At 39.6% G+C, this 72,089-nt stretch overlaps 1 protein-coding gene across 4 annotated transcripts; it reads right to left on the bottom strand.

Moving 5' to 3' along the window:
* Window positions 1–22,201: 22,201 nt before the first annotated feature.
* On the bottom strand, window positions 22,202–50,662 carry LOC137295162 (piwi-like protein 1). Of its 4 annotated transcripts, none has more exons than XM_067826498.1 (19): window positions 50,558–50,662; window positions 46,535–46,682; window positions 40,746–41,010; window positions 39,783–40,000; window positions 38,761–38,885; window positions 38,197–38,277; window positions 36,057–36,251; window positions 35,258–35,369; window positions 34,275–34,398; window positions 33,895–34,012; window positions 32,925–33,042; window positions 32,404–32,591; window positions 31,686–31,837; window positions 30,560–30,684; window positions 28,636–28,810; window positions 26,282–26,438; window positions 24,937–25,062; window positions 24,057–24,204; window positions 22,202–23,556 (listed from the first exon to the last, which is right to left on the bottom strand). In XM_067826498.1, the coding sequence occupies exons 2-19, from the start codon at window positions 46,631–46,633 to the stop codon at window positions 23,440–23,442; spliced, it is 2,643 nt and encodes an 880-aa protein (XP_067682599.1). In that variant the 5' UTR covers window positions 46,634–46,682; window positions 50,558–50,662; the 3' UTR covers window positions 22,202–23,439. The 4 variants fall into 4 exon arrangements, with proteins under 4 accessions (XP_067682599.1, XP_067682585.1, XP_067682607.1 ...); XM_067826484.1 differs by lacking the exon at window positions 28,636–28,810 and adding an exon at window positions 27,418–27,592 and having other exon boundaries at window positions 50,558–50,660; XM_067826506.1 differs by lacking the exon at window positions 50,558–50,662 and adding an exon at window positions 50,270–50,425.
* Between the last annotated feature and the right edge of the window lie 21,427 nt (window positions 50,663–72,089).

The raw sequence follows: 72,089 nt of genomic DNA, 5'->3' as shown, positions 1-72,089 counted from the left end.
TGACGCCGTCATCAGAATTAAGACGACATAACCTTTTCATAATAAGAAAATCCCATTGTACCATTTAGAAGAAACCATACGCATGTGTCGATGCACTTCTATGAAATAGTGATGTTCGTGTGTGAGAATATCCTGACCATCAGTCACATGCAAAAACAGGTCAATTATTCAAATACGCAAAGAAAATAAATGCGATACAGCCTGACATACCGAAACATAAGTCTCATTAACCTATTCAGACAATGGCTCTCTTTTCAGCCGAAGTTTCTCGTGTGAAAGTGAAAGCAGACACCACAAACAACTCTGGTTATAATGAATTCCAATACATTGTTTCATAACAAAATGGTGTTTACTGATGAATTTTAACTGTAACCTTTAATACACCGTATTTCTATATTTTAGGTTGAGGTTTAACCAGCATATCTTTACTATGAAATCCTAAACTGCGCCTGTTTGGTGAGGTCGTAAAATGATCCACAGTGCATGTGGCTCACTGGTTACACCTGTTATGTGTTGTCAAGCGCTTATTCGGTGTAGTTCTGTAACGCACAATGAGATTGATTCAATATCAATTCCGTATCAGACCGTCAAAGTATTCGAACGGCAGAGCTTCGTTTTAAGATTTCCACGATTTCCAGGTTTCCGTTTGTCAGTGTTAGGTGAACGACGTGTTTGCAAGGATTAGAAAGAGCGTAGTGTTGCAATACACAAGTGCTTAGACGTATTAAATCATACTGGTTAAGGTGTATATATCCACTTAAATGAATTTATCTAAACATTCCGGACTTGTTATCGCACTAAGTTGCGGAATGGGACGGAACCCAGTAAACAGGAAACGAGCCTGTTCTGTAATGAATGTTTTGACTAGGGCACGGTGGTCCCCCAACCCCAACGCTACCCCACTAACGACCAAGTTAAGTGAATGCAACTTTTTCCTATTGATTCAACAATCAATAAAGATGAAGCTGAAATTACTCTGCATCTCTTCTGGCATTGGCGTTTCCTACATGATATCTTCCCAAATAAAACATTTAGATTGAATAATAGATGCTGTCTACTTCAGAAGGAACTTACAGGGCCAGTGTGTTGTTGCTCGAAGCAGTTTCAAGGGCGACGATTCTTTATCTAGTTGATAAGTCAGCAGAACTTTAGCGTCTTTGTGATAAAACCCGAGATGTGATTGGTCTTCGGCAACCCATGCGACTAACGGGGTCAGATGATCAGGGTCGCTGACGCATGTCATGTAATCCCACTGAGTAGATTAATGTAACCCCACTGCGTTTATTAATGCTCATACTATTGATCACTGGATAATCCGGTTCAGACTCGTTTATTCACAAACCCATGTCATATACGGAATATTACTGAGTGCGACGTTAAACAACCAGCCTACCAACATTATTACTATGAAAGACATGGCCTCCATGGAATGCAGTCGTAGATAGGCAAACGCGTTTCGAAAGATTCTACGGACACATTCTGGTACACATTTCTATGGATAACAATGAGTGAGATTTTAACCCGCTTTTAACAATATTTCCGCAATATCACGAAAGGGACCCCACTTTGGAAATCCAACCAGGTCTTTGGCGTGACCAGCTAACGCTTTAACACACTTGGTATGTGTCAAGGATACTTCTGGCCCTACATGTGAGTGGAACAGTAATCTGGTTTATACGATTGCACCAAAAAACCTCCAGGGAATACTTCCCGTGGTGCAAGACTGAAACACATTAGTTCAGGTATAAATTGCTGTCACGGGATGAGGGAGTCCAGAGAGACCAGGGAGACCAGATACTTTGAGTCAGACACAATGGTTCAGGCACTGACAGTTCTCCTGAGTGCAGTTGTAGTGCTTACCTCCACAGTTGGAAGATCCAACGCACAGTTTGATGGCCTGCTGGATTCAGAAACAGGCGAGTAGCTCATCGTATATAATATATTTCCTTGATCCATATTAGGTCCAGGTTTTGTTTCGTTGAGTTTCGTTGTTCAGGTTGATGGCCCGCTGGCTTTCAAGACAGACGAGTAGCTCACCGTATGCTGTCCATTTCCATGATCCATATAAGGTCCATGGTCCTGTTTCATCGAGCGATTGTATCGCTATGACTGTCCTAACTCATGTTAAAGTACAGAAGATACGCTAGCTTTGTGAAACGGTGATCCATGTTTCAGGTTTGTTTCATTGAATTTCATTGCACTTGTTCAGTTTGATGGTCCGCTGCTTGAAAAGACAGGCGAGTAGCTTAACGTATATTATCTATCTTCTTGATCCATATGAGGTCCATATAAGGTCGCATGCGTTTCAACTTTGTTTCATTACGGCAAAGCTCGATCAAAGACGGACGGTGTCGGTTTCGGTACACACTTATCACATTTATAAAGGAACACCATTAAAGTTGTAAAACTTCTGTGAAATTTTGCAAATGTTCTGTCCGCAGAAAAATCTATATTTCAGATGTTTTCGTTGAGTTTCATTAATTTGGGCAAACTTAAAGGCGATTAAGCCGATGTTACCTGTAATGAGCCTTGAATATTCCCAGCGGCCCAGGGTATTACATAGGCAGGAAATCCGTTTTGACAAAAACATTGCATTATATACTGAGTGACATTACAATCAAGGTGCACTTTGTGCGATTTTTTGTGTTACAGTTGAATAAGACTTTGATTTTGTCGGAATTATAGTATTTAAGAAATATATTCTAGATGTATGTTTGAATTATGTAGCATTAAGCACACACGGCATGAGTGAGTGGATAAACTGGACGTTGCTGTTCGGTTTTTGGACCTGATCAAAACTGTGGCTTCAGAAAATCTTTTATACTTTTCATAACTTATGGGCCTTACGGTAAAGTTTCAGTCTGATTAATGAACAATGGTATCTTGGAACTGTCGGAATTACTTTGTACTACGATAATTAACTGTATTTATATGGAAACAAAGGTTATTGTGATTTTTGTGTAATCTTTTGTATTATTTCGTGATTTAATTAGAACGGAACCAGGAAAGGATTATGTTAAAATAATCGAAGGGGCCTTTGCAAGAGGCATGATATTGGCAACCAACGTTCACGTAAAAGAGGCCAGAGACCAGGACGCTTATATATTGGACAAAATAAGTTAGGGATATTGGTACTTTTGTGATTGATATCTTATCAGTGTGTCAGTATATAAATATATCACTAATAATGATTTCAAAATTTACATATATAACTATTTTGTCCAGTATAATTTCAACTGAATGCAGAAGTACTTCTAACCTCTGTTCATCATTTTGGAACAAGTTCGACATCGGGAAAATGACAGATGTAGCGCTAAGGTATACTCTCTTTTGATTCGATTCAGTGCCCATAGGGGTAGTTGTGGTAGCCTAGTGGTTAAAGCTTTCCCTCGTAACGTTTGTGAAGCCCAGTTGTGGTGTCCCCCGCCGTGACATTGCTTGAATATTGGTGAAAGAGGCGTTAAAGGAAACTCACTTCATAATGGAGACACCATGTATCTGGAACTTTTGGAGATGTTTTCAGCAAAGCAGTCAGGTTTAATGATATCCCTATTGTGGTCACCCACCTGTGTCACACCTAAACAAAACCCGATGGGTTCCAACCGCACAATTCCGACACAGGGTCTGGTCGACAGCACCTGTAGCCATTCCTGGCAGTAGAAAGGTATCCACGAGAGCAGGTAGACGGCAGACAAACACCAGTATAATGCAACTGAAACAAACGTACTCATGATATTGTACAATATATTTCTTATGTATATGAAAAGGCGTTCTGTGCTTTTGATGTTAGACGGTCGTCGTTCAGTTCACAGTACTGTGCGTGGTGGCGTCAAGGACAAAATAAAATAAACCTATTCATTCATTCGCTCATGCAAAAGCCTTGACTATCCTATGAGAGCAGAATACTGTATGGAAAAGCATGAGTAGATCACTTACATTAGAACTGACAATTTTGATTTCCCGTTTCCCGTTGCAGTAAAACGCAATAGTGGATTCTACGGTTCTTTGCAAGAAAATGTTGCTTGACAACATAAACAGGATTTTTTTTCTAAAAGCGCAAAGCAACAACACCAGACACCACACCGCATTCACTTACCAATCAGACTTACAAGTTTCAAATAATTACGGTAAGTGTGTTTAAGTTCAATTTCATTCAGTCTATTATTTTCTTTATCAGGGAACATGAAATAAGAATTGAGAAAGCCATTTAAACTTTGCAAAATCACGATATAAGATCCACCCTTTACAAAACTTACGTTGTTCACTTTTACTGAAGGATATACATGTATTCTATAAAGTACTTATCTTGTAAATAAAGGCTTAAGTGTGGAAACTAAGAGTTGTTTATAATACCTTACATGTATATATGAAGAATCTGGGTAACAATGTTAAGATCACGGAAATTCAATGGTGTCACCTGGTATTCGTGTAAACAATCTCCTGCCCTCCCACCCATCTGCCGGAAACAACCCCCTATCGCAACCCCATCCTCCACCTTCACCCTCCCTTGCAATGTGCATTAAAACGGTAGATTTTTTTACACCTGGTCGGTAAAGCAGTATTTCTGAGGCCAGGAAACAAACCAGACAATATAGCTAACCTGTATGAATTGAACGAACTTATTTGCCACTGTATAAACCTGTTCTTTACCAAATATGATGTCATCAAAAGACCTGTACGAACGTATATGCTACCATACTAGCTATATACAATGCTTGCTTTATATAATACTATATGATCATGTATTTCACCAAAGTAAACATTTCACCTTGTTCATCAGTATAATTATTCTGTAGAAATGTAGACAAGAAACCCCAACAATTCAAAACAAAAGAAAACAAAACAAAAAGACACTCCCCACCAATAAAAAAAATCAAACAAAACAAAAACAACAAAACACCCCCCAAAACACACAAAACAAACCAGAAAATTAATTCATAATTAAATGTTGATCAAGCGTTGTTGAATATTTCAGGTCCATTAAGAAAGGACATGACCTTCCTGGTAGGTTCCATGAAGAACATGTTGACCGTACAGAAGAGACAGGATAGTTTGTCTCACACAATGGAACACAAGAGTGAGTTCTGTCATAATGAATGAATGAATGAATGAATGAATGGTTTCTCCTTGCGTGATATTGCCGTAATATTGCTGAATGCAGCTGAACACTCCGCGTACAGATTTTGGTTCATATTCCATTCTTGTCTGTGGTAAATACATATTAGATACAAAACAATAGCATGTCATAAAGACACGACATTACGAAAACATATTTAGATATATTACTTTGATATATTTGATATTCATTTCTATTCCAAACAGGTTTAATCTTATCTGGGGCGGTGGGGTAGCCTAGTGGTTAAAGTGTTCGCTGGTCACGCCGAAGACCCGGGTTCCATTCCCTACATGGGTATAATGTGCACAGCGTTGATGTTGCTATAATATTACTAAAATGCTTCTGAGAGAGAGAGAGAGAGAGAGAGAGAGAGAGAGAGAGAGAGAGAGAGAGAGAGAGAGAGAGAGAGAGAGAGAGAGAGAGAGAGAGAGAGAGAGAGAGAGAGAGAGAGAGAGAGAGTGTGCATGCGTTAACTGCTGCGTTGAAGAAATAACCAATCTACCACATTATTCAATATTTTCAGTTACAAAAATCATGGAGTCGATGGACTATCTCCGGTCTTTGATTGAAAAACATGTGAATGATCAACGCGATTGCTTTCCACCACCACCACCGCAACATCATCATCATCACCGGAGACACCACCGACCTCCGCCTCCACCTCCTGATCACAGACGACCTCCCCCTCCTCCTCCTGGAGGAAGATATCCCCCTCCACCTCCTGATGGACACAGAGGATATCCCCCTCCCCCTCCTCGTGATCACAGAGGCCATCCCCCTCCCCCTCCTCGTGATCACAGAGGCCACCCCCCTCCCCCTCCTCGTGATCACAGAGGACACCCCCCTCCCCCTCCTCGTGATCACAGAGGACACCACCCACCACCACGTTTTCCTCACCCACCTGATGACCACAGACAACGCCTTACCCCCCCTCCTCTTCCCTCTTCCCCTGCAGCTACTATTCTAGTGGAACCGCCACAGCAAACTGACCGTACGAGTGATTCTCCTCCTGAGAAACCAGCAGATGATAGTGCCAGATCCTGGGGTTTGATCTGACCTAGGTAAGGAGTACATAATAATAGATGAACATTTCATCGACAGGAGAAAAACGGTGCGCTTAAGAACTACGAGAATTGGATACAGTTATAAGTGTTGGTTTGCCAAAATGCGAGCTCATGTTATGAAGTGCTATTAATTAGGTTCGTTCATGAATTACATCTGTTCATACAGCAGTGAATGGGTAGCCGTTGAGATAAGTTAATTCTGGTCACCTTGTAGTTAGGAGCGGTGAGATAGCTTTGTGGTTTAAGCGTTCGCTTGTCACGCTGAACAGCACAATGGTACAATGTGAGATGCCCATTTCGGAGTCCCCCGCCGTGATATTACTGGAAAATTGCTAAACGTGACGTAAAACTAAACTCAACCCCTCTCTTACCTTCTAGTGCTTCACGGATTGGTTGGATGTTCGCGTCTTGTGCTTGTGCTCCTTCCCTTTGTTAGGAACAAATCCTTGTCTGCTCGAAACATTTAATGTGTTTCTAGAAAGGTTAGCGTCTTATGCCTCCTTCCCCATGCCTGCTCGAATCGTTTAATGTGTTTCTAGAAAGGTTAGCGTCTTTTGCCTCCTTCCCCTTGTCTGCTCGAATCATTTAATGTGTTTCTAGAAAGGTTAGCGTCTTATGCCACCTTCCTCTTGTCTGCTCGAATCATCATTTAATGTGTTTCCAGAAAGGTTAGCGTCTTAGGCCTCCTTCCACTTGTCTGATCGAATAATTTAATGTGTTTCTAGAAAGGTTAGCGTCTTATGCCACCTTCCTCTTGTCTGCTCGAATCATCATTTAATGTGTTTCCAGAAAGGTTAGCGTCTTAGGCCTCCTTCCCCTTGTCTGCTCGAATAATTTAATGTGTTTCTAGAAAGGTTAGCGTCTTATGCCTCCTTCCCCTTGTCTGCTCGAATAATTTAATGTGTTTCTAGAAAGGTTAGCGTCTTATGCCTCCTCCCCCATGCCTGCTCGAATCGTTTAATGTGTTTCTAGAAAGGTTAGCGTCTTAGGCCTCCTTCCCCTTGTCTGCTCGAATAATTTAATGTGTTTCTAGAAAGGTTAGCGTCTTATGCCTCCTTCCCCTTGTCTGCTCGAAACATTTAATGTGTTTCTAGAAAGGTTAGCCGAAATTAGAGATGTTGATGAATAGTTCTTTGCCTTCATTCTGTTGACAGGAACAATTTGTTGTCTGCTCTAATCCATTATTAATGGTTGTTTTACTTTCAGGAACCATCTGCTTCTTCATCAGTGAGCAAAATGGGTGTCACCATGAAATAAATAATGAGGAATTACAACTCTGTGTGTCGTTAGTCATTACACATTTTGGCAAACATAACTTGGAGTATTTTGTACCTTGGTGTTATACTCGATGTCTCTGTATACAAGACAAGATCAGTATGTGCGTTATCCCATTATCTGCTGTCAGAACTGGTCGTCATCAACCAATGCTTTTGGTGCAATTTGGGTGATGCCATAGTAGCCTTGTGGTTATAGTGTTCGCTCGCCACGCTGAAGACCTGTGTTCGATTCCCCACATGGGTATAATGTGTGAAGCTCATTTCTGGTGTTCCCGACGTGATATTGCTGGAATATTGACAAAGGCGTAAAACTACACTCACACACTTACATACAAAAGAGAAAAAAATAATATTTAAATTGGACACCTACTTCCTTACGATTTCATACGCAAATAATCAAACATTTATGTAACATTTAAGACGAAAAATGCGCACTGATTCTACGTTACAGATGCGAGCAGTGTGGACATTTTGTCGATATACTGTAAGTAACTGAGTTGTATCAGAAATGGAACACCAGCAATAGGCTTCCTATATTGAAACCATGTAGGGAATCGAACTTGGTTCTTCGGCGTGACGAGCGAATGTAACAACCACTAGGTTACCCCACTGCCTGGCATGTGCTATTAATGTGAATACCTTGATACAGATAATAAATCTACAAACCAACACTCAATTTTGAGTTCACGATTCTGTCAAAGTCTAAACACGAACTTCACATCGTGAAAAAATGCATGAAAAAAACCCCATGAAAAAGTAAAGAAACTATTAGAAGCAAAACGTTGAGTCTTGAATACCTTCTCTTAGAATGCAGCTATGGTATACCTGTGATGTACCACATACCTTCCAAACCAGTCACGCATGTCCAACGCTCGCGAGATATTACTTGGGTGATATGTGATAACACATCTAACACATCATAACACGTGCATTAACTGCGTAAATGACCTTAAATGGTCCAAGTTAGAATAGGTTTTCGGGCAGTCATGTTTCTCGTGCGAAGCGACCAATGAGATAGGAGGCTTTTGCTTATCATGACATCACACTTACAAAGACCTATTCTCATGATGTCAATCACTGGAGTGTCTGGGGACTATACGATGAAAGATTAGCGAGACAGCGTCACTTGCCGTGTGTGGATTGCGACGGAGCGTAAGTTGGTGCTAACTCTCTTCTCTTAACATATGCATTTTTATGTGTGCTCAGTGATCCATTTATTTAATCCCACCAAAAGTTTAGACTCATTTGTGTAAATATAGCCACTTAATTCAAGCAACTGCCCTAAGCTATATTCCATACTGTTTAAAGATACTTTTTACACGTGAATTGATGTATTGTAACACAAATTCGTAATGTTGAAAATATATTGTAATGAGTTCAATAAATGATAAAACCCAGTGGAAATTGGCTAATTCTTAGCAAAAATTCACGCCAAACTGTAGCTGTACACATGCATGGTATTTGCATTATGCTTTTCAGCAAATTAATGCATGATCCAATTCATCTGCATAAGGTTTGCAGTTGGTGCCTCCAAGTTAGTGGAGAAATCAATCTTCGATGTAAGACCACAGCAAACCACACACACACGCACGCACGCACGCACGCACACGCGCGCGTACGCATACCATATACTGAGTGATTAAAGTGAGTCTAAACTTGTTCGGTACACATATTTGGCAGCGGACTGGGAATAAAGGATTCTGGACATGACAAACCAGTGATTAATGTCATAAGGACTGATTAATTTTTTCGATTACTCTGTCGAGTGATACATCACGTGACTAGGTCTGGCCATCCGAAAATGGCAAGATGTCCTTCAAACGCCCCATTCTAATTCATTCATTCATAAATTAATTACAGTATACTCTGGTTGTAATACCACCGTTTGTACTGGAGAGAATATGGCATTATAATCCAGGGAGACAATATAACCAGGAGTGAATGAGTTGAGTTTTAGGCCGCTTTTAACAATATTCCAGCAATATCACGGCGGGGAACACCAGAACTGAACTTAACATATTGTATTGTGGGTGAGGGAGTGAGTGAGTTGAGTTTTACGCCGCACTCTGAAATATTCCAACTATATGGAGGCGGTCTGTAAATAATCGAGTCTGGACCTGACAATCCAGTGATCAACGGCATGAGCATCGATCTGTGCAATTGGGAACATGTGTGAACCAAGTCAGAGAGCTTGACCACCCGATCCTGTTAGTCGCCTCTTATGACAAGCATAGTCGCCTTTATAGTAGCCATGGGTTGCTGAAGACATATTCTACTCCGGACCTTGTACCTATGTGGGAAATTGAACCCGGGTCTTCGACGTGCCGAACGAACGCTTGACCCACTAGGCTACCCCGCTGACCCACCAGGAAGGAGGTCAATAGGCTATTATAAAGGCGGGAAATCCGTTCTGTCAAACACGTCATATCCAGGTTGGCATTATAATCGGGGTGCACTGTATTATCATAAAGATAATATTATATTTTGATAAGTGGATACATGCGCACACAATTTTGGTTCTCAGTCCCTATACTGTAAGCAAATCACATTGTCCTGACTTTATGGCAAAATTCATTTATGAGCTACAGACCCGCTTATGTCGTAGAAACACTTCAGTGAGGGTCACATTTCATTGTATGGTCAAAATTGAAATAAGTTAATCCAAAATATTTATCCCCAAGAAGCAGTTTACTCTGTTTTCATAAATAATACAATCAATGTCATATGTGAACAGTCTCATAACATGAACCATTTATAACTCATATCTTATCAAGAGTACGCAACAGGTGCTTAACCAGTCTCAAATACCTGACACTGGATTTAGTCACCATTCCACGAAACTGACCCATCAGTGACGCAGATATCAAATATACCTACAACGTATCTTTGACCAAAATTCACAAATGCTGGCTGGGCTGAGAATTAGCCTTTGGTAACCCATGCTTGTCGTAAGGTGGCTGACTGGTCACGTTCGCTGACTTAGGTGACACATGATATTGTATCCCACTGCTCATGATATTGATCACTGGATTGTCTGGTCGAATGCTTAAATGCTACCGCCATAGAGCTGGACTATTTCTGAGAGAGCCTTAAACAACACACAGACAATTAAACGATATGAAAACATTAGTGGACTGAATCGGTGTATAGTTTGTTTGCAGTGAAAATGTACCGATGAATTTCACTTGAAACAAAAAAAGTACATCGAAAAACGTGAAATGAGGATTTGGCACCTTGCCAATTGAACATTTAAATCGCAAAATTGTATTCAACTTAGGATAAAAGTTGTATAACAAACGGTCATGGTTTCAAATCGTTTTATTTATATGTATCACAAGGGGGTGTGCACATTAAACGAAACGCCGAAAACACGTAGGGTTTGGTCTAAGTTTCGCTCATCACGTACCGCTCGTGCATTTGTTTCACTGTTCCAACTACTGTCCCAGCCCCTTTGTAATACTTTTACTTTTCGATTCAAAGTGAAATTCATCGGTACGTTTCCATTGCAAACAGGCTATAGACTGAAGAAAAGAAACACAGATATCAATGAACCACTGGACAATATCATTTCACTTTTCACTTTATTCCACAATCAAACATAGGTGTAAACTTTCCTTTGCTCGTCGGGTTTTCATTATTACTGAAAGACAGGACAAACTAGCAAACGTGTGGGCTCAAAACGAAATGGACTCAGCCGTAATGTCTACAGGAGATGCAACTTTGGAAACATGAAAAAGCAATTCAAGATTTAAGCTATTTTTTTAGTTTTAAGCCGCTTCCTGCAATATTCCAGCAATGTCACGGCGTGCGTCACCAGAAATCTGATTCATATATTGCGCCCTTACTGAAGCATGGTGATAGAACCACATTGCTATCCAACCGGTCTATTGAAGCTTTCAAACAAATCTATAACTTATTTTACTTTTCTCAGTTTCATAAGGCAAAAAGGTGGAATCGTCAAAGGTTTTACATCTGACGACGTGGATCTCTTCCGCAGCAATATGAAAACAATCCTGTTGTTGGCGATGATGCTGGCAGTGATGATGGTGGCATCAGCAGCACCTGTCGGTCAGTGTGTGATTTTAAAACAGATAAAATCTATTGAGCATTATGGCTATGATGATGTAAAATGGATACGATTCCGACTATAAAATAATAATAATAACAATAATATATAAGACGTTAAGCGCCACCTGTTTTTTTGCCACTATAGGTTGTCTGATAGGTAATCTTTCAGAAAGATAACAGTTATCATAATTAATTATATCGAACGGACAAAAAAGGCCAAATGGTGTTGACAAAAATTTGATGTTTTGCATATTTGAAAATGTGAAGTCTATATCGAACGGACAAAAAAGGCCAATTGCTGTTGACAATAATTTGAGTTCTTGTATTTTTTAAATTTTGAAAGTCTATATCTAGCAGATACACAAGATTCATTGGTGTTGACAATAATCTGATGTTTTGCCGATGAAATTGTAGATGACAACACTAATTTGATGTTTTGTTTCAGCTGAACGAAATCTGATTGATGATTTACTGAAAGTATCGCCGCTACCAGTCGTATGCATTCCCATTGCATGTTTTGTGGCACCTTGTCCGCCCTGCCTCAATACAGTTGGTTAAATTTGAATGTCAGTGTGCATAAAGCGACCCAGTCGTGTTGTACAGGTTTGTAGTGTTGACAACTCTCTAGTGAATAAAGCGACCAAATCGGGTTAGTAGTGTTGTCAACTATCTGACATCAAGTCTCCCTTTGCTACTTGTGCAATGATTCTCAATAATACAGATGTGCTAGTTAGAGGCGACTAACGGGATCAGATGGTCAGGCTCGCTGACTTAGTTGATACATGTCATCGTATCCCTGCCTTGTAGATCGATGCTCATGGTGTCAATCACTAGATTGTCTGGTCAAGACTACTTGCAGACTGCCACCGTGCACATTGAATCTTGATCACTGCGACGTAAAACAGAAAACAAAAACACGAAAACTTGATATATTAATTCCTGGATTTAGCTGTCCTGACATTTGGAGGGGTGGACCTCGTTTTGCTGCAAGTTAAAAAGCAAAAGGTCGCTTTAGTAACATTTCAGTAATATCACAGCAGGGGAATCGAACCCTGGTCTTCAGCTTGATAAGTGAACGCTTTAACCGCTAGGCTAGGCTACCCCAATGTTACGTTTGAGTATTCAAGAAGCTGAAATGTTAAATATAGAACGACACTGCAAGAGAATACCAAGTCCACAGAAACAGATTCCAGTTGGCGTGAAGTCAAATTAGCCATTAAAAATCTTGACAGGGGAAGAACAGTGATGACACCGGGTGTTCGTGGAAAGGGTTAGCATGTCCTGCTCTACCGGATACTTGGCGTTAGTGATATTTAAATTATACATACATGTGAAGTTATAACTGACATGGAATACTGGTGAGGCGTCAAGACTCTGTCCGGACAACACAGGGCTGTATCAGCCAGTTGATGACAGTGTGAGTGTGTGGGTGAGTGTGTGGGTGAGTGTGTGGGTGAGTATAGTCCATGCCGCTTTTAGCAATATTCCAGCAATATCATGGCGAAGGGCACTAGAAATAGGCTTCACACATTCTTGGTCGGTTTGTTTGTTGTTCGACTCACCACTCAATGGTATTCCAACTATATGGCGGCGCTCTGTAAATAATCGAGTCTGGACCAGACAATCCAGTGATCAACAAGATGAGCGTCGGCCTACCACCCGATCCTGTTAGTCAGTATGCCTGACCACCCGATCCTGTTAGTCAGCATGCCTGACCACCCGATCCTGTTAGTCTCCTCTTACGACAAGTAAGGGTTACTGAAGGTCACTTCTAACCCGGATCTCCACGGGTCTTTACTCATTGTACATTGTCCCATGTCTACAATGAGCTGACGCTTTAACCACAAGGCTATCCCATCGTCTAGAACAAGAGCTAACTGGACAATTCCAATCCTAAGTGATACGTTTATCTCCTGCCTGGAACCCCGATTGTAATACGTTCAACTGAGTCAGTAATGATTTCGAATCAGGAATTGGCTTTTTACATCGTGCTCGTTTAAGGAATCGAACTCAGGACATCTCATTGACAAGTGAACGCTTCAAACACTGCCCCATCAGCTCGAGAACTGGAACTAGAACATACTCGCCGTTAAGGAACGAAAGAAATTTTTTTAGATCATGATGTCATTACCTGCATGTCCCGCTGAATATAAACTTGACAAACGTCACATATTGATGACTCTACAAACAAATGTAGCATATGCTGATTCGAGAAGAAATCGTAGTATCTCTTAGCTGATACTCAGCAATTAAAATCTCCAGGGGTGTTCACTGAGCATATTCAGCTTTACCCACCAGGTTAATCCCTACCCCTCAACCCCAGCATTCAAAGTGTGAGTGAGTGAGTTCAGTTTTACGCCGCTCTCAGCAATAGTCCAGCTATATGGAGGCGGTCTGTTACCAGTCGACTCTTGTCCAACCAGACAGTCCACTGACCAACAACATGAATATCGATCAACTCAGTTAGGATACGAGTTAGGTCACCAAATCAGCGAACCTGACGACAATCATGGGCTACTGAAGACCGGTTCTAACCGGTTTCTTCGCGGGTCGCATTCAAAGAATATTTCTACATGGTTCTAGCTTTTGGAGGGTATAAATGTTTTAACATAATATCATTTATATATCCGAAATATAATACATTATAAAACATTAACGTTTTTCCTGTTTCGTGTTTTTTTTGGTCAGCATAAATTCTTATTCGTTTCATTTAGAGTTATACCGTATTGATCCTTTTCACGTGGTTATGAAATGCAAATCTTGAGAAATGAACATTTTTGCTTTCTGACGTCAAAAAGTATGAAAAGTATTTAAAATATTCAGTAACCTTCCTATACCAGTATTATCACAAAACAATACGTTGTATACGTGTCAGTGTTAAGGTCGCGTATACTCATTAGCATTGTGTAGTCGAGGCGCCACTGGATAATGAGGACAATAATGTTAGCGTCTATAATGATAAGGTGTGGTGCTTGGAAGTGTCAGATATATTTTGACAGATGCCATTACCCGCAGAAGCAGATTTTGTAGCGTGAGAAATCGTTGGAAGTCATATCCTGACCGTCCGAAACATTCATCATCAAGGCTATCGTCAGTTGGCTGGTATTGTGTGAATAATCGAGTATAGGCCAAACAGCATGATCTACGCAGTTGGCATACAAAAGCATGTGTCAGTCAAGTCAGGGAGTCCTGTTTTGTTGCCTCTTGCGACAAGCATTGGTTACTGAATAGCAATTCTAACCCTGATCTTCCCCTTTTTGCCCATGTAGCTGTGAAGTGCATGCACAACAAATCAAACACGAAACCAAAGATAATTTTGCCCAAAGAATCGTACGTTGTGTCATGTACGATAAAGTACAGATGTATGTACGTCGGTAAAGACGTCTGTGAATGTATTTATTGCGTCAGTAGCAGCAGATTATCGCCCTTGTGAAAATGAACATGGCGGCGTCGATCGTTCGAGAAATTTCAGCATGGGAGAATTTCTGGAAGCTTGGATGCAGCCATGTAATAATACTGGTACAACTAATTGCATTAATCATCATGACACGAAGAGGTTATCTTAAATATCTTAAAAGACATGATGACATGGCTCGCAGCTGCTACTATCGTCTTCACCGTGTCTGTGGCCTTGACTCCGAGGTTCATGGTACGACTTCGAACATGGAAAGTGATATTTTTAAATTTTACTGGAACACAGACCCATATACAACCTCAGAAGAATTCCAGCCAACAAACAAGACCTTGTCCTTTGTATTTAGCCAGTGATGATGAGCCTTACCAGTCTGACTGTGCCAGGGTCACCCGGACACTCTCTGCTGCATACTATTTTAAATTTGTAAACGTAACAACAATGATAGGGTCGATTCATAAAACGCCTGTTTGTGCATGCTCAAAGTCCTAACGCTTTATCATCCCGAATAACCCAACCTGCCAGTGAGGTGTAATAAGGTTAACACACATATGACACATAGCCCACCGAATACCCACTCATTGCAAGGTGAACACCGGGGCAATTCATGGACAAACTCATTGTCTAAGGTGAAATCACAAGACACAAGATGACCTTTACGGTTTGTGATATGAGAGTTGGACAATGAATAAGACAAGTTTTACCCACCCGCATGATCCTCTGACTTAAATGACCAAAAAAATGGAATCCATGTTGATTTTAGGACGATAAAAACACCCAAAAACGAAACAAAACAGAAAAAAAAGAAAAAGACCCCACTGATTTTCATGTCATGTCTCTACACGAATGGCGCTGGGATGTTTAATGTTGAATTGATTGGTAAATGTGAATATTCAAAATGTCATTTTGCTATCTTACACGATTCAAGGTCAATACCGAGTGTAACATCCATATGACTGTACTCTCCTTCTCTTACCCCCTGTCAGTCCAAGTGGTCCAAAATGGTCCCCAAATGGTTAACATCGGGGCTCATTCAACTGACTTAACTAAGTGCCTGTGTTCCGTTGTTCAAAACAACCTTAGCTAAGATCAAACTTAAACTCTAAGATTGGAGTTACGATCACCTTAAGAAAGAGATACGCCCGTTGCACAAAACAAAACCTTAGGGCAACCTTAACTCACACTCCAACATTAGCCTTAACCTTCACTAAGGCTAACCTCTTCAGCGCAGGAGTAATGGAAGCGTCCCTAGTTACAACGTGAATTCAGCGTGTCCAGTTGAATCGTTCTTTCTCTGTACAATCTCTGCTTTCTCAAACTTGTCTCAGCCTCGTTGTATAAAATAAAAGCAACCGCCATATTCCCTTCCAAACCTTAGAGACGCTAGGGTTGGGTCGGAGCAACCTTAGTTATCAAGCTTTACTTTAGGTTAACCTTAGTTAAGGTTGTTTCGTGCAATGGGAGGCTAGTGTATAGTAGTAACTCATTTGTCAATAGGAATTACGTCTGGGTAAATGACAACATACACTTCATAACCTCAATGTGATCCGTGTCTTGCTCATTTCCTAGGTGAAACACGGAAAGCCATTACGGTCCAGGTATAAATTGCTGGACGAGGCACACAGACGCCTGGGAGAATATTTCTGAGGCATCATGGTTTGTTCACGGCATCTTCTCCTGTGTATAGTTATGGTATGTTCCTTTTCAGGAATGACAGGGCGAACTCAGGGAATCGTTGGGCACTCTAAAGGTGGAGCTGGACAGGCTCAGGAAATCGTTGGGCACTCTAAAGGTGGAGCTGGACAGGCTCAGGAAATCGTTGGGCACTCTAAAGGTGGCGCTGGACATGCTCAGGGAATCGTTGGGCACTCTAAAGGTGGAACTGGACAGACTCAGGAAATCGTTGGGCACTCTAAAGGTGGAGCTGGACAGGCTCAGGAAATCGTTGGACGCTCTATAGGTGGAGCTGGACAGACTCAGGGAAACGCTGGGCACTCTAAAGGTGGAGCTGGACAACCTCAGGGAAATGTTGGGCACTCTAAAGATAGAGCTGGACAGGCTCAGGGAAATGTTGGACAACCTGTAGAACTTGATGGTCTCTCGGGAGGAAAAGCTGTACCGTCTGAAGGAATAGTTGGACAAACACCAGGAGTTGATCAGGATGCAGCGACGAAAACCAAGAACAACGCTCAAGTCCACAAAGGCAATTTTCTATATTTACGATATCCACAAAAGGGTAACCCATTTCAGGGTTTTGCATGGAGGGGTGAGTGGGTGAGTATGGTATTACGACGCTTTTGGAAATATTCCAACAATATCACGGCGTGAACTCCTGAAATGAGTTCACATTGTACCCATGCTGGCAAACAAATGAAGCTACTTCGGCGTGACGAGTGAAGGCTTTAACCATTAGGCTTTTCAACTGCCCCAGGTCCACAGAGCCACCGAACCGTTTCTATATTTCATCCCAGTTATTTGAAATGTCAGCTTCCAGGCTCTCACCGGCAGCGTTAATGAAAGAAACCATCTTTAACGTTTCATGAAACAACTCGTTAAGCAATGAAATCCCGATTTATTACCATCTGCCTACCGTACAGGTGATATATTTGCAAGAACAATAGAGAATGGTGATTATAGATATAGAATGATATACAATAACTATGGTAATTATCATAAACGAGTCTGGTGTAACAATTGATGCAACCGAGAAATATGTAGTTCAGGAAATATATTTTGCCACACTGAGCGAGTGAGTGAGTGAGTGAGTGAGTATGGTGTTACGCCGCTTTTAACAATATTCCAGCAATACCACGACGGGGGACACCAGAAACTGTACCCATGTGTGACGTCGAACCCAGGTCATGACGAGCGAACGATGTAACCACTAGGCTACCCCACCACTTACTGGATGTAAGACATTTGAACTACGAGCAGTGTCGTTTTCAGAAATATCTGTGGGGAGTAAAACATTCGTTGCGGAGAGCGTTCGCCACATGTTGCTACAACAGAAGAGGCTGATGGAAATGCTGGAAGCGGTATCCTCAAAACTGGAAGGAAAAAGTAAGTTGGCAGTTAAATAGTAAAGGCAGAAAATGCTTCGGATCTGATCGATGATTAACCAAAACTCGATCTTGCCATCATCCGATCTGTTTAACACCTTGATCGAAAACATGAAAAGATTCAGAAACTATACTGACCGGCAAAAGAACTGAGTGAGTGAAAGTCAGTTACCTCTCTTGTCTCGCGAAGAGTGAGTGAATCTGGTTTTACGGAGCTTATAGAAATATTCCAGCAATATCATGGCTGGGGATACCGAAACAATGGGCTTCAGATAATCCACTGATTCATAGAATAAACATGAAACCATTTTCTATGACTTGGTCCAGTCTTACCACACGCACGGGAGGAACTGATTTAGAATACTTACCACATTACATTTGATGTTCACAGTTGCCATCTTACACCACTCACTGGACTCCTTAGCAACTTGGCTGGAGGATGACAGGGGTTATTTTGAAGATGAGATGGAAGATGATGGGCTGCTTCTAGATGACGGAGTGTTTGATAGTTATGGTGACAATGACGAACCCCCCAGGGGTTCTGATCATCGAAGACTCAATCGCAAACTGATGGATTCTCCTAGCAACAGGATGAACCCTCGTCGCAAACGGATGGACTCCCTTAAACATAGGATGGACTCTCCTAGACATAGGATGGATTCACCTCGCAAACGGATGGACTCTCCTAGGAATAGCATGGACTCTCTTCGCAACAGGATGGACTCTCCTAGGAATAGCATGGACTCTCTTCGCAACAGGGTGGACACTCCTCGCAACAGGAAGGACTCTCCTCGAAATAGGCAACACGGGCGACGTGAGCCCCTTCCACTTCCGTAACGTCGGTGAGTTTGTGAGTGAGTTTGGTTTGAGGTCACTATGACCGGTATTCCAGTAATATCCTTATAAGGGAATAAAGTCTTAAATTATGCAGGTCTCCGACTACTCTGCTGAAACACACAGAACGGAATAGTGTAGTGTGTCTCAGTCCCCAAAACACATCATATTCCCTTCCAGCCCTCTTTGCGGTGCTGAAAATGAAACCAGCCCAGATTTTCCCAGGTTCATTCTGGCGTGGCGGGGGTAGCTTAGTGGCTAAACCGTTCGCTCGTCACGCTGAAGACCCAATACGATTTCCCACATGAGTACAATGTTTGAAGCCCATTTCTGGTGTGCCACGCTGTGATATTGCTGGAATATCGCTTTAGCGAAAAAAAAAAAACAAAAAAAAAAACAAAAACAAAAAAAACTCGCTCAGGTTCGGTGTGCATTTCCCATCTCACGTGGCGCCTTTAGCAATATTACCGCTGTATGGCGGTTGTCTGTCATGTAAATCGTCAAGTGTGAACCAGATGATCCGGTGATATGCATAAGCATCGACCTACGCAAAAGGAATGCTACGACATTTGTCATCCAATTCAGCGAGTCTGACCACCCCACCATGTTAGTCGCCTTTTACGAAAAGTATGGGTTGCTGAAGACCAATTCTGCCCAGTGTCTTCACGGGTGCTACACATTAAGACAAAAAGTGTTCTCTACAAAACGTATTGCTGCCAAATCTATCGGGACGAGCCGAGGAGTAAACCCCAGGCACGCAGAGTGAATGCGACGCCTTATTCCAGTGGGCCAAGTCGAATAGCTGAAATCATACGTTGTTGAAATGTGTGTTAACTGGTAGCTATCTTTGCACGTGCATGTAACCTAATCGCTTGTTTGTTTATCTAGCCAAAACAGTCCATAATTCCAGTCTATTTTGGACAGGGTTGAAACTAGACTTAGTTACCTCGTGATGCTTCAGTAAGCATAGTTGTGCGCCGCTTTTACAATTATCCCAGCAGTATCACGACGGGCTCCACATATTGTCGGGAATCGTAAAGTATGGATTGCCGGAGACCAATTCATAATCGCCTTGAGAGGCTGATCAATGCATCCGCACACATGATAAGCTGAGTCAGTATTTGTACTACACAATCAACGAAGGAATGTACAGAAAAAATAACACCAATCCCCTGGCGTTTACTGACAAGAAGTCAGCAAACAAAACAGAGGCTTCGTGCTTTTCGTATGACGCCAATTTCTGGCGTTCCCCTCGCCGTGATATTACTGGAATATTGCTGAAAGCAACGTAAACCCAAACTCACTCACTCATGTTTATACTTTCAGATCACGAAGTACGGGATGTATTATCAGGGTAACTTCGTCTGAAGTACCTGTATACCATCTGGCAAGTAATAAAAATTAGTCATTCTTAAATCTGCCTTAATCTCTTTTTTTTGAGTCAGTGAAAGTGTACGGTGGTTCTACGCCAAAATACCAACAAAATCAGGACTAAGGACGGTATTCCTCAAACATTGTACCCATGTCAGGAATGGAATCTCGGTCTTCACATGTTTGAACGCTTGAGCCACTATGCAACCCCAGCAGCGAACCCCAAGAATTGGCAATCATGCATGGCAATCAGCACAAAGTGTTGCCTGTGTACTGAAAGGTGCAAACATCTAAGAGTTAGAGAGTTTAGTTTTACGCCGCACTCAGCAATATTCCAGCTATATGGCAGCGGACTGTAAATAATCGAGTCTGGACCTGGCAATCCAGTGATCAACAGATTGAGCATCGATCTTCACAACTGGGAACTAATGACATGCGTCAATTAAGTCAGCGAGCCTGACCGCCCGATCCCGTTAGTCCCCTCTTACAAGCATAGTCGCCTTCTGTGGCAAGAATGGGTTGCTGAAGACCAAATACTACCCCGGATCTTCACGGGCCCAAACATCAAAGAAAACAGATGTGTTTGAAATAATTTTTTCAATCATTGGCAGGGGCTCAGCTCGTCTCACAAAAATGGGTGTCCCGGACACACGTAATTATTAGTTTTAAGGATTCTTGCAATCAATATGAGTGCCCTGTGAAGTAACGGTCAAGAGATCTGTACGATTCATTAATTTCTTCACAGCGTGGTATAAATCATTGATCAGAGTGAGGGAGTGTAGCAACTGGTCGCTCTTAAATCCTCGCAATGACACGAGCGCCCGAGCTTCATGCGGGAGAGTATCGCCAAGTACGCGTGTCAGGTGTATGTTCACGGAAAGGGGCGAGTAGTTACGAATGAGTCTTCTAGTCATTCGTGAACCAACTTAATCGTTGTTGATTTTTTTCGATAAATTATTGTTTAAAATATCATGAAAAATATATATCGTCTTATTGAAAGTGTGAAAGTAAAGTTTTGGATATGAATCATGCGATTGACGGCGAGAGATTCAATCACAAATGGGATTTCTTTCATTGTAAACATGCAAATACGAGCCCTGAAACAGCAGAAACTCAAAAATGACTTTAAAATATTTCTCAAACGAAATATTCGTGTAACATTGCTGTCATACCACATGTTAGATTGTCAAAAATAGCTCAGCTGGACGAGTGATAGCCGTTATGTCAGCCAATGCACGTTTGTGTATTTGAATCTCTCAGTCAATCGCGTAATTCTTATCAAAAACCTCATATTAAAAAGCACAATTCTGTTAGGTATGTTTTCAGGATTATTTAAACAAAGCACCGCACTCTGATTGGTTTGCCGTATTTCCCCGCAGAAGCATCGAGTTGCGGGGAGGGGGTAGAGTCTGCTGTTAAGTTACGGAAAGCGGATAGTGATGACGAATGATTTGTTTCGGTAAGTGTATACCGAAAGGCATCAGAATCTGCAAAGTTGTGTTCTACGTTGCATGTGACCTTTAAGTGAAACAGCTGCTTACTGAGACTTCCAGAATGCTAAGCATCCTGTCACATAGCCTTTCAGGGTCATGGTGGAAACAGTAGCATGGATATTTTTAAAAACCAACAAAACGTTCAATCATAAGAATCTTCAGAGCTTACAGGTTTCATCTCTGCACAAATGTGACTTGGGCCAGCTGTTGAATTCAGCCACTTACTAGCCAACACCAAAAGCTGTTTTAACATATTCATCTGAAGCTGTAAAAACACTGGACAGTCAAATTTGTTTTATGTGTGAGTGTGGTTTTACATTGCTTTTAGCAATATTCCAGCGATATCATGCAGGGGCACCAGAAATTGACTTCGCACATCGTACTCATTCAAAGAATTGAACGCAGTCTTCACTGTGATGAGCACATGCTTTATCATTACGCCTCCTCTGACCAAATACAATGACCCTATATCAATTTGACACACACAAAAAAAACCCAACAAATTACTTGTAATTACTTTTTTATTTACAAAGTACATAAAAACAATGATTCCACACTCACACATCTTTCACAGTATGTAGTGAGTATGCACTAAAATAAATTCAGAGTAAAATACTTATACATTAAACTATAACTAAACATCTAGTAGCTTGATTGGCACTTTCAAAGATGCTATTTGATGAACAGAGAATTTCCTAGGTTTCATCTTTTCATTCTTTGAATAAAATATTTCAGGCCTTGTTCTGGCCCCAATCAACAGGTAAACTCTAATGAACAGTAACTGTACATTCTGCCTGTGATGTCAAAATGCTTATGACGTCACAATGCTAGGACGCAATAAATGGAAATCAGGAACACTTCAATCATGTTAAAATCTCTGTTAAAAGACGTCTCTTCACTGCAGCTTTTCTGTAAGACCCTTCATCATAACATTTTGATGTCATATGCCTTGTGATGTCACAGGCAGACTTAACTGTTACAGTTCATCAGTTCATACCTGATGATGGGTCCAGAACAAGCTCTGTATACAAACAATAAAAAGAATATGAAACCCAGAAAACGTCTCCATGTTCATACACATCTAGTTACTATGTTACCAATAGAACAAGTAAAAACGGTCTTCAAGTTTATTAACTATGATACTATTCTCAAACAACTTGAGAAAATATTTATGATTAGATAATGGTATGTATGTTCCTTTAGATTCATGGATAATAATAGCATAAACAATCATGCCAGGTGGTAACCATGGCAACTGAAAAGAACTCAGCTACAAATAGCTCTAACTTAAGACATGCTTTGCATGAACTAAACATGCACTTCAACAAGAACCTGCATTTCATATTCTCTAAAAACGGGCAAGTCAACATTCAGAGAAGTCTTTCATTCAAGTAACAAACAGAACTATGCTGATTAATGGTTTATCAGCTACTGGGGCAGTGAAACTTCACAATCCTCTCACTTGTGTATGTACCAATGGAATACATATTTTATAATGAAAATGAAAACTGCACTTGTAACAACAACCACTCATTCAACATTCTTTCAAAACTTTTGATATGACATTCCCACAAAACTGGCATTCAATAAGAAAACCAAAAGTAATCTGTCAGCAGGAAATTTCTGCACTGGCCTTTCACGTTTGGTAATTGACACATGTTCTTGACATGATCGTTTTGAAACTGTGCTCAGTCCTTTGGCATTGTTTATTTGACACTGTGTTGTAAGTGACTTGTTCCTAATCCTTAGAGGAAGAAGAGCTTGTCTGACAGTGAAGGAGATGGATCCTTGTGGAGAGACTGCCCTACAAGGAAAGCCAGCTTGTGTGCATACTGGCATGGAGCTGGCACTCGGATTGTTCCCTGCAAAAAGCGACAATGGATATTAATAGGCATTCTCTGCATGCATGAGCTTGAGATCGAACATAAGCAAGAGCATTAACTTGAGATTTGGCATCAGTCAATAGCTGGGCACGTGTCAGAGACTTAACATGAGCAAGAGATTTGAGTATAAGCATGAGGTTTGATCAAGAGGTTTAGGTACTAGAGATTTGAGCATAAGCATGAGGTTTGATCAAGAAATTTGGGTATGAGCAAGAGATTTAAGTATAAGCATGAGGTATTAGCGAGAGATTTGGGTATGAGCAATAGAGGTTTGGTATAAGCAAGAGATTTGGGCATGAGCAAGAAGTTGAACACTAACAAGAGCATGGACAGAGGCATGGGAAAGGGCATGAGAATAAGCAATTTATTAAGCACGAGAAAGAGACTGAGCAGGAGCAACAGATGAGCAAACACACGAGTTGCTAAAGACCCATTCTAACCCGAAAAAGGAGTCCTGTGCGGTTTTGAAAAGAACTTACCGGCCAGTTGTAGTACAGATGTGTTAGCTTGTACGCCAGTCTCTGCATGTGATCAGGTTTCAATCCAGTCTTGTCCCAGATGATGTTGTAGTGGGTTGGTGACACTGTTCCTTGTCGTACAGACTGACTGATCAAGAAGAAGTCGTACCTGGAATTGGACAGAATTCATTAAAGCAGGAGTTAAGGGGAAATGGTGTCTAACATTACACTCAAAAACATTGTGCTCATATGACAATGTGCTTGCATGTGTGTGTGTGTGGCCAGTTGTATTAGCCCAGATTTAAACTGGTTTTAAAGTTCTAGTTCACTGAGATACCACGTCGCAGTTAAGCATGAATATCCCACTCAGACACCATATACTGACTCTGAGTCAACCAGTTCTTGAACTTGAACTCATTAAACTCAAGCACCAGGCAGGAACCAACAAGTACCATATTTCAATGCCTTCAGCTTAGATGCTGCTGGGGATCTAACCTGTGACCTTCCACTCACCAGGTGTACACTCTAACCACTACGGCACGGAGACAGTCCATTAAGCAGGAAAAGTATAATCCCTATTTCATTCAATAATTGAGATATGCATCAACATACCAAGGACATTATTATTCTGAATAACCAAAGCTGCCTGTGAGGCGCCAGAAGCTAAATAGTCATATGACTTGTACTACTTGGTCTCCATTTTCCAGTGGGTGAACAGAGGCAATTTTGAACAAACTCTCTTGCCTAGGGTTTGACCACAAAAGCTATTTACTGTTTCACTGTAACGATAAATCTGCTGAAAAGGAATATTGTAGGATACATGCCTGCCAAGAACCAACACCTATTAACCTCCAAATATGGTAACTGATGGACTGCAACAGGTGTACATGGGCAGACTTACCACTCAGGCTTGGTGACTTCACTGTCGATGACTGTGCCTGGCATTGGGTTGCCTGTGTTAGGGCCATTCTTGGCAAAGAACCTGGCATTGATTCGCTTCTTCACAATCACAACAGCAATCTTGGGGCTGTGGTAACATAATAGAAACATCCATAGGGCTGACTAAATGACTGATAATCGGATATATAGCTTTGTTAGGAAAATTTATTAATGATTGTGGACAAGAAAATTGTGTTATCGATTACATCATACACTGAACTTTTCTGATAGAAAAAAATTTTTTTTTTTCTCAAACAATACACAATTGTAAGGCTTTAATCATGGCCTGGGTATAAAAACTTTTCAGAAATCTCTTTTGTTAATAATCCATGAAAACGTATGTCATTCTAGTCACAGCCACACTAAGCATTACTGTTGGCAATTAGCATTTGATGACTTGCATCAACCAATCAACCATCAACTGTATGTGGCACCTGAACTGGTTAGTCCTCTCATGATTAACATGGGTTATGAGACTGACAGTGAGAGAGACAGAAAGAAGTTGTACATAGCTTCACACATATCCATGCAGTGAACTGAACCTGGGTCTTCAGAGGAACAAGCTAACGATTTAACCATGAGACTACCCTATGACCCCAAAATGCTTTAAGAATAATTCTAACATGGTTCATTACACATTTCTGATAGTGTTGCACAGGATATCTTAACCTGTTCTAAGTTAATCATTGCCATGTAAATTAACTGTACTGTTAATTCACAGTCATATAAAGTATTTGGTGAAAACAACAGTGAATTATGTCTCAAATTTCAGTCAAACTTGCTGAAACTTTGTATGCATTTGAACAGGAAATAAGCCTTGCAAAACATATTCAAGGACTGTGATCACTGCTCAGAAAAAGCCTCCATGAATTAATCAATGATAAGTAATAACTATTTGAGACCTATTTTAAATCAGATCCCTCTGAAATAGTTACTTTTACATAAAAAAGTTGTCATAAACAATGATTAATAATTATCTCTATCTTCGGGGCATCACAAACAAATACATTTGATAACCAATATTCAACTTTATACTATAAGTCAGAGAATGAAATAAGCCAAAAACCTAGCCAGACATACGGGCTGGTAACTTTCAAATGTCACTAGCCCTAAATTCAAATCAACTGACCAGACACTAAGTAATGTGAATTTTCTCAAATGTATGGAACATCTAATTTTTTCACCAGTCAATTGGATTGGCTAGTTGGAAATTTAGATCGCCCATCAGAAATCTAGCCAGTCTCATGCGGTCTGACAGGCCTTATTTCATACACTGTACAAGTCTTGGATAAAAGAGGGCAACATACTCGTATTCAGCACCTCCACTCCTCTTGATGGCCTGGATCATCTGTGGCACTTCATGTTCATACACTGCAGGCAGCTGGCCATCTCCCACACCATCTCGGTACACGATGATCTTCTCAGGCAGTTTACCGTTAACTTCATGGAACTTCTTCAACGCTCCTGCAACATGTTAATGTTCACATCAGCGTTTGCAACACAGCATCACTGTGAATGTACCTAAAATGGTTGCATGAATGAAGGAGTGAGTATGGTTTTACACCACTTTTAACAATATTCCAGCAAAATCACAGCAGGAGACACCTGAAAGGGCTACACATATTGTACCCATATTGGGAATTGATTCAGGGTCTTCTGCATGATCAGCGAATGCTTTGACCATTAGGTCATCTGTCCGTCCCCAGATTGTTCAGATGATTTTATGTCTGAAATGCCAGGCCTTCAAACTTCTATGTGGGAAGAGTTTTACAATGCACTCAGCAATATTTAAGCTATACGCTGACAGTCTGTAAATAATAGACCAGACAATCCATTGGTCAACAGTATGAACATCAATCTACACATATGGGATGTGATGACATGTCAACTAAGTCAAAGAGCCTAGCCACCTGATCCTGTAAGTTGTCTAACGACAAGCATGGGTTGCTGAAGGCACTGTTTATAACAGATACTCAGGTCTCTTGTAAGATCATGAAGCCAGTATAACTAGAATGCACTGGAAAGGGTTAACAGCTCAGACATTTCTGAGTTCTGCCTTCATGCAACAACTTTTGAACATGACAAATTTCTGGGGTTCTTTCCCTTTTCACACACAGCATTATCTGGCCAGTTTCATAAGAACACAATGTTTAACCTGTACTTCTGTCACTGCCTGTGACACATTTATAAACATTACAAAAATCAAATAAAGAAAACCAACAAAAACCCACAAAAAAAACCCACAAAACAAAACAAAAATACAAAACAAAGTGCATTTGTAATTTCTAACCATAAAATGTCAATTCATATAAACTAACACTTAGGTATGTTTTTATGCCACTTTTAGTAATACTCCAGCTGCAGACACCAGAAATGGGCTTCACATGTTGTACCCATGTGGTGACTTGAGAGAGAGAGAGACAAAACAACAAATGTGACTTACCTGTGAAAGACGTTCGAAGACCATCCACCAACTCTTGGTGGGTGAACTGGAACGTGCATTTGCTGTAATACCTGGTCAAATTCTTGTTCACACTGGCTACTACACCAGCTACAGAACGACCTTTCTTGGCAGAGTCATGATACGTGTCAATACCAATGACCATCGTGAGGCTCAGCTGAACATGCAAAACAGTCACGTATTAATAACAAACAAATAATGAACATGAAATGAATAAGAATTAACAATGCCAAATTCCTGGCAACATGCAGAGATGATGTTAGTAAACAAGTGATCATACTGAATATCAGCAGGCCTCCAAATAATGTATTGATTGGACAGCCAAACAGGAAAAGAAAAAAAATAGCAAGAAAATAACCTAAACTATTTTGGAAAAATTCCCGAACACATCTATAATCTACTTAATGTGGAGTTTTCCATAATAATCTAGTCATCATTAGGATCGACATAGAAGCCTGTGTCAATGATCACTTGTGCTTCTTTCCTGACAAACTATCAAAACACCATGCTTCGAACTTGTGATCAGAAGAATGCAGGTTATATAGCAAAGGCCTCTGGATTTGAAAGAAACACTGATTCCATGATAACTAATTTTCAGTATTATGAGATGGGTTAGCCATCAGAGGTAATGTTTAACAAATCAGAAAATGTTATCCTCTTAGCTTTGACACACATGATGCATCAGGCATGGACCTGACAAAACAAGGTAAGCTTTGTTCTGGTTAAATGCCCGAACAACTTCAAACATTGGGGACGTGTGGTGTGGTTAGGGTATTTACATGTAAAGTGGAAGCTATCAAAACTGTCCTCTGCCTGATCCGGCAAGTTGTCAACACTGCCGTAAAATCCTGTCCCTTTCCGTCCCATCTGTGCCTTGTACATTTATCATCAGCTCTACCATCCGGCACATTGTCTAAATCTAATTGTTTCTTCAGTCATAATGGTTACTGGTTAAGACAGCTTCCACTGAAATCACCATTTTGGGTAGGTAGATGTAGTTATTTTGTAAACCATGCCTAATATTCATGATCGGATATTGTCATTTCAATAATTTCATGAATATGTGTTTCCGTCAGATACCCAGAACCGATACCACCTTCACAGCACATGCTGAAGCTTAAAACAAACAACAGCTGAAAACTCAGCCTACGCAACATGCAAGCAGCTAAAACTGAACGTCAGGCAGCCAGGTGAACCAACCATTCATACAGATCTTCAGGCCATCCATTAACTCCTGCATATTGTGTTGGAAGGTACAGCGCGAGTAGAAGCGGGTAAGAAGTGGGTTAAGACTTGCAATCACTCCACCCACAGAGCGACCCTTCTTTGCTGAGTCATGGTAGCAGTCGGTTCCAACCACCATCAAATCCTTCAGCTAGTTTAAATTATAAGTAAATAGAGCTAGAAAGCATGTTCTACTGATGGTTTCAACAGCATGATTCACAAGGTTTATGGCTATCTGGTCCTTTTGTAAAATACACTTTATACTGAATGATTCCATGATTTCATTAGGAGATAAAACATCATATGTTGGCCAATTTCCGGATGTTATTGAGTATTTGAAACCTTTGAAGTATGGGAATACATTTGGAACAGATGGCGTCAGCCCAAGGTTTCAAATGAAAATTCCTGTGCTTGAAATACTAATTACAACTGGAAATTGGCCAAACATATGATGTTTATTGACACTGTAACCAAAAAAGTAAACCAAAGGGTTTTACTGTCCGCACTCGTTTACATCAAGTACGGCTACAGCACTGAAGCGTCTTTGGCTGTTCGTTTCAGCTGGTTCCCATGGTAGCATCTGGAGCTGCTTATTTGTGACGTCATTCTGACTTTGATCTGAATGGTGTCACCATTGTTGATGACACAACAAAACAATTGTTTGCGATGTTTTCACGTGTCAATACGCAGAGAATAGTCTTGCAGTTTCTGGCAATCAAATACCATTTGATCATGTTTTTCAACCAATCAGATTACAGAGCACAGTGTCTTTTTGTTTACAATATTGATTTAATCACACTTCCATCTATCCCACAGCCAAATTCGACACAAATTTAAAAACACATTTTGGGATGAAATTTGTCTCAAATTTTAGTCAATACTTTTCTTTTGAAAGATGTTTGCTCAAACACGTTGAATCACCCTGTGAAACCATAAAACTACCACAGCACAAACAATACATCAGGACATAAGTGTGTGAGTTTAGTTTTACGTCGCAGTCTGCAATAATTCATCTATACGGCAGCAGTCTGTAATTTATCAAATCTGGACTAGACGATCCAGTGATAATTAAACATGAGCATCCATTTTCGTGGTTGGTGTACAATGACTGGTCAACCAAGTCAAGCTTGCCTGACCAACTGTTACTTCCCTCTTTTGACAAGCACTGGTAACTTAACATCAATTCTAGCACTGGTCATTTCAGGTTTGTTGGGATACAAGGTAAATGCAAGTGTTGTTGACAAGCTATCCTCAACACTGTGTGCAAATTGAAACACATACTGAGTTCAATGTACCACACACAAGCGTCCCCTCAGTAGTGTCTACTTGAAATGATGAATTAGACACAGGAAAATACAGCAGGCGATTTAGATAGATATATTACAGACAGACAGAAAAGGCATTTGGGGATTGCCGTCTACATGCTTGCATGCAGCAAATCAAAATTACAAAAAAAAATTCATCAGAAGGTGTTCACACTTCTGTACATAGTTTAAAAAAACGTACAGCAGATGTGTACATGATCTACAGCTGGACACAATCAGCATACTATGTTGTAAGGCATACATCATAATCAATTCAGAAATAATATCATCATACTACTAGTATTCAAAAGCATGATTATTGATTCTTTACCATGTAGAAAATAATAGGAATGATGCCATGAGCCCAATTCCATGAAATGATTACTTAAGTGTAAAACCTTTCTCTTTCAGTTTCATCCCATAACCTGTTCAGATCAGAATATCCTGTATATTTCAGATATTCTGTAACAGGAAAAACCAGGACATGGTTACTTGCAAATTGGTAAAACTTAACAAAGCTTTTCTATGGTCCTGAGGCATGTGTGTGAGAACTTGTTCTTATGCTGACGCCCCATGCAGATCATATGATTACCTACCGGTATTTCTACTGCCCAGACTTCACCTCCAAGTTTGCAGTTGAGTTGAATGGCAATCTTGGTCGCTACAGACATCAACATCTGCTTCTTGCTCACGGTTCGTGCAACCACCACCTGGCTTGGGACTGGAAACAGATTTTACAATCATCTACCAAGCCACATGATTCAGAAACTTGGTAGATAACCTCACAGAAAGTTTCTTATTTCGACTAGATCAACTTCCAACAGAGCGACGAAACAGACACAAGACATGGCAAGAGTCCATAAATAAGACACAGTAGTAATGGTGTTGTAAACTCCCCAAAATTTCAGCCAGACAACTGGTCTGGTAACTATCAAATGCTTCCAGACTGGTTGTTAAGTTTCATGTCCAGAAAAAAAAGAGAAAAAGATTTAGTTTGCGGGAAATATGTAATTTCTAGGCATACATAGCCAGATAATACTTAACTCAATTGAACATATTCAAACAGCTATTATCTTAAATTCTGTCAAACATTCTAAAAGTATAAACACATATGTATTTTCTAAAAAATGGGGGTTTTTTACATACAAATCAATGTGAAGATCAGAGAAACTCCTCCAAAATCAGAGTGGTTGGCATCTCTGTTTTTTACCAACAAGTTTAGTTTCATGCCACTTTCCACAATACTCCAGCCACATCACAGTAGGGTACAGTGTTATCAAACCAAGGTGTTCAGCATAAAAAGCAACATTTTCACCACTTGGCTTCACCACTGCCCCTTTCACTAACATATTTGTATGCATGAAGGGGGATAGGTGAGCGGGTGTGGCTCAACTCAACACTTGAAAACATGATGATTCTGAGAAAGAGCATGACACTAAGCAAGAGGGAAGCTTTAACTTCACATACCTCCAACAGCAAGATCTTTCAAATTATCAGCATCATATTTCTTCTAGTCTCTTTTAGGCATAAATGTGTTTATTTGATGAAAATATGCTTTTGTCTATAGGTCAAAATTGTAATGAATTTTCTTGAATTTTCAGAGAATTTCTTGTGCAATCATATTTGTGCAGTCGGAGGCTAAAATCTGTAGCGACTACGATAAAATCATGGAGATTGGCATCTCGGAATGCCCATGAAAAGAACGAATTCGGCAAACTCTACCTGGGTGTTCAACACAACAAAACTTCTTGATGGCATCATATCTGTCTTTCTTGTTGTTGGGGCACAGACATACCACCATTTGTGTATTTTCCGTGATTTGTTGCCGCAAGAACTGAAGGTACGTCTCATTGCGATCATTTGGAAGCGCACACCTGAAGGACGAATTGAGCACAAGGCCTGTACTGAATGCATAGAACACTTTAACCTCTAAGTTACCCCAATTTATGTACGAATTTGGGAACTTTTAATTTCTTATGCTGCACACTTTCTGCTGAATATTAGCCTCTGAGCAAATCTAGATAGAAGCTAATTCAAGTGGAACTTAAACCCGTTACTTTTTCTCAGAAGAATGAGCTTACTTTCATGCCACTTTTAGCAGAAAATACTCCAGCTGTTTGGTGACAGTCTGTAAAATATTCAAGTCTAGACCAGACAGTCCAGTGATTAACAACATGAACATCAACCAGCACAACTGGGAACCGATGACATGGTGTCGACCAAGTCAGCGAGCCTGACCACCCAATCCCTTCAGGCGCCTTTTATGGCAAGTGTTAGCTGCTGAAGACCTATTGTACCCTGGAACTTCACCAGGTCAGCATTTGAATCAGAAAACACTGCACATTATATCATCTGGAATTGAACTCAGATCTCCAGTGTGGTAAGCAAGTGCTTTAACCATTATGCTAACCCCCTTTGTCCCAAATGAAGCAACACATACATAATAGGTTTGCTGATGTTCATGCCCATGGGTGGTCCAACCCTGCTTAGGGTCTGTACCAAGTCTTGTGCCAGCGGCGAGTCTCTCTGTGTGGACATGACAACCCAGTTGTCCAGGTTGACTGGCACCAGCATGTGCTTGCCTCGCATATCCCTCGACCAATCAGCATCCTCCTGCTTGTAGTGTACCTAAAACAAAAGCGCAGTAAAAGAGTCTCCATACCAAAAGAGAAACAAAGCAAATCTGTAAAGAAGCAACACATCATATCCTGTTTGATATAGATACATATTTTTCAACAACAACAAAAAAAAAAACGAACGTTTTTTGAGTTATGCTCCAGAAACAAAATGATTCAGTTGGACTGAAATACACCCAGATGATGCGTTGATTTTATCCCCCTGCATTATATGCTTGGGGCACAATAATGCCAGTAGGAATATTCAAGATAGAAGCCTAAAACATTTTCTCATATTGAGTCATCCACTTTAAAGCATAAGAAAATAGATAATAGTGAGCAATACCTCAGCATCCCTGCCCTGTCTTATCTTCTCCTGTGGTACAACCCTTGCTTGTATTGGCAACAACTCTGGCTGGAAGCGCATTCTCCATCCACGCATGTCTTCTGCTATCTTCGGGTGACTAAAGCAAGCAAAAACAAATCTGTAATAGCTGTCAAGTGCTTTCCTTTCATGCAGGTTTCGTTGACAAATACTGCCATCTTCAGTTCTCTAAAAAAGTGCTGTTAAATGTAAATGAGTAACCAGAAAAGGACACATTACCCCTAGCAACCTACGAACCTGCAAGCACAAATCATCAGACCACTGTCTCTTTTTTCAGAAGTCCAAATTGTTTTCATGTATATCATGAAAATTATAAATGCCAAAAATATGCAAATAGCAAAAGGCACCACTTAAAGATCTGTTTGTGTCTACCAAGCCTTGTAGAAAGATATGAAACAGTTGTTGAGTTGTGCTCTCGGAACAAAGCCCTGAAGTCGGAACATGAGAAAAAATATAATGCCTAAAATCTGAAAATAGCTAAAGGCACCACTTTAGGTTCTGTTTCTCTCTCTCACTCACTCACACACACTTCTTTATTATAAAATATTAAAGGTTTTTTTTTTTCATACAATTGCATGTTAGGGTGTGCTGTCTGACCCAACCGATCCCGTTAGTTAAGCCTTACACAAGTAATGGATCATAACAGCATGTAGTCCTGAGTTCATGACACAAATCTGATGGAGTTAGCAGTGTCTGGCTCCTACAGTGAAGCACATGTGATACATGCGGTCTCACAAGTGGGTTTGTTCTAAATTCCCCGTTTGTCCTGCAGGAAATGGTACTTAGTGGGATAAAGTAACATGACTATAACTCTCTAGTTGTAGGGGGTAATAATAATCAGATCGCTTGGGTGTTTCGAGCATGCACTGTGCACTGATCAGTAGGCATGGTAAATGGACTATTACTAAACATGTGAATGCCAAGCACTTACGCATTGAGCTGGTTGATGAAAGAGGTCAACGTTTTACACCTGCCATCTGGCCCGATACGGGTGTGGGTTGCCACGTCCTTCATCACGTTGAAGTCTGCACGAACTTCTTCAGAGAGACCTGTGTGAGAGGTGTCATGACATTTAATTCAAACCATTGTTCAAGACTTTTCACTCAGCTGTCATATTTCCCAAGATTTCATGTATATTTTGTTGCAATTTTATGATGAGAACACCAAAGTTGCAGCACGCTATAAGCATGGATTCTGAAACATAATTAATAACTTGTGAATACTTTGACCACTAGGCTGGCCCACATTCCCGTGACCTGTCAAAGTGAGTTGCAGCATAGATATGACATTACCCAAGCTGTCGCTACTCACCTGTCAGTGTACACAGTTCAGGCAGAAGGTAAATTGGCTCGGTCTGGCCTCGTCTGATGTCACTCTTCTTTGGTTTGGAGACCAGCAGTGGTTGCTTGTCATCTGTGACAGTGATCTCGTAAGACTGAATTGAATTGAAATGACACAGATGAATGCGTTACAAAATGTGATAGAACATTTCTAGAAGATAAGGTCTCAATACACTGAAGGCCATCATGAGTTACCTTGCAGCTATACAAGTTATATCTTAAAACAAATTTGATGTGTTGGCAAAATTGTCACAAGAAGCAACCTCGGTGTAGACACATCAAACAGGTCTTGAAGTGGTGCTACACAAGCGGTAATTTAAAACAAGTTACATGTGTTGGCAAATTGTCACAAGAAGCAATCTTCTGCCTGTAAAAAGATTGCCAGGAGATGTTTGTTTCCTGTGCCTATTTGGCCAACATGTGAAATTTTTTTTAAACACCATAGATCTAGGCACGAGATAACTCATAGTGGAAAATTGCAGCCAGAATAGATACTATGGGTATACTCGTGACAGGAGGTTAACGTTTTAAAATGTTGATATTTACTTAACAAATGACTAATACAAACTAAAATTTTACTTTTAAGAATTTCAAGATTAAGCTTTGATGAAAATTGTACATGTACAACATACTTTAAGTCATGAAATTGTTTTATCTCCAGTGAATGCAATTTTCAAGCAAAGTCACTACAGAGAACTCCGAAAATGGGCTTTTCAAATTGTGCGCAAGGGGAGAGAGAGAGAGAGAGAGAGAGAGAGAGAGAGAGAGAGAGAGAGAGAGAGAGAGAGAGAGAGAGAGAGAGAGAGAGAGAGAGAGAGAGAGAGAGAGAGAGAGAGAGAGAGAGAGAGAGAGAGAGAGAGAGAGAGAAACTTTACAAGGCCAACCTCAAAGCTCCCACACATAGGATAATATCAATCTAAAACATCTCTCTCAGCTGTTTAAAACTTGACCAACCTTCCTGTAATACTCTTTGTATGTGATCTGGGAACCATCACTCATCTTGAATGTGTCCAAAGGATTCTTATCCCAGTCAATATCATCTACTCTGTAAGTTTTGTTGTTGTATCTACAAAAGAAATGGAAATGTCAAATTCCTGCAATACCATGTTTCATTCTTTCGGGAATGTCAAAATATCCTTGAGAATAATCCATCTTGTACTGTCAATAACCAAGAAGAGAATCAAGGTTTAATCAGATATCAGCGAACAAAGCAAAGTGCTGAAATGCCAAGATGTGAAGAAAGGGAAAGATTCCAGTCAGACAAAGGACGGATAATTTGCTGGAGGCCACAAGGATCTGTAAATATTTGAAACTGCTGGAACAATATAATAACAACCGGCGCTGGGCGTATGGGCAGTTACTTTGAACGCTGCCAACATCCAACAGTTGACTGCTAAGAAACAAAAATGAGCTCTGAAACATTGTGTAAAGATTAAAAAAAGTTGTTGTCCATAACACATTATGTATAAATACTGGACAAAAAAAAGTTAGGGATACTGGTATTTTTATGACTGAACTTTTATCAGTATGTCAATGAATAAATACATCATTATTCATAATTTCAAAATTTACAATTATCCCTATCCATATTTGTCCAATATATGTTCAACTTCTAAATGCCTTTCAAAAAGCTTCGTGAACCATGTTGATAACTAGTATACAGTATTGTGAATCAACAAAGTCACCAAAATGGATCATAAATTCGCCATTTGTCCAAATATCTCTTGCAACATAGAGGAGGAGTGATACATACCTTGTAAGAACAATGGAGCCGACAAACTTCTTGAAAACTTTGTCATAGAAGTTCCTGTTGTCTTGCTCATAGATGGCATACATAATATCAAGGACGGTGTCGGACCTGAGAATCTTGTGAGCAATATCTGCCCCCAACAGAACTGACCTCTCATATTGCAGAATTGATGTAGTGAAGCCAGGCATTACTTGCAACCTGTGAACACACACACAACATGTTTACATGTGATCTAAACAAATTAACCATGTTGACAGGTCCAAGTCAGGATTGTCGTTTAACACAAAACTCTCTACCAATCAAGTCTGGACCAGACACTTCAAAGATCAACAGCATGTACACTGATCTGGGATGCCAAGATCAGTGAGTCAAAGCACCTGATCCCGTTAGTGGCCACTTATGACAAGCATGGATTGCTGAAGATCCGTTGTAACTCGGACCATCACATTTCACTTGATGATACCTGTGAGACCTATAACACTTGCCCTACTCCAAAAAACACCCTCTGACCAATTACAGAACACACTTGTATGAATACAAGAGATTTACTTTCTTATTCAAACGAAACAATGAGGCAGTATCAAGGGCTTGTAATGATCGCATCAAGGTATAAAGTGTGGTGGCATGTGGTTCTGTGCAGAGAGCTCATGCCTTGACAGTTTAAATCCTGAGAGCTTCTATTCTCTGGGCAGATGTTCCCCTGGCATCACAAAGGTGGTTTAACTACTTCAACACCAGTCAACCACAGGCATATGCTATCATGACACCAAGTTTCCAGAGACTCGGAGGTCATAGATTGATGCCTATGTTTATCAAGGAAAATATCGGCTGGAAAATCATTATTACTACTACATATCATACACCATCTGAAAAGTGTAATCTTACTGTTTTTAAATATGAAAGCTACTTTTTATCAAATTATTCAAGTAATATGACTACAGCTTAAATAAGCTAATTTTTAATGAAAATACAGACTTACACATTTATCTGTCCAGATAAAGAACAAACGAAACACAACTGAGGCGATTTCTTTCTATTGGCAACATGTCATGACATCCCCTTCCCCTTTTCTTTTATATTTTATATTTTTACACAATCAGGAAAACTATTACAAAATGACTTATGAAATATTTGGTATGGTCGGGTATTTCCTCATATCAGTAGCAACTGGGCTAAGTAACTTGTAAAATACCTCCGTTTTTTAAGCTTCATGAATACCATGTGAGGTGAGTCGTTTGATGGTGTGTATCAATCGAAAGCTCTTAACATCAACAATATCGCTATACCCTTGCCAAGAGTAATTTTCACAGTTGTTTGACAATTTTATTGGGTAAAGACTGGTTTCTAATGACACTTTTTCTCCTCAGTCTGCTATAATGATTGTGATTGGTCAAAATCAGACATGTAACCTAAGTCAGCCAATCAGACAACAGCAATGGTACTGTCCTTGTTAACGAAAACCTGTAGAGTCAGATAAAAATTTTGGGTAAAATCATTGCTATTCTGAATGTGTTATACAAAAAACACCACCTATACGTATATTATACAACTCTGAGTATGCATCGTGCTAGGTTATGACCTGTGACAAGAAATTTTATGCATATATTTTAGCATTAAACATACTGTCAGAGCACAGAGTTCGTAGTGATGTCACTTGAATTACATTATACGATCACACAATAAAGATGGAAAAAGTAGGTTATATGTTCGTTTGACAACTTTCAAATGTACTCTTGTTGAGTCTTTCTTCAGTTTCTTTTATTTGTTCAGTTATTTCCTTGAAACATTGATAATTTGCTTATTAAGAACTCTGCTAAGGACCTGTTGCTGAAGCATGTGTCAGTGAATCGTTTTCTTAAAAATAACATTGGGGAAAACTAGCTTATAATTCTAATCCTGTCGATAATATATGGCCATATGAAACATAATAGGTGTTTTCAGGCATTATAAAAAGAGATAGATTTGATAAATATATCATGTTTGTTAAATTACATATGTCCTTAAATTATATATCATTTTGATGAGACTGCAGAGTGTGGGGAATGGTGAAGTCTTGGCTGGTATTTCGGCCTATGCTGTAGAATGGGATAAAACATTTAGAGGGAAGAGCACCTCATATACTCATACATCAAAACTTGCTTACTTGTGCCTGGGAATGTCTATAGACAAGGATGGGTTGAAGTAATGCCGTCCTATCTGTTTCATGTCGATCATAGACAAGTACCTGAAAGTAAACAAATATTATACATCTAGTTATGAAACATAATGAAAACTAACTTCACTGTCACTGCAATGTATGTTTGTTATAAATCAATTCCATGTAAAATCATATCTGGACAAGTTTTGTTTAATAAATAGCCGTTTTAGGGCAAATCAATGGTAATTAGGGCCTTTTCAACACTTAAATGAATTTAGGGTTCTTTTAGGGTAAACTATCCAAATGTCAGGCTTTCTCAAGCCTTTAGTGTTTGGTGATGAACTATTTTTAACTCAGAAATTCTCGTAAGTAATCATAAGTTGCGTAATACAGCAAAGACAAATCAGCCCAAAAGAACTAGAGTAAAAAAACACTTATCAAGTAATTGGGACACAGCTCAATGCAGCAATGTCCTTTCTCTCAGTATCACCATTATGCCACATGCTGGAAACAACACTAATCTCTAACTTCAGCGGGTGAGTATTTTCTGTATAAAATAACAATACTTACTTGCGGAAGAGAATGTTTGCCACTTGAATGAACTGTGGGGATGTTGGAGGCAGCTCGTTTGTAAGTGTTATTGTGATACGGATCTGGGCACTGTCATAGTTTCTGGTGGAGAAAACTTCAGTTGTCTGAAAGGAATCAGTTGCAACATTGAATGATACAGATGATAAAACAATCATCGGCATCGGTCAGTTAAAAGTAACAGGAAACTTATAGTAAAGTAATATTCTGAACAACCACCAACCATGACAAATCAATCAAATCATTAATTGTGAACAACATACACTCTGGGCAGCACAGGTTCCCTTGGACTTACCATACTGATATTGTCAACTGGACGGCATTCTCAACAAAGTGGGCTACAGGGTACAAATTCTAAACCGTGCAGGTTACTGGAGAGCAATTTTAACCAACATATAATATTGGAATGGCATTTAGAAATTGACTAGTAAACTAAGATAGCAATATATACATGACCAGTGAGAGCAACATTTCAGTGAGGTTGATAAAGAAGTTGTTCATCCATATATCGTTTTCCTGCCTAATCTAGATATGCTACCGAACACCAAGTCTAAACCAGTTGTAAAACTACACACACAGTTTCACTGGAATCAAAAACATGTTTTGTAGTTTTTTGTAGCTCATAAACCAGCCCTAAAATGCTACTGAATGAGAAGCAAGACAACTATATTTCACAAGCTTATTAATCGTGAAGGTTCAGACTAAAATTGGTTCAAAAGAATGAGGGTGCACTGATGCCTGCAATATTAATCACTGGATTGACTCATCCAAACTATTTTCAAGACCACCATCACACAGAGATTGAGTTTGGTTTTACACCGCTTTTATCAATATTCCAGCGATATCACTCCAGGGGACAGTAGAAATGGTCTTCACACATTGTACCCATGTGGGGAATAAAACTCAGGTCTTCCGCATGATGAGTGAATGCTTGAACCACTAGGCTACCCACCATCTGATCATACAGCAATAGTATAGTTAAGTGCAGGACAAACAAAACTCACCTGCTGCGGTAGTTTCCTGGGTAAGTATAAGATCATGCCATCAAAAGCTCGAGTGTTTCCTAGCAGTCTTTCAACATGTGGCATTAGTAAGGCATTCTTCAACCTCCTGGAGTCTATCGGTGGATTGAAGTCCACATGATACTGGTACAACATCCAATCAGGCGCAGTCTCCAGACGGAAGAAATTTGACAACACAGGCATCTGCCGGCCAGAGTTTCCTGAAATACAGAAACTTCACTTAATCCAAACTGGTAGGACATACTCAGGTATCCATTGATTCTTTACGCTATGAAAGGGTAATCACAAACGAAACATGTTTAACAATCAAAATGCAGAGATAGAAATGCAAGGGGTAATAGGACACCAGACAAATAAATGAGATGTACATTTGTAAAAAAATGTGTGCCCATTCCTTTTGTTTCTCTTAGACCTACACCTTAATAAATAATGAAGTATGTAAATATACTTATGATAGTTTGTTAAACAACTTTTTTGTTCAGACACAATGTTAGAGAGAATTGCATTCATAACCCTGCTATGCATTAACATGCATGAAAATTCAGACAAGTTAATATCTGTTTCAAGCTCAATACATTCCAAAGGTTTGAAGAACTTCTAACCTTACAGAAGATGTATTTGGACGTTATCTGGGTTTTTTCCTGCCCCTTTTAGCACTATTCCAGCAATATCACACTTTAAATCCTAGGCTACCCAAAAGTGCTTTAGATGTTATCATTTGGGCATGTTTATTTGCACCCCTGCTTAATATTCAGGATGCAAATTAAAATGAAAGTATGTGTACCAATCAGAAAAAAACATTTTGTTCAGAAAAAAAGACATGCAGAAGTTGCACTGTTTATTGAAGAAGTAAATTTTAATTTCGCTTTACAAAAGCAAAGCACTGCAAAAAAACAAACAAACAAACAAACAAAAATGCAATGACACAATAATAATTCCTAATACCTCTCTTATCTGCTATATGTGCTGGCCTAGTGTTGAGGTCAGTGTAACGGAAGTCAGATCTCTTCCTCCCCACAGCACTAGCATCTCCAGTGCCGATGGACATGGCTGCTACCTCCTCTACTGGCGCCCTGGGTACTTCTCCTGCCATCCCTGGCCGGGGCTCCTTGGCCCCACCTCTGTAGGAGGCACGGCCACTGGCTGGAGGGGGACCTGCCCCTGCACCTGCAGGTGGGGGTGGGGCGGCTGCAGCTTCTCTGCTGTACACCTTAGAACATAACATGTCAGTGAGTGAGAAAGTTTAGTTTTGCACCACTTTTAGCAATATTCCAGCAATGTCAAGGCTGGGGACGAAGTTTAAGCATTGATGTACAGTATGTAGTTGGGATTTGATGACATGTGTCACCCAAGTCAGTGAGTCTGACCACCCGATTCCATTAGTCGTCTCTTACGACAAGCATGGGCTACTGAAGATCAATTCTAACCTGGATCTTCACGAGTCGGGATACCAGAAATGGGTTTCACAAACAGTCCGTATGTAGGGAATCGAACCCGGGTCCCCGGTGTGACAATTGAAAGTTGTTACCACTCCGCTAGCCCAATATCTGTCAGAACATTATAGTCCAGAGGATAATGGCATGATTTTTATACAATTGTGTGTTTTCATGTTGAAAGTAAAATTTTAGTTAAAATACTAGTGAGTGAGTGAGTTCATATTTAACGTCACATCGGCAGTTAAATACTAAGAAAATAATATTTTAACACATTTCAGATAGGGAGGCACTCATAATATGTTTCATTATTTTAGCATTAAGCTCCAAAAGTATTGTGAAGTATTGAGCCACTGCTATTTGGTGTGTGAAAGTACTAGAAATGAGGTTTAATGAGAGTGATCTCCCTTTTGTTGTGACTGTGCTTTTTATGTCATAAGTCAAGGTTACAATGTGGCAATAAGTCAAATAGACCTATTTGATTGGGATTTATATTGATTTTACACACATGGTAGGAATGTTCATTGCTGCTGAGGAGACATGAATGGTGAGTAAAACTCATTTTATTGTGTTTGTTGTGTGTGTGTGGGGAGGGGGGTACCTAGGGATTTCAGCACTAACAAGTGGCAGGGACATAAATACCTGACACGTCAAATAATACGTGTTTCCTTGATTGGTGTATAGTTTCAGATTTGTCAGAAACAAAAATTGCCAAAGATACAGTGTTCAGATTACTCGGTATTTTTAATAGTATCACGGACTATGTGGAATTATATGATACTTCCCTCTCCCTGATTTTATTTTTTTTCAGATGGAGGCATATTGAAAATATTTGTTGAATTACAGCTTTGAAGGCATTTCACTACCAGTTAACTAGAAGTCATATATGGTTTATGTTCTAAAGACAAAATGGTTCATAAACAAAATAATGTCACTGATATTTGGAACATTTTAGTTTTAGATTTCAAAATCATCTGGGTGTACAAGTTCAAATCATGTATAATATTCATATATGGTTTATGTTCTAAAGACAAAATGGTTCATAAACAAAATAATGTCACTGATATTTGGAACATTTTAGTTTTAGATTTCAAAATCATCTGGGTGTACAAGTTCAAATCAAGTATAATATTTCTCTTATCAATATAAATACAGCAAGTTCACAAGTTATTCAAATTCTCAAAATATCAATCATGAGGGTTTAAGGCGATGACAATGACAGTTACAAATAGATAGATCATAGTTTTATGTTATGAAATAAAATTGCATTTTGGTCTTTTCTCCAGAAAATAATAGTTTTATTTTTCTTTCCATATTCCATGAATGACTTGTTAAACACGGTCCACAGATGCTAAACAGATGGATTGGAGTTTGCCAGAAATGCCAAAAGGATTTGGTTATCTGTCCTGCTAGTGCAAAGAACCAATCTGGAAATGGTTATGTAACTTACCAGCCTTTTCTGAACTTGTACAGCTGTCAATTGATACAAAATCTGAGTTGTTTTTGAGGTGTTCAGACCTGATAAATCTCAGTCATATTCAACCAAACACAACTGAAGAGTTCAAGAAGGGAATTTTCTTGTTCACAAGAGAGAGGGCTTATTCTGCAATCCTATTGGATCATGCTCACACAAAGAATAATGCAAGCATAAAAGGTGACAGAGGTGCCATTGGTCTTACAGAGAAGGCATGTCCCTTGGACAGTTGGCAGTTCAGAAGTGAACAGAATTCTTGAAGAATTTGATCCCTCTTTCAATGTTCAAAGTATTTCTTCTGTTCCATAAACAGAGTAAAGGAATGCAAGAATCATTTTACACAGATGTTAGAGCTCTTACAGATGTTAGAAGGGGAGACGTTGTTTTTGTAGACTGCTAAGTATGTAAGTATCGTGTTGAATCGATACAAGACAATCGTATCGATATATCGTATCGTGCAGCTCTTGAATCACGATAACTTGCGTATCGATTAATCGTCACAACTCTGTGACCAGACAGGGGGAGTGCTTAATCTTTTAATCCTATTGTAAGTGGCATAAACCTTGTTGGCACATTTACTGGATGATTGATTGCTTACTCTGGGCTGGATCTAAACTACCCTCAATTCACGTTTACATGATGTTATTCTAACAAGGTGATGACATGTTTACCACATCAAAGCAGATTATCAAACTGTCTAGTCTCGCTGAATACAGAGCTCCAGATAATTGTTCAAGCAATTGAGCAGTTACTCTCATGTATGTTTATGTATGAGTAATGGGATTTTCGAGGAGAAACTAGCACTTTGAATACCCCACTAGTTAAAAGAATTGAGTACTTTTACACAGACCTTCTTACCCTTATTGAGTGCTTAAATCTTCTAAAAATGTAAATGTAAATGTAAATGCATCTCAGTAGACTAAATTTGTTGAGTAATCGTCATATTGCTAAACATTTGGCAGCCTTTTCTAAATACTCAACATGGAAGTCTTGTAAAACCCGGACACTGGCCACGGCTATAATCGTATGTGTATATACAGGCATCGCATACTATTAGCTAATGCTGTTGTAGAGTTCGGGAGCCACGACAAATCATACGCAAGTCAATTTAGTTAATCGTGTATCAGTATGCAAGGTATTAAAGATGTATTGGGTTCTAAGTGATTCTGATGTGTTTTTTGTACTTCCAGATTTGTAACTGAGTAAATGTGATTTTTATTGAGTATTATATATAATTACAAGCTCTGTGAATAGTTTGTTTTACAGCGAAATTCTGAATACTTCAGGCTAGGATTTATCTAGAACATCTGAGAAATTGTATAGTCATAACTTACACCTCTTACAAAAGTGTGTCTGTGAAATGAGTTTTAGTATTTTTGACTGTATTGATTGTACTAGTTATAATTAATAATGAATTTTACTAGGAACTATTATTTTATGATAGTACAAGGAACGTAACTGCCACAGTTCATGCATATTATATGAAAATTGTGGAATTTACAATTAAAATTAAAATTTACATGTATTCTAAGTCTCTGAGTGGAAATTGGCGACCATCCTGGAAAAATGGTGGCCATTCTGAATATGCAATGCCTCTCTATCTGTATCTTTTCTTTATAGTACAAGCAACATACTGCCATATTTCATGTATATTGTACGAAAATAGTGGAATTCACATGGAACTTAAGTTTCTGACAGTGTAATTTGGAGTAGAAATTGGCAGCCACCTTGAAAAACGGTAACCATCTTGAATTTTCAATGCCCTTCTGTCTTTATTTTATTTTTAAAGTATAAGCAACATATCTGCCAATTTTCATGCTTGTAGCATGAAAATACATATTTACACCATTATCAGTTGGACCATTAACATGATTAAGCGCTACAGAAACTGAGTGAGTTTAGTTTTGCGTCACAATCTGCAAGATTCCAGCTAAATGGCGGTGGTTTGTAAACAGTTGAGTCTGGACCAGACATTCCAGTGATCAACAGCATGTACATCGGTCTGCACAATTGGGAACTGATGACATGAGTCAGCAAGTCTGACCACCCAATCCTGCATGTCACCTCTTACGACAAGCATAGTCGCCTTTTAAGGCAAGCATGGGTTGCTGAAGGCCATTCTACCTCTGACCTTCACTGTTCATGAGAGAAACTGTGGTTGATTTGAACACACACAGAGACAGATTAACTAAAAAATTGTATGGAAGGCCTGTTGGACATTCCCTTCAGGATAGGTCCTCAAAAGCATCCCTCTTTCGAATTAACATTGCAACACATACAACAAGCATAGAGCAATGCACAAGTAAATTTGTCCAAAGTGGCATGTTGGCTTACATCGCATCTGCTCATGGTGTCACTCCCTGACAGAAATGACTTTATAGTTTGCTGTCTTATAGTTGAAATATTGCTTAGTGCAGTGTTTAACAAGGAACAAATTGACCAGAACTGAAAATCTAGGGGGGGATTTGTCGCCCCCTTACAAAAAAAGAGGGGGGATTTGGAAAATGTAGGGGGGAATACCTGTATTACCATCTTTCAAAATAGTGTGGATGTACGAAAAAGTTATTGCAACCACCACCAGTGAAACTACTGCTCATTTTATTTTGGCTACAATAGTCACATATCATAGCACCCAGCTCAGTTTGAGAGTCACTGCCATTCTTGCAACCAATTTAACTGAAAAACACTTGGTTTCAGGGTTTTTTTCAGAGTTGGAGGGACTGGGGTCAGTCTCTGGGTTTTGCTCACCTTTCGATTTACACGTCTCCTTAACAGCTGTCAGTCCGGGGTGACTGTTGCTTTCTCAGTGTTTTTTGTGCCAAAAAGTAAGTTATTTTCAATCTTTTGTGTGGCATTATTCACGCCAAATTACCAAACAAGAAGTTCGTATTCATTTGTCCTCTGCAACTTCAAGTGATAATATTGTCTTATTTCGAAAATGAAGCTAAAACGAACTGATGTTCTAAAAAAGATTGACGAAACTGTGTTATGCAAGTGCTGTACACAAGCACTATGTTTAGAGTTCATAGTCTAACATTGTCAATTAATTAACTAATCAATCAATCAAATCATAACTTCATCGAAAAATGTTACCTATTTTCATACTGATATGAATGAATTTCGTTTCCCCAGTGCTGATAGTGGTTTTAACAAAGGGAGGTTACTCTGTTATGTTTACATGTTGTCACTTGAACTTGACTCTGTGGCCAACTCAGATTTAAAGTCATTCCTTGTCAATATAATGCTTTTTTGTATATTTTTTTAAAGGTAGTTAGGGAGCAAATTACTATGTGTGACAGTTTGCGCTCTGTTGTTTCTATGAGGCACAATTTGATCATTATTAGTGCGAATCGAGCAATCGCGCGTCCTAGAATGGACACTGGAAGATAAAAAGTACAAAAATAATCTGAAAATTAATTGTGAATAATATTAATGATTCAAAAGTTACACTAATGTTAAGACTCCCACTGCTACTTTATCTTTACACCAATTTACCAGAGACTGAAACCCATCAACAGTGATCGCGGTAGGTTTTATATGAGCATGTGCAGAAATAAAGTAATAAATATGTAGTCCAAATCATTTGCACGTGAAATTTTCAGTACAATCCTGAATCGTGTTAAAATTTACTGTCTATATGTTGTGGTTTTAAGGTACTTTTAAAAATTATGTAGATCAGAAGCTATGTATCCAAAATGCGCAAAAAATAATTTTTGCATGGTTTTATTATTTTTTGTGTGTAAAAAAACCCACATGCATCTGCATTAACACGAACACTGATCAAGAGATATAATAAAATAAATTAGAATTAATGTATTTCCTCTTACCTCTGTCCTTTGTGCCTCTTCCCCTGGCCTACGTGCCTGTTGCTGTTCCGAACCACCACGGGCTCTTCCTCGTGCTCTTCCCCTTGCTCTACCCGACATTGCTGCAGCCTTTAACACTCGAAGTCTTGATATCACTGTTAATTGTTCACTGAAAACATATTTTTAAAATGTTTTAACATTTTTCATCTTTCCTCTGTCATGTGAAATCAACACAGTTATATTTCCCATCTGTTCTGTAACATACATTATAATTTAGATTACATTTTCTAGCTCCTTCAGGTCCAGTCCCACCCGGGATTTGAGTGAGTTTGGTTCTACAATGCTTTTCGCAATATTCCAGATATGGTGGGGACTTTGCATATTGCACCTGTGTAAGGATTCAGACCTATGTATTCTGCATGACAAGCAAACCTTTTAAGAACTAGGATAGCTCTGGTATTGAAACTACGCTCTCAGGTTGAGGGATTTCACGCTGCATTTAGAAATATTCCAGCAATATTATGGCTTGGGACACCAGAAAAGGGCTTAATACATGGAATCATGTGGAATCAAACCTGGACTTTCAACTTTTGGTTTGACCAAAAACCCCAAAGACAAGAGAAATCTCATCATTCAGCATTTGGTTCGACTAAAGAACCCGAAGACAAGAAAAATATGTTCCTTCAACGTCTGGTCTGACTCAAGAACCTGAAGACATGTCCATTCCTCTATTGTCCAAACTACATAAAAGATCTGTACAAGGACAGATGTTTAACTGTACCACAATCAATCACTGTCTCAGATCAACTGTCATCCTGACACTCTGAAGGAAGGAATTTCTCGATAGTCACTGAAGTTTGGAGACAAATGAAATAATACTATGTGGAATGTCAAAGGGATTTGTTTATAATTTTACAATCTTAGAAAAAGGTCCGCTCTATCAAAACATTTGACATTTCAACATTGTATACCACTATCCCACATAACAAACTTTCGGGAAAAACCCTATTCCTTGATCCAATGCAATGCAAAAATTTCGTAAACGAAGACATACCTACTTATCTATCTTCAGAGGCTGTTGACCATTGGTCAAACATGAAACCAAATGTCAGATGAAGCTTACCAAGAATACCAGTATGTGAAATGATGGACTTTCTCATTGATAACATTGTTGCAAAATGGTTAAAACATTTTCCAGTAACTTTAAGTAGGCATCCCAATGGGCACCTCTTGTGCTCTTGTCCTTGTGGATATTTCCTCACGCATACTTAGAATTTCTGTTTTGGATGGCAAAATCAAACACATAGTAGTTTTGACCAAGTGGCTTAAGCTTCTGATACATGAATCAGTGCATGGAACTCCTACAAAAAGAGATAAAGCCAGCGGGGCTGATAACTAAATAATGTTGTCAGCCCTGCTAACAAGTAACCTGCAATGTATTAAATATAGGAAATTGAGATATGGTTTTACACATGTTAAAAGAAAGTAATTAATGAATTACTTGTAGTGATGTACACTGAAACATGTGCAATAGCAAATTTAATATAACCATCACTTGGTGGTCACTGTTATTTCACTTAGTGTCACTGCCATCAGAAAAGAATGACATTATCCATTGGCTGAAATCATTCACGTTTAGCACTACATACATGGGGAGGTAGATCTGTAGACCTATACAGACATCATCTAGTTACCACAATTGTAAATTATTTCCGAAATATTTCTCGTAGTCAGTGACATGGTCAAATATATACCGCTAAGAAAATTTGATGGCACACAGGGACGGCTATAAAATAAAGTTGTAACTAGCAAGCAGCGGGCCACCAAGCAGACGCTATTTTAAACACTACATCAATGATTTAATATGTCTCAAATTGCCAATTGCCTTCCACTGATTTACCCACCTTAACTTGAAATTAGGAAGACAGTCATATTTACATTTGCTGTCATATCAACTCTTGCATATCTTGCATCTATGCATAAAGACTCAGTCACAAAAAGCTCTCTACAAGATTGTATGACAAAAGGCATGATATCAACTATCCAACTGACTACTTCCATTTCATGTTTACCAATAAATATTCCAATATCCCCAGCCTTCCGTGTTCACATTTCACAACTTCAATTTGAGGTACCATTGACCATGTCCTTTACATAAGGATTTCCAAGAGAATAATACCACTCCTGCTCAGTTGTTTGATAAAGATTCCAATATTTGAGGACTCGGCTATACCTTCCTGAACCTTCATGGCAGATCTGGAGGATATTTCCCCCAAATCTGATGTCTCAGTGACAGACATGACTCATTTTGTAATGCATTTATTTTGACCATACCTAGTCTGTTGCAGAAGCCCGGAAGCAAATATTTCCAAGATAACCCATGCAAGTCTAGAAAATGAAGCAAGTCTAGATTTTTTTAGCTTCTGAAAATGAAGACTCAGAGCTCCATTATATTATTTTTTAATATTATACTGTGAACATTTTTCAGTAAAATATGTTCATTTCACAGAGACAAGTTGTTGCTCCACATTCCTAGGTTATTGCAGGTGAACAAAAGACCAGACTTATAAGTGGTGGTCTGATTAATTGAAATTATCATTTTCTTACAATCGAACACAAACGATTTTGGAACTACTGATTTAGTCTTTGGAACACTTGACTTTGGAACATATCTTCAAAGTTGTCATGGCCTTGAAACATGTTTTATTCTCAGAAATCGCTCATCACTTACTGAAAAGTCAAGACTAAACATTTCATGAAGACTTCAGGAAATTTATGTTCATGATATAAAAGTCATCACTTAAAAGTAGTAAGTTGCATCATGTTATACTTATCTGCAATTACAACCTGACTAGGAAAATCTGAAAAAATGTTGTTAACCGAGTTTTCTGATGATTGTTCATTGATATTGAAGCAAACATCAATTTTGAGATTTCAACCAATTCCCAATATTAAGACTTAGCATAAGTTTATGACAGCGCCACCGCTGGAGCAGGATATGCTTTACTGTTTTGTGAATGCCTTTTATCATCTCGCTGATTTAATGGACACATGCTCTGCCATTGTATCACTTGGCGACAATCACTGGATTGTCTTGTTCAGACCTGAGTTGTTAACAATCTCCCTCATAACGCTGCAAATTATGATATCTGCTCCTAATAATATACTCACTATTGTACAAATGGCTTGGTTTTTGGCAGCGATTTCTTATGAATGTGGAATGGGTTTTGTCATTTTTATTTACTGAATTCTTTATAAAATATTAAAAATCCAAACTTTGAGAAAACAAAATGACCTGTCTTATATCAAAACTCTCAAGTCCTAAGTTGTGTGAAGTTTCTAATTTGGTTAAAGTAGTTTGATTGTATAATCAAAAAATAACATTGTGTTTTACTATTTAATAATACTTTATTTACGTGACTTATCCTGAAGATGTGCACTGATGTATTCAAGCAGGTGCTCTTGAACTAAGTTAAAGTTTAGGACATATTTGGTCTGGTCACCTCAAGTCAAGACAGTATGTCTGCCAAGTCAATATTACCTCACAAAACTCAACTTACAATTTACCATGTTAAACACAATCAACCAGTAGGAACTGAGCTCCAAAGAGAGGACTCAACAGTAATCAATTACAAAGGCCAATGCAAATGGCAAAGCAGCCACATGGCTTCTGAAGCGGAGTTCGTGGCACGTCAAGTCAAGGAGTCAGGAGGATTAGATCCGACAAACATCAAATTTTCTCACACATATACTCACTATCAAGCTACAAGATTCAGTGAAATGTAGTTATTCCATCGTATTCCACACACACACTGAGTAAAATTCAACTCATGAAGATTGTACTTGGGCGAAATATGCTTCCCCGCGGTTTACTTGACGTTCGCGAACACTCAGAACAGCGCTTGTAACTGTAAGGCTATTTCCGGTTTAGCATGGCGTCCATTTTTGTTTTGATTGTTCCCTACAACCTTATTCTACTGTCTACAGTGAACATGCGTCATCAAATAAAATCAGCATTTCGAATTGTGAGTGAAATATCTATACCATTAGCTTGTGCGCTGTCCTCTTCCCTTTACAATGACTGCAGAGGTACTCCGCGCGTGCTGAATTCATTCAACCAATTACATTTGGGGTGAGGGGTCGAGGTGCGTTTTGGCGCCTGTGTCCGAAAAAGTCACAATTAAGCGCGTCGTAACTTAGCTGTGTCATATTAGCATAAACGTACCATAAATACTGTGCTGGTCGCATGGAACACTGGGTAGTCGAGCGACCTAACTGTTCCCCGAGTCTAAAGTGCTCAAATTCTTGCTCATAATGGTACAAAAAGGATGCAAAACCGAAAGTGATACTCAAAACATTTGCATTACTTTCTCAGAATACTTGCTGAACCGAAAGTTATTCGAGGAAGTAACATCCGACTCTGTTTCTAAGATGGCATGCAAAACCGAAAATTGTAAGATCCGATAAGTAATTTATTGGATAAAGTGCGAATATTGATCTGATGACAACGATCTATATCAGTGTCATAGTTGTATTAGCTATACTAAATAAAGTTAATATTAGTGTATAGTTCTAGTTCTGATATAAACAAAATGTTAAACTTACTTATTCCTGTCGTTTAGGGATAGTGAGACAGCGTATGATAATCCATGATTTTTCAAAGTGTAACTGAAGGATTTTAGTGTGCTCAGTGTTAACTGAAATTTATGGCAGTGAATATATTTGTATGCAATGTAACGCCACGCCCTGCAATATGACTCAATTAAGTCTGTAAATAATCGTTTCAGGACCAGACAATCCAGTGATGAACTGCATCGATCTTCGCAATATTGGGAACCGATGACATGTGTCAACCAAGTCAGTGAGTCTGATCACCCGATCCCGTTATTCGCCTCTTGCGACAAGTATGAGTTGCTGAGGACCAATTCTAACCCGGATCTTTGTGGATCGGGAACATAGAATAAAAGCATATGTATCGATGGAAATCATGTAATTATGTAACTTTCATTGTCCAGAAATAGAGTTATCTTCTGAATTACAAGTATCTATATAAAGAAAGACATATCGAAAGAAACCCAAATATGTATAATAGCCTTTACCAGCTTAGGCTTTAAGTTAGGCTCCAGACAAAAAACAACATAACATATTTTGTTCATGAAACACTGATATTTACAAAATATAATTTGCATGGGACCTTTTGCATCAGTAGCCCAGTGTTGAACGATATAGATTAAAAAGACCGTGCTACCGTGAAATCATCCGTGTATTGTGCAGTATATTTGATGCAGATCGGTGCTCATGCTGTTGATCCCAGGATTATCTGGCCCTGTGCCAGACTGAAAGCAAAATTGTTTGTTAATGATCACCTGATATTAAGAAAATCAATTTTATCATTTTTTGCAGCAGTGGCGCAGTGGTGACGGAAAGACAGATTACAGAAAAAAAAGTAAAAAAGTTCACTTTTAAAAAAATAACATATAGCGAGGAGGGGCCGAGACTCCCTGCATTTTCAGAAGAAAAAAAGTAGACTTGCGTGGACTTTCCTGGATATAATTGCTTCAGAGTCTGTATGACAGTCTACTCCACCTCCCCCCCCCCCCCCCACCTCCCCCAACACACACACACACACACACCACTACCACTACTCCCACCAAAATAGAGATAAAAATACTAAAATAATAATAATGCTAAATAAATTATTATCATATGAATTTCTTTATTTCAGAATGTCAAGAACACTGCACAAAAGTTTCCTTACAGAATCATAACCGTATGGTCAGTCTGAACACGATCACCATGGGAACAGTGACGAGAGTGTCGGTTTAATATACATGTATTCATATGTGTACAACAATGTTGCAACGTCATAGTTAAGAATTTGGACGGGTCGTGAACTCAACTGCAAAAAGATACAATTTATGTGCTTCATTTCACGTGCGCTTACTTCGGGGGTGGGGGTGTGTGTAGGTGGTGTTCTAAAGGCAGCTAGCTTAAGACTACTACGAGACTTGATACTGACCTCATGCTAAAGTGTTACGTAATGGGCAGCATGTCACGCTGGTAGCCCTGCACAGTGTTAGTAAGAGTTTGGGGACCGAGGGGAGAACAATCTTGCGTGCACTTGGCCAAGGCGAGTGATGACCGGTGACCTTGCCTCAGAGAGTGAACGCGTACATGCGTAACATGCCACGCGCTCCGATGAAGGCACTTTTTGTATTTGTGGGACGGAAAGGTGAACAAACTTGGTCACTAATATTTAATTGCTTTGTTTTTCAAATGTCTGGACATCGAAAGTCAATCACATGCAGAAGTTTAATCGTTCTACTTGGTCTTACTGTTTGTGGCTGACGAATTAGATGAAATTAGCAGTTAATACGATGATCCAAATAATGTGAGTGATTAGTCTGAAAAAAAAATCCGCATAGACTCACGCTTATAGTCTCTGAATATATAATTCTGATTGTAACAAATAAACCCATTCACACCCCCTGGAACCACGGTCCTGCAGAGGTGCAGTGATAGGGTAACTGTCCGTCAGCATTTGTAGTGATAACGTGATTGTTTAGATGGTGAAAATTAGATCGGTGCTAAAAATCTCTCCGCCATCTGTGAAACACAAACAAAATCGTTCAAATATTAATATGTCACGAATGCACAGGTTCTGATATATGGATTGTTTCAAATTCCTAGGTTAAGAATGAAGAAAGCACCGATTATGGTACTTTTTAGGTGGCTAGGCGGCCGACTTTGCGCGCTGGCGATTAGGTGCCTGACTCTGAAGGTGCGGGTTCGAATCCCGGATGGGACTCAACCAAAACGTACTAGAATTTGTACTTAACTAAGAAAGTGTAATGCCAGAAATGACATGTTACATTTGACCACTTTCTAAATGGCATTGCGTAATCATTAAAACTATGTAGCAACGCCATATACGACTTAATCGTAATTATAAGATGCCACTCTGCATTCTTAATCCAGTGAACATTGTCTTGTCAGCCAATCCGCATCACTGTAATTAATTACTATGCACGGCATATATAGACTTAATTAACTGGTCATCCCTTTTGGGCGTGTCTGCCATCACAAAACCAGTCAAAAGAACTGCCATTGTTTCATTACTTCTCCATTGTTGCCTATGATTACACACATGTTCATATTGTCACCAGGCCGGCATTCCGACGGCCTGTGTATAGGGACATCTGCAAGCAGTATATGCCGCTCGTAGGAAATGCCCGGAGGTTGAAATAGGACCCGCGCTCACATCACTTTTGTCTGAGCCGGCAACCCAGTTTATGGATATTTTGTGCATGTGTTTGCCAACATGGCAACTATATAGCCTAGTTTTGAGTGCCAAGCCCATGCATGTATAGTAATTATTTTATCCTTTAAAGAGGCAAGTCTAGATAAGCGGACAGTGAAGGAATTAAGTCTCTTATTTATGTTTTTTCTTAGAAATTATCATTAACCAAGTAAGTATTACCTTAGAGACTTGTACAAGTCTAAGTCAAATGAATAAGTTTGGATTCAACGTTATGTTCTTCTACGTGATTTTTGCCATCCCATAAGCTGACAATACGTCACAAACAACGTTATAACGAAAACCGTGTTGACGGAAGGTTCTTCAATGTCCCCATTATAAGATAAGGTTTATATAAGAACCGCAGCTGGTCATTTAGACTAACGTTTAGTCCGTGAATATTTACATAATACTGATAGCAGCAAATGTACCCACTGAAATTGAAAAAACCCATCAAGTTTGGAGAACTAGGGTAAATCTAGACTTGTTTCATTCGGGGCTTTTAATAGTCAGTGAGTTTCGTTGGACGTCACTTTTAGCAATATTCCAGCAATATCACGGCGGGGGGCACCAGAAATGGGCTTCACACATTGTAACCGTATGGGGAATCGAACCCGGGTCTTTGGCGTGACGAGCGAACACTTTAACCACTCGGCTACTAGGGCAAGATCATGTTCCCCCCCAAACCAAAACCAAAAATATAAAATAAATAAAATAAACATAAACGCGCGCGCGCGCACACACACACACACTGTGAGCGGCCCCTACTAAAATAAAATACAGTTTACAGTTACCTGTGTTATACTCTCGTGATTTCTGTACTTTGATGATGCGCGAAAATTAAACCGCGCGAATGAGTCAAATTTTCTGTTTCCCGAAAATTAAGCCGCGCGAAAATAAATGATTTTACAGTAGGTTGTATGTACATAGAACTCTCCACGTTGTTCATCACGACTAACTGCTACATGCCATCCAAAGAAGTTATACAGCAGGAGATGTGCTGATGCGACTAGACAAATGATCAGTCTCTGAATATATGTCATTGCCATAGAAACAAACAATACCTTTTCAGCTGTACAGGATCCCAGGTGAAAAGGGAGATTCAGAATCCATGGAATCTAGCCTTTGAGGCTTTAACACTGCAGAAAAGGACGGGCGAAAGAAAATATAACGAGGTTCAGGGACTGTTCGGGCTATTGAAGCCATACAAAGCTGTGTTATCCATTCAAACGGAGACGTCAAGCCTTTTCTAAATACATAATGTTCCTAAATTGTGTTTTCTAGACGACATACCGGCTTGCGTCGAAGTAAAACTCTCCATACCGATACACCTGTCACGAGCTCTTTAGTGCGTAGTGTTGACACAGTACCAGCAGATGACAAGGTCACTGTCAAACACTGTCCTGACGAACTGCTTTCGTAAGTAAGTAAGTAAGTAAGTAAGTAAGTAAGTAAGTAAGTAAGTAAGTAAGTAAGTAAGTAAGTAAGTAAGTAAGTAAGTAAGTAAGTAAGTAAGTAAGTAAGTAAGTAAGTAATAACAACAAATTATGCAGCATCCCTGCTATGGGGGACGAATGTAATTTAATGTGTGTATTTTGGTTGTCCGTGACACTGTCACTCTAATGTAATGTTAAGGTTTACAAATCCTTAGATCTGACGAGACAACTAACGTGAATATAGTGCTGATACACCGGACCACGTTCTGTCGACATGGTGACTGGCATGTTCTATATAGAAATTATCAGTTCTAGACAATGACGATCAATTATAGTCCTTTCGCTCCACTTTGAGCGTCATGCCATTCACCCAGGGGATGTCAAACATCCAGTGTCAATATTTCCATCATGCTTCAGTGAACAAACACAAAACACGTTTCCTCTGCTTGCGTCTCAGTGCACATATAGTAGTCAGTGTGAGTGAGTTTGCACTAAGCAATATTCCAGCTATGAAGTGTCAGTCTGTAAATAATTTAGTCTGGACCAAACAATCCAGTGATCAACAGCATGGACATCGATCTGCGCAACTGGGAACCGATGTCATCCAAGTTAGCGAGCCTGACCACCCGATCCCGTTAGTCACCTCTTACGACAAGCATAGTCGCCTTTTATGGCAAGCATGGGTTGCTGAAGACCTATTCTACCCCAGACTTTCACGGGTCAAATCATTAAAAGTACTTAAGTAGAGTCTTATAAATTGTATACATGATTACTTATGGGGGTGGCAGTGGTGAAAGCAGTTTTGAAAATACGAATGTTAGAAAATTATGCATAAAAATTAGCATGCTTCTCCATTAAAAAATCATCATTACCCACCTAGCCAATACTTATGAACTGATCTCAATGTCCTGCCTGCTAAATAAGCCTCGTTATTAAGCGCCTCGGGTAAATTGAACACTTTCCTCAAGTCCCAGCTAAAGTACCTACTCTATAACATATTTGACAATTTGAGCCAGTTTTTATCATCGACTGGTAACGAAAAATCGTGCAATATGATACACGGAACATCCACATGCAAAACGTCACCCTTATGCTCATCTGACGGATCACGTATGTCGACCTTTGATCTGTAGAAGCCTCCCCGTAACATGCAGAAAGTTGTCGTTTAGGGGTCACATGACAGAGTGAATAAACACATATGTTATATCTGGATTACACTCTCGTAATTGGATTACACTCTCGTAATTGGATTACACTTTTGTAATTGGATTACACTCTCGTAATTGGATTACACTCTCGTAATTGGATTACACTCTCGTAATTGGATTACACTTTTGTAATTGGATTACACTTTTGTAATTGGATTACACTCTCGTAATTGGATTACACTTTTGTAATTGGATTACACTCTCGTAATTGGATTACACTCTCGTAATTGGATTACACTTTTGTAATTGGATTACACTCTCGTAATTGGATTACACTCTCGTAATTGGATTACACTTTTGTAATTGGATTACACTCTCGTAATTGGATTACACTCTCGTAATTGGATTACACTTTTGTAATTGGATTACACTTTTGTAATTGGATTACACTCTCGTAATTGGATTACACTTTAGTAAAGTTGGACTGTGTATTTATACTCTATGGATAGGAAGACAGAATGCTTGACAGGGAATTACACTAAGAAATAATAAAACGTCACACAAGCGATATCTCCTGTGGAAGACAGTTTTGGATGACAAAGGTGACAGGTACACCACACCCCGGGACGCAAAACATTTAATGTCAATATTGCTGAACAAACAGAAAACACGCTTATGCTTCGTCTCAATGTATTTCTATGGTAATCTCGACAGGCTGCCTGCTAAATATATGCGACCCATATATGCAGACACCAAACTGAACTCTTTCTACAAACCCAGCCAAAGTACCCACTCTATAACATATTTGATGACCCGAACCCGTTTATATCATCATATGTTAACAGTAACGAAAGCTCGGAAAACTGCTTAATTTTACCTGTGCAATACGATACAGGTAACATCCAGATGCAAAATTTTCACCATTATGCTTACCTGACGTGTAACCTATTGCGACCTTTGACCTGTAGCCTCCCCGTAACATGCAGAAAGTGGTCGTTCAGGGGTCATATTTATAATATTAACGGTGACATAGAGATGCGTCTTCTTTCTAGAGCTGTGCAGAGAATTGTATTTGACGAACATGTACTGATGTGGAGCAATCTGGTTAACTCCGACACCACACAAAATGGAAGGAATAAGTTACGTCAATATAGACATTTTAAATCTGAATATTCTACTGAGAAATATCTTAAGTGCCTCGTGCACACAGGAGTGCCCTTGCTAAGTTCCGGACTGGAGTTGCCCCACTTAAGATTGAGACCGGACGCTATGAAAACATCCCACTGTGTGGAAGACGTTGTTGTAATTGCCCTGATGAGATTGAAGATGAGGTCCACACGCAACTAAACTGCCCATTGTATGAGAGTGAAAGAGAGAAACTGCTTAATGTTTGCATGACTGTCTATCCTACTTTTAAGATGTTATCTGACTGTGATAAATTTTATTATATATTATCAAGTCCAAGTGTGATGTTTGAAACGGCCAGAACCTGCAATAACATTCGTTTTAAAAGAAGAAGTTTTTTTTATATAAATAACTTTTACCTTTTCATATTGTATTGTATTGTATATATGCATTCTAATATTTATTGTAGCATCTGTTTTGTGTGTGTCTCTCATAAATCGTTGTTTTATTTTTGTCAAATTTTATATGTTGTAATGAATTTTATTTGTATACGAGTGAGACGTTAATGCACATTTCTTCTTCTATTACAAGGGTGAATAAACATATGATTCACCGCCTTGTCATTGATTGGCTATTACCTACCTAATTTGTGTGGCAGCTTGTGAGATAGGTATGTGGACACTTTTTGCCCCCCCCACCCTAAAACCAAAACAAAACAAAACACCCCATTAAAACAGATTAAAAACGACTAAAATCAATAAGCAAAAAACCCAAACAAACAAAACAACAATACCCGCAACAAAACACCACCACCACCAATAACAAAAGCAACCAAAACAATTAAAAACACAACACTTCCAGAAAAACAAACAAACAACAACAAAATAACCAAAATGCAAAACAACAAAACAAAAGAAAAACCATGCAACGAAAACAACAAAATAACAAAAACAAAGCAAGTAAAGAAAAACAACAACCAAAAATACTAAAAAAACCCAAAAACATAACAAAGACAAAAAATACTCACGCTTTTGAAACGTTACTGCACTGAATATTGTCGACAAAACATTACACAACGCTAGGTCCAGAACACATACATAGAACCTGTGTCAGACACATTACAATTGACTAGATTTGTCTCTTAAGACTAGAAACTGTGCACAAGCCCTCCACTATAGCTTCGTGTCACCCTATGTGTTTGTCAGTTAAGTGAATCAATGACACTATGAAAAACCAGACAACCCAGTGGTCAGCAACATGTGCATCGATGTGCACAATTGGGAACCGATGACATGTGTGAACCAAGTTAGCGAGCCTGACCACCCGATCCCGTTAGTCACCTCTTACGACAAGCATAGTCGCCTTTTATGGCAAGCATGGGTTGCTGAAGGCCTATTCTACCTCGGGACCTTTACGTGTCAGGGTTGATTAGAAAGTACATGATTCAGAAGCGCAAACGTTAGTGAAGTCAGTTTAGTTTCACACAGGTCTCGCAGTTGTTTGATTTTATGATTACATTTCGTTTCCTTTTCAGTCCAGGACTTCATATTTTATGCCGAAGATGGTCACTATAATATATATTCTCGCATGTGTTTTGTTTCAGGATTGTTACTATATGATGTTATACGCAGGGACCTAGCTATACATCATGCTTTACGAAGTTATATGATTCAGTTGTAGCAAGGTTACAATGAAATAGGGTTGGGCATATATGTTGTGACTGTTAAGCATCAAGTTAAGTCAGTCCACACAGAATTACGACATCATGGGGGAGTTTTGTTGATCCATACGTCACGTATCGACATTTTCACAGAATGAACCGAGCAATGTATTCCAGTATAAATTATCAGATTTATTTGAAATGGGTAATAGACCAGATTTAATAACAGTTTTGTATTTATGGTTGAAAGTTCGACGTTTATTTTTTGCTTTAACCTTACGTACAGCAATTATACTCCTATAATGGTTTGGCAGATTGGAAAGCATACCTAACAACGATCCCTCTGAACTATATCCAACGATCTTTCATGTTTTTGATTAAATCAACTATTCCGATCCTTATCCGAATATTTCGGGCGCAAGTATGTTTTTGGCATGCGCCCATACAGTCTCGCCACGCCCAAACCCTTGATCTAAAATGGCCACATGGATTGTGCGGGCGAACGAGGAAATGCCAATACATCAGATATGATTCGCTAATTTCACTGACATTTTGAAAATGCAATATGGTCTGCCAGGGTGTCACTTACAATCTGTATCGGGGACGCGGACATTTCATATCCCTCATGTGGCCCGTGTGGTAATGAAAACGACATGCTGGCCCGGGGCTAGTAAAATGCAGTCGGGCCAGTGAATCTCCAGTCATTGACCCGACAGGCTGGTGAATTTTCATGGGCTCATTTTGTAAATATATCATTCTCTCCGACGCGTTAAGTCATTATGCACTTTTAGATCATGCAAGGTTGTGGCCAGATGAAAATGTGCTTCATTTTATCAGTTTAATGTTGAAACCCGAGTCTACATTCAAATTTCGGGCTAGAGAATTATTTTGTAGGCTAGTAACCTTCATGCACAGCTAGCCCGACGGGCCAGCAAAATCTGAAAACTATTGTCTAAGAGGTGACTCAAATAGTTTCCAAATTACCGACGCAATGAAAATGTTCAGAGTTGCAATTTTGTTGACTACAGCCTTTAGTCTCTGTACAAAGGCATTTATTTATACCCTTTTATATGTGTTATAGATGTCGTCAAGGGTTAAATTAATATTTCCAGCGTATTTATTGATGCCGATAGAATAATCCTTCTCCATATGGGACGTCAGTTGTCATTCGACACGCACAGCTGTCAAGCATGCTGTTATTTTCTTCTGTGATCTGACATGTATTTGAGCGTGTCATATTTTAACATGTATTAATGTCGTGTAAAAAATTCATCTTACAAAACTACTTCAATTTGTCGTGGTTTAACACTCGTTTCAAGTGTTGTAGATTAATGGCCGGGCCCCCATAGGAGAACAGTACCGGGCTGAACATTTCGTCTCTTCATTTTGATGACCAAGCCCAAAGCTACGCCGTGCGATACGACCAGGCCGTGTGTTCAGACACGAACTTTGTTGTGTCCAGAGAGTGCACAGCGTTCAGTGCATACCCAGAATCAATCGGAACATGATTTTCCGACATTTTGTTTGATGGGCCAAGGACAGATGACTTGTATGTGAATGGTGGTGCCATGTTTGGCCATATCTGTGACATTTAAAAAAAAATAAAATTATAATATTAACTTCACTTTAGTGTTGTGTTATCATCTCATGATCTTTTGTAGATACCCATTCTTTGTAGATACCCGAAGTAACATAGCATTTCTCTCTTATTCTTTGACATTTTACTGTTTTTCCTTTACGTCTCTACGATTTCCCACCCCTTTCGAAGGTGTGAAATAACTTACCACTTCTTATCAGAATTCACGGATCCAATTTTGCTTCGATAGTGTACGTTGTGTTTAAATTTTAAGGTATCCGACCGATCCTTCTATTTGCCGGTTACGTGGCGAGAATGTTGGAAGGTGAAAATGACCGAACTCTGCTGACCGATATTATTCCAATCACAATTTACATGAGTGCTAGGGCGGATGCGGTGTTAACGTATCAGAACGACGAACTGTGTCATGTAATCAAGATCAGGTCAGATTCGAACCATATAAAAGACATGTCTGGCACACGTGAGTGGTGCGCGCTTCTCAAGCGACGGAAGCCAAACCACGTTGCCCCGTGTGGTACGGGCCTTTACTGTCTGTTGGTGAAACCGTAGAGAGATGGACTGATACGGAGTAAAACCTATGTGTTGCGTATATCCTTGAATGTATGTGTGTCAGTACATGAATGTAATGCTGTTAGTAAGGTGTCACAGTCGCCCGACCCCTCGCTCCTGGACTTAACATCCTGCAACGGACCAAGCCAGTTGAGAGCCTGAGCTGTAGTCTCGACCTCACAATGCGGAACGGCCTAGCCTGCCGTACAGACCCTGAAGTATAAATATCCAAGAAAGCCCACGCTGGTCTAGAAAATGTGGCAAGTCTAGATTTATATAGCTTCAGAAAATGAAGAAAGTCTCAGGGCTCAATTTCATTATATTATTTTTTTTCACTATGGGCGTTTTTTCATTAAAATGTGTTCATTTCAGAGACTAGCTGTTAGTCTAGGAACGGCCATAATTAGTAGGTAACTGGTGTAGGGATTACCAACGCCCAAACTCCAGTTACGAGTGAGTGAGTGATTTGGGTTTTGTGCCTTTTGTTGCAATATTTCAGCAATATCACGACGGGGGACTCCAGAAATGGACCTCACACATAGTACCCATATGGGGAATCGAACCCGGACCTTCGGCGAGACGAACGAACTCTGTAATTACCCGACTACCCCACCGCCCTCCAGTTACGATAACGCCCACATTTTAGTCTTTCAAAATATTGTGTCCAGATATTCGAACACTGTTTACAATATATTGAGAGCTGACAGTTATGTGAGCATCGCCATTTAGTTTGAACCCAGTAATCATGTATGAATAAGTGAAAATATTGCAAAAAGATATGTCCATAGCATGATGTAATTTTGAAAGGGGCGGAGTGGAGCACAAAGTCACCCACCTAACCCACTCAGCCACCACGACTTCTACAAGTGTGTTGGCGATTAGGTGCCTGTGTTTGGGTTTGAATATCGAATGGGACTTAACTCAACAAAAGTACTAGAATCTGTACTTTTCTGAGAACGTGTAACCACAAATATTACATGCGTTGCATTTGACCACTTTCTGAATGGTTCTGTGCAGTCACAGATAATATTAGTAAAATAAAACATTATAACAGCTGAATTTCTATAATTTTCGAATCGAGTCGACACCGCTCATATTCATGTTACAAATAATGACTTGTATTCTCCCTTCGCCCTCACAACACCCGGCTCTTTATCACTGAATGGCTGTTTCACTAACAGGAGGATGATAATAAATCATCAGCTGTTCTCTAACACAATAAAAAATGGCCTTTGTCTTGTTGACTGTAGAAATATAACTACTGCGGGGCAAGCTCAAGCTGCTGCTGCTGCTGCCGCTGCCTGCCTGCCTGCAGGGATATTTCAGACTGTCCCAACTGGCCACAGGTAAAGTCGCATTCGCAGTGGTATCATCATTGTCGCTATCTCATAGGGGTTTTAAAATATTACATGAAAATTCATGGATGTCGTCTTTGTTTGGCGAGCGCATCGATTTAACGTCAGTCTAGACAGACGCTTTGTCTCTGAATATAGTGAACAACAACAACAACAACAACAACAACAACAACAACAACAATAAATCCACAAGCTTTCGTATCCGTAAGACATTCGCAAGTCTATGTAAACAATAGAGTTATGACCGGTCGTAACGTTTTGTTCTGAAAAAAAATAACGTGTTTCAGGAATGGTGAGAGACTAACGTCCACCCGTTGGAGGAATAATACGCTGTGTTACCCATAACGAATGTTGACATTCGTGAATTCTCCACCACCGCCCAAAACTTCACGGGGATCCTTTTCAACTATTTTAGTTCACAAAGTTGACTAATTCCTTCCTCTCAACAAGATTTTACGTACGAATTGATCATAACTTTATGCCGTCGTTATGACGAATGAATTTTATGGCCGACTCATTCAGTAACCCAATCAGTTGATATCAGTTAGAACAAATCGCTTCATGATCTGTGCAATATAAACTGCCGTGTGCGTGATTAAGGAATATTCGTCTCATGTTTCACGATACCTAATCGTGTTAGACATGGTATTCAATGAGTTTAGGCATCAAGGGGCATAACTCGTACATGTTTGTGTCGGTGCAACCCCGGCAGTACGTTATTTGTGTGCACAGTGTGATATAATTTTGCAAACACACTGAACAAAAGTTACGCATTCAAAATACGAACTAATAGGAACATATCCACCGTTGCATCTTCTACGAAACCCCTGTTAGCATAGCAGTTAAAAGAACCAAAATAGAAATTTGGGATTCCCATTTATCCGTTTATTTAACTTGAGATTTTAGTGTTATATCTTGTTGCTTGACATCTGAGTGACGTCCTCACTTTCTGTGAGTGAATGAGTGAGTGAGTACGTTTTTCAGCAACATTCCAACAATATCACGGTGTGGACATCAGCAATGGACTTCACACAAAGTGCCCATGTGGGGAATCGAACACGGACCTTGGACATGACAAGCGAACATTTGAACTCCTCTGCCATCACCACGACAATCCCGACGATACGATGACCAGCCGATCCCGTTAGTCCCTTCTTACAACAAGCATGGGGTACTGAAGACCAGTTCTTACCTGGTGGGACATTTAATAACTGGATTTAAAAACTAAATATCACTATAGCCGGACAGCTAATCAAATAAAAGCGTGAGTATAATTTTACGCAGCTTTAAGCAATGTTCCAGCAATATCACGCCGGGGGACACCAGAAATGGGCCTCATACTTTGTACCCATGTGGGGAATCGAACCCGGGTCTTCGGCGTGACGAGCGAACGCTTTAACTACTAGGCTCCCCACCGCCCTCCTGTTACGAGAACTGATAACTAGAATTCATTCGTGTTTTTATGTTCTAAGCAAAACCGGTTAACTAAGACTAATGCTATTTCCCATATTTACAATGGCTCTTTCCCATTATGACTACATCCCAACTTGACTACGATAGAAGTACACATCCTAATTAGGTACCCTATGCCCTACTGGACTCACCCAACTGGTGACGATTTGTAACAGTAAATGAGCAGTAGTGCGGAGTAGTAGGAGATTAAGAGTCTTGAGTAATGTTGTTTACATCACACTTGCTTGACAACGGCACAAGAATCTGTATGGAAACGTCGCATTTCCCGACTTATTTCATCCATACAGTTTGTCCTTATCTGATTCACCATCTTCTTAATATGCCACTCAAAGAAACTACTTACCTGTAATGACGCCTTGAATCCGTTTGCTTATATCCGTGTCACGTTAACTCTGATGTATACATAATTTCACTTCAATCAATGCCCGATTCTCAGTCAGTACAGCGTACAGTACACCGATCAATATCTGTACACTATCTAAAACGCCACGTCATACATTCTTTGGTAATCGATAATACATGTTGACGCGCAATAACTGAATACCCGTACAGATTCATTGTCCGTTTCGGCGAGGCACATTCCCATGTGTATAGCGTATAGTTCTGTTGTGGTTATCTGTCCACGATTACAAGTAAACGGTGTTCTATTATTACATAGCTATTTACGTTCTACACGTCATGAACCCGTGAAGGTTCCGAGGTAGAATAGGCTTTCAGCAACCCATGCTTGCCACAAAAGGTGACTATGCTTGTCGTAAGAGGCGACTAACGGGATCGGGTGGTCAGACTTGCTGACTTGGTTGACACATGTCATCGGTTCCCAATTGCGCAGATCGATGCTCGATCATTTACAGACCGCCGCCATATAGCTGGAATATTGCTGAGTGCGGCGTAAAACTAAACTCGCTCACTCACTCACTCTACACGTCATGATCATCGATCTGCTCAACTGGGTCACGATGACATGCAATGATCACGATTACGTGTAGACGGTGTTCTATTATTACATAGCTATTTACGTTCTACACGTCATGATCATCGATCTGCTCAACTGGGTCACGATGACATGCAATGATCACGATTACGTGTAGACGGTGTTCTATTATTACATAGCTATTTACGTTCTACACGTCATGATCATCGATCTGCTCAACTGGCGTCACGATGACATGCAATCATCCAAGTCAACTTACGAAGTCATTCTGACCCGTTTGAAGCCTCTCATAGAGTGACTGAGTTTAGTGTGACGCCGCTTTTAGCAATATTCTACCACGCATTGTGCCCATCTGACGAACATGTTTGATGTTGTTCAGCAATGTTCCAGCCTTGCGGTGGCCTGTAAATAAATATATAAGGAACATGTGCTTGTTTGTTTGTTTATTTGTTTAACGGCGCTGACAGTCTAGTGATTCGCACCATGAGGCACGAAGACCTTGCATGTATTTATTGACTGCAATGGCACTCGTCACAAACACAAGCAAAGTCAAGTCAATCGTCCTACTTAGTGAAACTGCTTCAAACAAGAACACTTTAAAATTCAGTTCACACCAATAGCATTTGCGTATGCGAAATCACTATAAAAAACTGTCATGATACTAGGTGTCTAAGGTGAGCAGAAAGGTGAGCAGAAACTAGAAAAGTTAAAACAGACTAGAACTGAAGCTTCTATTGTTGCTAAACATTTGTCAGATTTCTTGAAAAGTCTGTTTCTAAAAATGCTGAAAATAACTACCTTGACTCCGCTTTTTGTATGGTATACGGTAGAAGACTACACGGCAACACTGTGGCAGATGACCAGACCCTCAAGAGGAATTAAGATATTTGATAGACCCTCTTTGGCATGTAGCTGTTCTCAACATCTTTGATCGCTTGTGGCTGTCCAAATTACAATTGGTAAAACTGATAGGGAGACAGACCGATGTCTTGCATGGGGGTAGTTAATGTGGTTATGGCTTCCTTTCAAACGAGCAGTATGACTTAAAGGACTGCATGTCGTATTTATAACCGACCATTACATGACAATTTGCTTAGAGACGTATCGTGTAGCAGGATAGTTAGTGAGTTAATTTTTACGCCGCACTCGGCAATATTTCAGCTACATGACGTCGGTCTGTTAATAATCGAGTCTGGACCAGACAATCCAGTGATCAACGACATGAGCATTTGTTTATGCAATTGGGATACGATGACATTTGTCAACGAAGCCGCGTCTTACGACAAGCATGGGTTACTGTAGATAAATCCTAACCCTGATCTTCATGTGTGTTGTGAGAAAACATGCATTTAGGCCTCTGGTGGTCATAGTTCATCTTGTTGAGAAGGGTCCAGATTTACTACGACTTTCTCAGAAGTCGTCGATTGAAGCCTACAGCATTCAAGCGCTCAGTATACTCGTTCATCAGTTGAGAAAAATTATGTCTGGTGCTTGAATCATCTGTTCTCGGGTTTGCAGGTGAACATTTACATGCCTTTGCGTGTGTTTATGACGACAGCCTCCTAGTAAAACATTCATATCCGCCAACGATCAACAAACATACTGATTAAAAAAAGAAACTTGATATTATTTAAAGGAACTATAAAGGAACAAGAGATGGTAAGATGGTTAAATTGTTATTATTTCATTGCTGAGATCTGTGCAATGTACTCGATACAGTGACAGTGCCACAATCAGTTCCATTAGGCTATACCGCGGTTCCAAAACATGGGTATACAGAATGTCAAGTCACAAGAACAAAAATTCGAATGGAGATTGCCAGCCCGCAACTAATTTCGAGTGGTCTGTGAGAACAGTCGACCTCTAAACATATCAGCCCTGGTTCGTGTAGCCGGAAGAAATCTGTCACATAGGTGATTAGAAGTGATGCCAGTTTGTTGTAGACGACCTTGCAAGTCATTCACAGTACGACGGCTGCATCCCATTGCTCTTGCTACGGCAATAAGTGATCCTCCCGCTTGCGGCACGTTCACGTTTCACATTTGACAATCGTGGCATTTAAAGTACCGTTAGAACTGTGGTTCAAAAGTGTTTTTTTCACTTGAGGCCAATGCAAACACGTGCAAATGAAGAAAACTTCGATGCGAAGGTCAGTGATCGACTGCACGTGCAAAACCTGATTTGGCACCAACGTCATTTGCACAGCGAATGAATGGGTTTGAATGGGTTTTGCTAACGTTTTTCTAGAGTCGAAAGGGATCCTATTTCGGATGTTTCATCAGAGAAAAACTATTCATTATTTTTCTAAAAGTTACATTTTGTGAAGTTTCATTTTGACTCAGTAACCGGCGTTATTTTTGGTCACAACTGATTGACACATCAAACACTGAAATGATACCGAGTGATGATTCCAATCACAGAAATTCCATAGAAATGGTAAAGCCCAGGCTTCTTGAATTCCTCTGTGAAATATTCTGAGGGCTTTTCAACTGTACCAGTCACTACGTGACGCAACATGGTGACCTCCAGTGCACAATTATTTAGATAACTTCAAGTGAAGGAGTAACTCTGGTCATATGTGGAGCATCCACTCCGCATCTGGAATGACACTCAAGAGTATGTTCTCATTCTTGCAGATTAGACGTATATAAAGTTCAACACTGACCACTGGATAGTCTGGACAAGATTCAGTATTTACAGCTGAATATTTGCTGAGTGCTGGCTTAAGCAACCCAGCAGGCCAAACTCTTCAGCAGTGCCTTTGTCAGTTACATTCAGTTTTCTGTGGGATGTCTCCTGTCGTCACTTGGAGGTCAACGTAATTCTAAAGGTACTGAGATCGTATGGTATTGACTATTTTCTTGCTTGAGTGGGTGGGTTGCATAACGTTCTCCATAATTCAAACATCTGAGGTAGTTATAAACAGCTCAAATGTTCCATTGATCTAATGATGTTATTAACGGTCTCCCGGCAACACAGTGACTTTAATACCGGTTTTATTGACACTTGTAGACACTCCTGTTCTTCAGTAGGAGCAATCACCCACGTGATAAAATCGCTTTCACACATCAACTCGCTTTACTAGTCAGTACGATGTGCTAAATTGGTCATTTGTCTGAGTATAAACGCGTTTTCTCTCAGTTGGTAATGGCGTTGGTTCCCCTGGGCGTATGTTCGGTTTTAACACCGACATACTGATTACAGTAAACAGACAATTAGATGCAGTCATTGCAACACTCGTCTTCTCGTCCAGGTGACTGCGTTTTAGACTTTCATTGGAAACGTTCCAGGTTGTCGTTTCCTGTTTGAATATTTGCATCTACTAGTCAGATATGTGATTTCTACTTGGTAGTGACCCGTAAACAGGTACTCATGACAACATCAGAATAATGCAAAGGGTACCTTTAATGACACATTTCTTCTTCTGATGAAAAATGCCCAAAAGATATAAACACAGATGCTTATGATATAATCGGAATCACGCAACGGACAGCTTTGAATAAAAATTTCTTCGTTATGGTAAGTGTTTCGTTTTTTAACGAAACACTATGATTTGGTTGAGGCCAATAAGGACCACTTGTGACATTGAAACGTATGTCATATAACGTACAGTTACAGAAATAGTTGAAATGTATTTCGCATTTGAAGTTTTGGAAGCACCACAGGCCAGATTCTCGTGGGTTCCTATTTCAGAAAATGTTGACCGCGAAAAGCTTTATTCCATTGTCTTACTTACAAAACTAGAATGGAAAGAATGGTGTCATTGGAATGTGCCAGACTGTATTTTCCGTCGGGTAACGATGAGAATGGTTGTCATATGACCATACCATTTCACTGACAAATTTACTTCAGCTCATTTGCGGTGTCTCCACCATTAAATCGGCTAAATACATGACTCACTCACTGAAAAGATGATTGTGTGTTGCCTTCATGTGAGATACATCAGCTGTCATAACGTGTTTAACGCATGCAGCAGGATAGCATAAGTATAAGTATAGCGCCATAAGATTGACTGATTGGTGTTTAAGGATCCCGTTGGTCGTCTTAGCCATGCATTGGTTTCTGAAGACCAGTTCTCACCGTGGTCTTCAGGGTTAGCGTATTGCAAACGTACTCCCCAGGAAGCTGCGTAATCACAGCGTCTGGATCGTTGTTCATGATATCAACCACTTGTACCCAAATTTCATATATTTACTGCTCTCCAAGTACAGTTTTCACGTCGCTAAAGACGGCGTCAAAGAACAGCTCCTCACTGCGCCTGATCTTCTTTGTACAATGAAACACTTCGACATACTGCTTTACACGATCCCAATGATCCCAAAGTAGAACTTGTCACATTGAAGCCCACAATGAAAATAGTGAGTTCATAATTTTGACAAAAATACTATTATTATCCATGTTCCGATTTCTTGGACTGGGAAATTCACTGGGATATTTTACTTTCGAACCGACGAGCTTTCACGCAGCGTTAAAGTATGTCAAACACCGAAATCCCCACAAGAAACCTTTAAGCAGTGTGTTATTCAATTAGTCAAATGGTTTTGTGGCAGGGGTGGGGTGGGGTGCTGTGGGGTTTAGCTTCACAGACGTTTCTACCAAGTTTTAGATTATGTTTAAAATGTTGCCATTGTACCTGTTGATGAAGCACTAATGTTATTGTGAAGATGCTCATTTGATTTTCCAACATCCAAGGTAGTGTTTTGCATGATTGCCAACTCGCATTACTGAAAAAAACGTCCTAATCTAACGTCTGTTCTAATGTCACAACCAAATCAGATCAACTTCCTTTGCTTGACATTGATCTTTGATGAAACTTTGCATCTTTGAGGGACGTTTTATACCGAGAAGAGCACAGAAATCGACTTGAGGCGGCAGAGGTTGATCATTTATAGGGAACAGAGCAAATGGTTTAGACATACTGTGATCTCTTTGATAGCACTGCACTTTCAGGAAAACAGGCTTGTGACAAAAGTTTTTGAATTCAAAGACTATGTTTTTGATCTGCCCTTGAAGACGAGTACTTCCAGGACCAGAGCAAACAGTTGGTACTGCACGGGAATCACAACACGTTGAAATTGCCCTGTAGGAATGAACACCCTAATCTGCAAGATATAAATTCAGGACAGAAATTAAGCTGAAATTGCCTTGCTATGTCTGTGTGAAACTGAATTTGATCCAGTCACCGCACTTTCCACGGAGTTTTAAATCAACGTTTGTTGAGGCAAATACGGTAACAGAACTCCACAGAGCCACACATCTGAAATCTTCTTTCCTGTCCTTGTTTGACTTTGAATACAGAATGGAGCACAAACACCACCAAGAATGTAAATTACAGAACATATGGCACCCCCTGAACAGCCTCTCACATAATAATGTCTTCTAAACCGTTTCCTTTGATCCTGGTAATACTAAGCAGACTGCGTCTATGCATTAAGAACCCGATTTATGTCATGCTGTTATACAATTTGAATAGGGGTGTCATTTGGTAAAATTGGTTTCTCTCCTTAAACGAGTCTATTCGTAAGCGTAGTGCAGAGATTTGCTCAATTTGTGGCTTCTGTTGCCCACAAAGGTCTCACTTCATGACGCTCTATTTATTGAGCGTTGATTAGTTTATGCCAGGACTCTTTTCACACCATTTAATCCTGCAGGTTAAGGCATTTATACCATGCCTCACTGTGAAAATATTCCTCGCAGTCAACACCACTGGCATTTTCTACGTCTTGTGACTTTAAAGGTAATCATATTGTCCCTGTCTACGAATTACAGCTCGCTTGTATGTTTTCATCTGTCTTTTGGAAGTCTTCCTGGAAAGTAGAAGGTGTACTTGTGAATAAACTTTCGTGAGAAGGTTATGTATCTGGATTCTACCATTTTCACGTGGGAAAACATTTCATATTCCTATTCTGTTTTTGCTGTGTATTACATTCTCATTATTTTCCCTGGTCTATCTGTTGTGAACTTTTTTTTCTTCTAGGTAAAATCTATCACATTTGTGGGTATGAGTCATGATTACAACAGCTAAAAATACACAATGGTTAGATGTATTTCATCAGATACAAAAGTCCGCAAGAAGGTACTTTCTTAAATTGAAAATGTTCTCCAGAAGTGGGCATTTTTCATCAATCCAAGGATTTTATGCGGTTTTATACAGACTATTTTTCAGGAGTCTCGAATTTTCTTTACAAAACTGCAGTATGCAGACAATAAATCATCTGCATTTTCACAAAAAACTGTTCAATACACGGTTCTCCCGGATCTATATTTGAACGTAATTTTTGTATCGTATACATGTCATTTTTACCAAATTTAAAAGAATTTCCCCAATAAACCCGAAAATATGTGATTTATTTGAACGAGTTTGGCCTCTTCTAAGCAGTGAGTAATCTCCTTAGGAATCAATTACCTTGGTTTACTCTTTGATCATGAAACAATTTTCACTTTCCCTCCTACGATCGATAGCCGTGCTGAATGTAATAGAAGAGCAAATCATCAATAACGAATGTTCCTTCCTTGCTTTTCAGTTGACCTAAGGAAACAATCACTAATTTGAAGGATGACGTTAATACGAGGCATAAAGAACAACGACCATGATCTGTGTATTCACAAATATCTTGTCAGTATAATAACTACATGAAAGTCAAGTATAGAGTCTAGTGTAGACTAGATAATCTGGTGATTGATATCATGCGTACCGATCTACACCATGAATACATGAATGAATTACAGTATGAATTAAAGATTTATTAAAGACCACCCAGAATCAACGGCAATGTCGGAGTAACCTCACCCATTCACTACATTCTTTTAAGATGTTTCACAAAGTCTCATTAATCCTCACCTGTTTGCTTCCATGCATTAAATAGCATCTTGATTTGTCATTTGATAACATTATCAGTCTTTGTCAGTCTGATGCAAAAGATGGTTTAACTTGCTGCTTTTGTCGTCCACAATGGTGTCATTTATGCCCATGACTCTAGTCAGCTTTCTTACCTACCATAC

Source organism: Haliotis asinina, chromosome 1 (assembly GCF_037392515.1).
Source record: "Haliotis asinina isolate JCU_RB_2024 chromosome 1, JCU_Hal_asi_v2, whole genome shotgun sequence".
Classification (NCBI taxonomy): Eukaryota; Metazoa; Mollusca; class Gastropoda; order Lepetellida; family Haliotidae; genus Haliotis; species Haliotis asinina.
The sequence above is the reverse complement of the archived record's forward strand: the minus strand, read 5'-3'. Positions and strand labels throughout refer to the sequence as shown.

Excerpts from the sequence above, each read along its gene's own strand:
- LOC137295162 (XM_067826498.1), bottom strand. The coding sequence starts at position 46,633 with ATGTCGGGTAGAGCAAGGGGAAGAGCACGAGGAAGAGCCCGTGGTGGT. Across the intron at positions 40,001-40,745 it reads ACATATAGCAGATAAGAGAG|GAAACTCTGGCCGGCAGATG; the intron begins GTATTAGGAATT and ends TCTGTATTTCAG. Across the intron at positions 24,205-24,936 it reads GAAGTCACCAAGCCTGAGTG|GTACGACTTCTTCTTGATCA; the intron begins GTAAGTCTGCCC and ends GTCCAATTCCAG.